This window comes from Eretmochelys imbricata, chromosome 2 (assembly GCF_965152235.1).
Source record: "Eretmochelys imbricata isolate rEreImb1 chromosome 2, rEreImb1.hap1, whole genome shotgun sequence".
NCBI lineage: Eukaryota > Metazoa > Chordata > Testudines > Cheloniidae > Eretmochelys > Eretmochelys imbricata.
The window spans coordinates 25,260,347-25,332,435 of NC_135573.1; the positions used below are offsets into that span (position 1 = coordinate 25,260,347).

At 43.5% G+C, this 72,089-nt stretch overlaps 1 protein-coding gene across 1 annotated transcript; it reads right to left on the reverse strand.

The window, feature by feature from the left end:
* Positions 1-38,752: 38,752 nt before the first annotated feature.
* MAL2 (mal, T cell differentiation protein 2) lies at positions 38,753-58,025 on the reverse strand. The gene is made up of 4 exons (XM_077808843.1): positions 57,894-58,025; positions 54,116-54,286; positions 41,075-41,224; positions 38,753-38,824 (listed from the first exon to the last, which is right to left on the reverse strand). The coding sequence occupies exons 1-4, from the start codon at positions 58,023-58,025 to the stop codon at positions 38,753-38,755; spliced, it is 525 nt and encodes a 174-aa protein (XP_077664969.1).
* Between the last annotated feature and the right edge of the window lie 14,064 nt (positions 58,026-72,089).

Genomic DNA, 72,089 nt, shown 5'->3' on the forward strand with positions numbered 1-72,089 from the left:
ACCTGAAAGGGAGTTCCAAAGAGGATGGATCTAGACTGTTCTCAGTGGTAGCAGATGACAGAACGAGGCGTAATGGTCTCAAGTTGCAGTGGGGGAGGTTTAGGTTGGATATTAGGAAAAACCTTTTCACTAGGAGGGTGGTGAAACACTGGAATGCGTTACTTAGGGAGGTGGTGGAATCTCCTTCCTTTGAGGTTTTTAAGGTCAGGCTTGACAAAGCCCCAGCTGGGATGATTTAGTTGGGGTCGGTCCTGCTTTGAGCAGGGGGTTGGACTAGATGACCTCCTGAGGTCCCTTCCAACCCTGATAGTCTATGATTCTGCTTTCTCTTCTACTCCCAGTAGGCTCCATCAATGACCACTCTTCCCCCTGATTGTCACCTTCCAGACATGCCTATTCCTCCTCCTCAAACAAAGGGCCTCTCTGTTTTCCACCTGTCTGGCTATAAGGAATGTAGCACTGCTAGGTCATGCTTTTGAAACCTACTGTTCTTTTCTAGTTTCAGCCAATCGTGTTTTAGGCCAGATTAAATAGAAAAAGGTTGTTCTTCCAGCCCTGAGCAGCCCACAATGGTCTGTAAGGCTCACCGTTTTGCATAGTTACTGGAGCAGATGAATGAATGTGGCTAATACTGGGTTAATGAATGTGGGTTAATGAATGTGGCTAATACTGTCTGACAGTAAGTCTCATTTAGGTTTACTACTTTTCCAATTATTATCTGGCAAGCTTGTTCAGTGGTGGATCCATTACATTATTGAATGGGAGTTTTATCATTTTGAGTTGGCTTTAGTTTAGTTTAGCATCAAGGTCGAGGTTTTCAAAAGTGTCAAGATTTGAATGACTTGGTCCTGGAAGCTACTAAGCATAGAGCTATTATACTGAAAGGTGCTAATGGCTGTCAGCTGGTGGGTCTTAGATCCAAAGACAATCACAGATCTTATTAAAGGCAGTGGGTCTGACACACTCTCTCTTTCAGGCTCAGCAGAAGGAGCAACCAATCCCCTCTATATAATAAAAACAGCTGCTGACGATGATGGAGATTTCCCAAGGCAATAAGCCACAGGACAGGGCTGAGCTAGCTTGGGTAGATTAATGGGGTCTCTTGCTGACATGATGCAGGAGTTAGGTGTGTGTATGTTGGTGGCAGAAAGCCAGGAGATGGAATTGTGAGTGAGACTATGAAAGGAAACAGAGGGACTAAAGTTCTGGGTATAGAGCTCACTGGAGGTGCCAACTTGGAAAACTGCCTGCTGTTTATTTCTATTGTGTTCAGTGAAACAGGCGTTTGTGTACATTTTCTGTAAATACACAAGATTACATCGAGAATATACCTGATTCGGATTTCTCATCCAAATAGAAACAATCCTGTAAGGCCTCAAATATTAGCTAACTAGACAGGGCAAAGAGGCAACAGAGGGACAATAAGCAGGACTGAGGGAGAAACCATCCACCTTGGACCTACTTCCTCAAATTCTCTTCTTCCATCTAAAATACAACAAGGGCATTCTCTAAGGGCTTGTCTATATGAACTTTTAGTTCATGGCAAGAGGGGTGTAAAACTGTCCACGTGGACCCTGCTGCTGAGCACTAGAAGTGTCATAGTGCACTTTGATCTGGTCCCATTTCAAAGCAGGGTAGACACTCAGTGTGATGCAGGTAAGTGAAGGGGAGATTTACACCCCAGCTTGTTGCAAACAAAGTGTAGACAAGTCCTTAGTGGAATAACAAACTCCAGAGATATCAGCTGCAATATAATTGCAGTATTGGCTATAGTGTGAAGACACTTGGCTTTCAAGCCTTGTACCCCATTTTATATCAGAGGCAAGAAGTTATTTCATAACTGCTCTCTCTGTCATATGTTGTTCTTTACATAGGGCCCATCCTGACCCTCGTTTAGGCAGGAAGCAGGAGTGTGTTAGCCCTTTACATTAATGAATACCATCTCCACACTGGCCCAACCTATCTCAAGGACATTGAGGCTGGTGCAGAGGGAATGTAGAGGGACTCCATATCTGCTTCACTTACATGACTGATAAAGTCACCAGAGGGAGTGAGCTAATGCAGATGAGACTTTCTACCCTCAAGCATCCCTCTTCAGCTCCCAGTCATTTCCTTCCCGTCCCTTTCCCCATGCAGAGGCCATAGAGGCAAATAACTATGCAAGACACCCTAGTGGGTGGGAGCTTATATGGCTTATGTCGCCACATGGAGAGGAACTTCACCCTAATGGATATGGTCTATCTTCTCAGCTGGCAGCACCATTAGGGTTTCATAAGGATTACAATGTCTCTTTAGGGTCCCCACTCCCTATCACACAGAGACCTGCCCCGTCCCCTTCCTACATTCAGGTTCAGAGCCTGAGCATCATCTTCATGGACCTGCGGGACGGAGCCCCAGATTTTGTCAGCCTTGGGCAGAGGAAAGAATTTGGTAATTGCACAGCTGCTATACAGCTGATTCTGAGGGGGCTGTGGAACTAGGCTTGGTTGGGGAGTTCTGTCCAGCTCAGTACTGGAGGACATCACTGGGCCAGGATTTGGCCAGAAAATGGTGTTGCTATTTCAGATGACAAAGTATGTAAATGAAATTCTGCGTGCACCACTTTGAGATAAGAGCACCATGGTCATTCCGAGCTTTGTGCCTACACTGCATGGTTTCTCTGTATACAGAAGACAGTAAAGACCTTGGGGGCAAAGACAGTGTCTTCCTCTTTGTTCTGTGCCCTCTGACAATTCAACATAAGTCATAACAGAGAAATAGACTAAAAGCAACAGCTGGGTGTCAGAGGTGTCTGGCAAATTTTTTGAAACATTGAGGTTTGGGTTAATATTCTCTACAGAACTGATTCAGTTCTAGTAACCCTATTTTGATGTGCTAGTTTAGGGCCAATACAAATCTCAGGGCTTGTCAGATGTAACGCCTATGCCTAATAGTAAGGTACTGACACATTCAAGGTGTTTTCATCACAATCCTTGTAGGAACAGGATAACACTGGAATCAGCACTCTGTTTTGTTTTGACTTGGATGCAGACCTGTTAGTTCAAACCCCAACATCTGTGCTCAGCATGGAGCTTGTAGAAAAATTATTTGACAGTGATGTACAATTTATGTCTGTACACACTTTGGTGGTTGAAATTTCACACCCTGATAGCAGAGCCGGGGTACTGGGCACCAGGATTCCCCCGCTCCTAGTAGATTCTATTGTTTGTATTGGGACACAATGTACTTGAGCATCAAGGATTCAAACATCCTCTGGTCATTCCAGATGCACAGGATATTAAATGTAATTTAAATAGAGCTCAAATCAATGCATTTCATGCCAGACAAACGAAATTTTGTAATGAAGGAAGTGTTGTCTCATAGTTAGTGCAGGTAATGGGGAAACTGGATGCCTGGGTTCTTTTATTCCTGCCACTGACTCCATAAGCCATTTAAACTCTGTGTTTCAATTTACCCATCCATAAATGGGGATGATGAGGCCATTTGAAAGCTGGAATACCAAGCTTTTAGCTAGTATACAGCACAGATGCTACCTCTTGAAACAAAAGCCACTACAAGCAGAAAGAACAGGAGTACTTGTTGCACCTTAGAGACTAACAAATTGACAAAACATGTTTAAGCATAAGCTTTACAACATGTTGTGAGGAAGTAACACAGTAATGGGAATATGTGCTTTTTAAGGTCTGATCTCATTTAAGTTCACTGAATACAAATAAATTGCTCTGCACCACTGGAAAGCTGGGGCTCTGTTCTAGCTTTAATCTTTATCCCTAGCGGCTTACAAAGTTTACTGGTCACACTGACCAGGCAATAACTAAAGGCCTTTTACCAGACAGATGACACTAGGTTTCTGGCATTCTGGTTCATTAGTGCTGCCAGGGAATGGTGGCTCAAAGCCATCACAAAGTGTGTGGGCTCTCTGTGGGTGCCTGGCCTCCCTCTGATCTGTACTGATCCCCAGGGAACCGGATAGATATGTTGGCTGGCCCAATGACATACTCCACAGGGAAGCCTGCCCATTCACCCACCCAACCCCTCTCCAGCAGAGAAAAAAAAAGAAAAATCAGGGGCAAACTCTGAATGGATATCCTCACATAATCCCCCCTCCTCTGTCACACTGGGGGGGGGGGGGTAAACAGGGCTTTAACTGGCCTTATAACAGCTTTGCACTACCGGAGTGGTGAAAAGCAGCCAGCATGTACTGATAATCTGGTTCCGCAGCTCTGATTTCTCCCTATTAAAATATTGGAAAAACATGAAGAAAACCTCCCTTAATGTTTAAAGTCTCATCCTACAGTGCAAGTTTTTCCTTGAATAAGGACCAGTGTTAGGGTCAATACTGAATTATCCATAAAAGGACCAGACCTGTGAGGGGATGGGGAGGGAAATGAAGCTGCAGAGAACCTATACCCCCAGCTCTGCTCCTGCCCACCAACATGGCTTGAACCCCATGGATGAGCTTATAAGGCAATAAGAGGAAACACTCCCCTTGCTATTGCTACGTGACTTTGTAACCTACTGATTGGTGGGTTAGCACACGTAGGCAGAGCCCCTGGCATGAGCACAGTAATTTATTACTGGAAGAGAGGATAGAAGCAGCTCCCCTCCTGCTGCTGGTACAAAAAAAAAAATTTTTTTTCCGTTGCCCAGGTAAGAAACACATTCTTTTCAACTTCCTCGCACAGTTCCTGCCAAGCCAGGGCTCTTTCCTGTCCCACATGTGTCCCACAGTAGCCACACCCTCCAGGGGCTCTCTGCGGATGTGCCACAAGCACAGACCCATCCAGTGCTGTAATTCTGTTACAATAGATTATGGATCCAGGGAGGAGGAAATTAGGCCCTTATCACACAGTGCATGCAGGCAAAACAGATGTACAATGGGGGTAGCTAAGGCAGCCACGTGCCCGTATGTGGCATTGCAGGGGACTTCATTTCTCTTACCCCCAGCTGGCCACTTCCTTAGCTACAATGGCCAGTCCCAGCCTGTGTCTTCTCCCAACTCCCTCTCAGAGTTTTTCTGTGACTCTGTCCTCCAGGCAAGTCACATGAGTTTGCTCCCCCTCGAGGGGGCTCAAAGTCCCAGATGATCCTCATCTTTCCTGGGCTTCTTGGCTTTGCTCACTCTTGTCAAAGCGCTAACTCCCCAGGCTTTTCCCCACTAGGAGTACAAATACCACATAAACTGGCCCACCACCCCTCTGGGGCTTCTCTTTTATTCCCTTATCCTTTTAGGCCTTAGCTCATAGCTTCCCCTCTACAGGAAGCTACCCTGCAAATGACTCAGCCTGACTACCTCAAGCTCATACCCTGGAGGGGTTCCCAGCTCTATTTATATCGTGATCCCCCTGTTTCACCACCACGCCTTGGGTTAGTTTCTCATTAAGCCCCATTACACACAGATGGGATCACTAATTAGCCCTTAAGTTGCTAGCTCATCAGCGAGGCTAAGGAACAGCTGCTAAGTCAGGGGCAAGGCTGAGCCCAGCTTGCTTCAAAGGGGCAGCCCATCCATGACAGGGTGAAATTCAACCCAGAAGAGGGAGCAAGTACAGGGCCCTGTACCCCTATGAAGTTATTAATGGCTTAAATAGTGCCTAGGGCCCTGTTAAAGAGTGAATTCCACCCTGAATTAGGGGCAACATCTTGAGAGAGAAAAGCACAGAGGGTTTTTTTTCATAAAATGTTCATAGAATCATAGAATATCAGGGTTGAAAGGGACCTCAGGAGGTCATCTAGCCCAACCCCCTGCTCAAAGCAGGACCAATTCCCAACTAAATCATCCCGGCTGGGGTTTTGTCAAGCCTGACCTTAAAACCTCAAAGGAAGGAGATTCCACCACCTCCCCAGGTAACACATTCCAGTGCTTCACCACCCTCCTAGTGAAAAAGTTTTTCCTAATATCCAATCTAAGCCTCCCCCACTGCAACTTGAGACCATTACTCCTTGTTCTGTCATCTGCTACCACTGAGAACAGTCTAGATCCATCCTCTTTGGAACTCCCTTTCAGGTAGTTGAAAGCAGCTATCAAATCCCCCCTCATTCTTCTCTTCCGCAGACTAAACATCCCCAGTTCCCTCAGCCTCTCCTCATAAGGCATGTGTTCCAGTCCCCTAGTAATTTTTTTTGCCCTCCGCTGGACACTTTCCAATTTTTCCACATCCTTTTTGTAGTGTGGGGCCCAAAACTGGACACAGTACTCACCAATGTCGAATAGAGGGGAACGATCACGTCCCTCAATCTGCTGGCAATGCCCCTACTTATACATCTAGAAATGCCTTTAGCCCTTTTGGCAACAAGGGCACACTGTTGACTCATATCCAGCTCCTCGTCCACTGTAACCCCTATGTCCTTTTTTGCAGAACTGCCGCCTAGCCATTCTGTCCCTAGTATGTAGCTCCACATGGGATTCTTCTATCCTCAGTGCAGGACTCTGCACTTGTCCTTGTTGAACCTCATCAGATTTCTTTTGGCCCAATCCTCTAATTTGTCTAGGTCCTTCTGGGTCCTATCCCTACCCTCCAGCGTATCTATCACTCCTCCCAGTTTAGTGTCATCTGCAAACTTGCTGAGGGTGCAGTCCATGCCATCCTCCAGATCATTAATGAAGATATTGAACAAAACCAGCCCCAGGACCGACCCTTGGGGCACTCCACTTGATACTGGCTGCCAACTAGACATGGAGCCATTGATCACTACCCGTTGAGCCCAATGATTTAGTCAGCTTTCTATCCATCTTATAGTCCATTCATCCAGCCCATACTTCTTTAACTTGCTGGCTTGAGGTTGTGGAATCTCAATCGCTGGAGATTTTTAAGAGCAGGTTAGACAAACACCTGTCAGGGATGGTCTAGCTAATACTTAGTCCTGCCATGAGTGCAGGGGATTGGACTAGATAACCTCTTGAGGTTGGTTCCAATTCTATGTAAAGTTTCTGCTGAAATCCTGAGTAATACTGATGACCATAATTTTTTCAAAATATAGTGCAGTCCTTTGGGTAATATATATGGAGATATGTATATGTGTATATACATATATTGGAAATTATGTTCCTTGTAGTTAAACGCAGAGTTAACATACCTTAAGTCAGGTTCCAGCAGATAAATGATGGGAGACACTTATCTTACTGTCTGACCACTGTGTATTGTGTGTCTTACAATGGGTGGCTATTAGCATACTGAGTCAAATATTATTGAAGATCTTGCGGGGACTTCAGAAGGAAAATTAACAGGAAGAGGTAAACAGCAGCAAGTGGGGGGGACCCCCTTTTCAGGTAAAGATCAAAGATCTGAGCTGATATATCTAACACCCAGACGTCCTTCACTGTGGGGAGTCAAGGTGCCAGTGGGCTTGACCTCATGAAAGAGGCGTCTCAGCCAGCCTGGCTGACAAATGCTAAAAGGTCCTTAGGGTAAGCAGTACCTTATTAAACAAGAGAGCATCTTGTGAGTTGAGTTTAGGCTCTAGAATGTGTGTTATGATTTTATTTGATACGTAACCCTTTGTTTCCAATGGTCCTGTTTGCTATCATATAAATCTGTGCATTAAGTGGAGCTGTGTTCTAAGGTGTAACAGGTAAGCTGCGGTGCACTGTTCCTTTGGGAAGAGTGGGTCTGGTATTCAGTGAGTGTCCAGTGGATAAGGGGTGGACCCCGCAAGGGATGCTCAGAGGACTTGGGGGTTGTAGTGCACCTAAAGCTAACTTGCATGAGGGACAGCACAGCCCACATGGGCTGGGAGGGGAGCACTTGTACTGCCTGTGGCTGGGAGCATCAGGGAGCTGACCCCCGGCCGGTACAGACGAGGCTTCCTCATGCTAAGGGCAAGTGGTAGTCAGGTGCCTCACAAGCGTCACGAGACAGTAGAAGATTGAATCATTTATCCACCATGCCGGGTGGTACAACTGTCACTGCAGCTGTGTGGTGGACAAGTGCCTGATCCCTGGCAGAAATGTGACTTTGGTCTCTACCCTAACCTCTTGATATTAATGGACCAAATCTATTATGTCAAAAATGACAGGCCAAATGGTCAAAAGTGCCTAAGTGACTTAGGATCCTACATCCCTTGATAAGTCAATGGGACTTAGGTGCTTTTGAAAATTATGCCCAAAATGTAACACTGCCCAGTGGTAGTGTATAATACTGCTGAAGCAGTACAGCTTGTCTTATATGTTTAATGCTTCCTGTTCAACAGTAGAAAGGATTTGCACAAGTGCAACATTGAGAGGATCGACTGCAGCCTGTTTTATTATTACAATTCTCACAGACTCCCACAAGCACAGGGCAATAACGGTCAGGCAGAGTGATGTAAGAGGTGAGTGTGCCCATCCAACTCCTTTTCTTTTCCTCTTGGAAATTATCAGTGTTGAACTTCTTTCAGCAATTGGCACTTAGCTTAAATCCACGATCCCACAACAATATTAGAAGACATATCACAAAGAAGCCCCTTTATGAAATAACTCAGACAGAAATTACCACAGAGAGGAAAAAATCCACAAACAGAAATGGATGTAGCGAATGACCAGGATGGCTAGACAGAAGGCTGCTGCTCTCTTCTTTAAGAGCCATTGGGAATTTTGCCATTCATGTCAATGGGCTCTAAAGCGGTCATTTTTTGTAAGAAGAGTCCTCTGACCAGAACTTTTAAGCCTATACTTCTGGGAGCTGAAGCCGGAACAGAAAAACACCTAAGATACATAACAATGAAGAAACAGTCTTCTATCCAATTCTGGGGCTACTAGTAAATCAGAAGAGCAGGTCACATATGTCATTTCCCACCAGGTCTGAAGAATCCAAGTACCAAACCGAGTAGGCCATCAGTCTGATGCAACTTTCTCTTGTTTTGTTTTTGTTTGTGGTATCCGTTTATGACATTTGATGTGAGAAACTCTGCTGCTGCAGAAACCAGGCTACAGTTTCAATTCATGTTTCCACTCACTTTGTTCTTTGCTCTCAAGGAGACGAGCTGTTTTTCTTTTCTTTGGTGAAGTTTATTATACTGTGGGCAAAACATCAAAGGGAAAACTTGGACAGAGCTGTGGAGCAAGTCACAGAGAGCACACTATAATGTTCTAACCTTTGGAACAGTCAATATTTTTCAAATTCTAAAGATAGGAAATATTTTAATTCCATTTTTTTTTTTTACTTCACTGGATGTGTTGCTTCAGAACACTCTGCCCTTCTGACAATTGCCAGCTCACTCCAGCAACTGAATGTAGTGCAGGTCCAGCAGTCCAGAGCAGGATGTGCATCAGCACTTTGGCCCTGGGAGGAGTAGTCAGAGCGAGAACCTCTTAAATAGCCAACCGAACTGGACCCACCTGAGACCACATCATCAGGACAGATCTTGGTTCACCCTGCACAATAGAAACAGTGGGAATGTAATCTGTCTTTATTTTGCATAAAAAGCATGTGTGCTTTTCATTCGTAATAATACTGCTTTGTATTTCTATAGCAATCCAAGAAGCTGACAGCATTTTACATCTATTAAAATATTTAGTCTGAAAATCCACAGTGAGATAGGTAAGTATTGTTTCAATTCGAAGAAACGGAGACACAGAGAGGTAAAAGTAGAAAGAAAAGGAGGACTTGTGGCGCCTTAGAGACTAACAAATTTATTGGAGCATAAGCTTTCGTGAGCTACAGCTCACTTCATGAATGCATCCGATGAAGTGAGCTGTAGCTCACGAAAGCTTATGCTCAAATAAATTGGTTAGTCTCTAAGGTGCCACAAGTCCTCCTTTTCTTTTTGCAAATACAGACTAACACGGCTGCTACTCTGAAACCAGAGGTAAAAGTGTAGCTCTACTCTGAAAGTGACTGTGTAACGGTGGTGCTTTCTTACCCATGAGATCTCTTCTCTGTGTACATTCAGAATTGTATGTGCTGTGCTGACAAAATAAGCTTTTCCTGCTTTTTGCTCCTGTTAGCCCTGTACAGACTACATAGTTAAAGAGAGAATGAACCAGAATCTATTTTTCTTGTGCCATAGGTGCTGGAACTAGGGGTGCTGCTGCACTCCCCGGCTTGAAGTGGTTTCCATTGTGTACAGGATTTACAGTTTGGTTCAATGGCTCTCAGCACCCCTGCTGTATAAATTGTTTCAGCACCCCTGTCCTGTGCATAATCAGTGCCCAACTTGAGATACTGTAAAGAACCCTAGCTTCCTTGGTGGGAGTAGGGAAGAGGATGCTCAGCACTTATTGAAATTGAGAACCCTTTAAGATGTTTCCATTTGGATGCTTAAAGTGATGCACCCAAAATCACTAGTTAATACTGAAAATCATAACCTAGGTTCCTACGATAAGCCAATCAGTTAATCCTGTGCACCCTATTGAAATCAGTGAGGTGCCTAGGCATATCTGAGGATAGAATTTGGCCAACAGAACATATCAGTGGTAGTCTTGATGTGGAAAAAGGAAAAAATCCAAACAAACCTAGCTTGACTTTCAGATGCTAGACTGTGTTTTCTGAACTTGCAGACAAACAGAAGAACCATGGGCATGATCCTTCATGGCCTTACACTTTATGTACCCATTTACACCTGTACAAAGGGGATGTAAAATGGTACCATTGTAATGTGGTAACTTTACAGAGGTGCAAACAAGTACACAAAGAGCAATGCCATGGAGAGCCAGGCCCCATCTTTTACTTTTAAATTGAGCACACTTGAGTGGGAAATCATTGAGAGACAATAAATTTGGTAGTAAGGATGCCATTTTCAGTCACTTGTCTGAATCTGACCATACTTTGAGGGCCTGATCCTACAAGTTTGTTATGCACTGAACTCCCGCTGAAATCAATTGAACAGAGCATCAGAACCTTAGGGTAAATCTACACTGTGATAAAAGACCCATGGCATGGCAATGACTGGCCCAGGTCAGCTGACTCAGGCTCATGGGGTTGGAGGGCTACAAAATTGTGGTGCAGACATTTGGGCTTGGGCCGGAGTGCAGGCTCTGAGACTCTTTGAGGACTCTTGTGTTCTTTGCTTCCCTTATCAATTTTCTACAGTCCCTAACTTCTGACTAATATTAATTTCTTCCATTTTCTTTTAAATTATACCTGCTCCTTTACTTTCCCTCTAAGCCAAGTTGTTTTTTTTTTTTTTTTTTAGCCAGAACAGCCTTCTTTCTCAACAGTGGGTTTGTGGAATCCAGTAAAACATTATTTAACAATTCCCAGTTATCATTCACATTTTTCTTTTTAAATTCTTCCTCCCAGGTGATTTGACTCATAATTGTTTTCAGCTTTGTGAAACTGGCCCTTTAAAGCACCAAGTATATATATAATTGTCATCTATCATATTCAGAAATTCCAAGGATATTTTAATACTGGCAGCAAGAGACATCAAATTGAAGAAAGTCCTCCATGATCACACAGCTGTTTTTCCTATATTATAGTTAGATAGATACTTAAGGAGCCAGTCATCCTGCTCCCTAGTGTGATCTGGTAGTCTGTAGCAGACACCAACTAATGCCCCTTCTTGTGCGTCATCTGTTAGGACATTGATCCATAAGCATTCACAATCATTTTCTTCTGAGTTATCAGTGACTGGGAAACAAGTAATGCCATTTTTTACATAAAGTCTCCCTCCTGCTTTTCTTTTGCCAACTTGATCCTTCCTAAATAGGTTATAACCATTGATTTTAACACTCTAGTCATGCAAACAATCCCGTCCCAAAGCTGTCCTTGGCAGAGGGTCCCTTTTAGGAGCTACACGTCAAGTGCAAGCATGGCCGAAACCTTCTGACCATTTCTTTCCCTCTCAGGGTCCCTGGAGAAACAAACAAAACAGTCCACATCAACAAATGAGGTTAAATAAAAGTGTAAAGGGAAAGAATGAAAGAAAACCGGTAGGTCGCTTCAGTGAGGATATTACCCTCTCTTACTGCAGAGGGCCTTTGCAGTATCACAGTCCACCCCAGAGTCCACTGAGCCTTTAGTATAAGTCTCAGTCTCTTTCTTCTTAGTTCAGCGGATCTGCACTGTCCTTTCTGCCAGGGCAAAGGCTCTGCTGGCTGTCAGACACCTCTCTGGGAGCTGGAGAGCTCAACTACCTGCTTCCTTCCCATCCGAGTGGCATTCCCTCCATTTAACTCCTCCTGCAGTCCTGGCATGATTTGCAGGTATGGAGGGGTGAGGCCACTCTAGCCCAAAGCAGATCCTTAACCCCTTCCATGCTGGTGCAGGGTTTGTATCCCCATCACACACCCCATCAGGTTATGTAATACCCACTAGATCTAATTTATGCTCATAAACGAGCAATTCCAGTTCCTCTTATTTGTTACTCAGGCTCCTAGCAATTGTGTACAAGCAATTAAATAATTTCTTCTCTTCATGTCCTTTGGTTCCTTGATTAATTTGTTCTCAACAACTCGTTTTGGACTGAGTGCTCATTTCATCCCTCTTTTGAGCCTCCCTTTACAGTGGATAGTGGGAATTCTAAAGCAATAGCTGACACTTCTACCAGTCATACAGTCTCAGAATCAAATCCATCCCCCACATCAGTGGAACACCATTAAGACATTAACTGAGAACAGCATTTGTCCTTACTGGTATGTATACATTACTGTAAAAAGCATGATTTTCAGTGGTGTTTCTACAGCTTAGAATCTGGGGCCCACCTAGATTTTGCCCATTCAAGCAATTATTGCTTTGGTGTCTGAAAAGCCATTCAAAAATTTAAAGATTTAAAGATGTTGTTATAGGTGGGGTGCTGGTAGCCCTTCCTGTTGTTAGGGTTGCCCAACACTTTCCAGGATAAGAGCCTTTCAGTTGTTTGTGAAACGTTGCCAACTTTAACCATTCAGACTGGAATTTCCCATGTCGGTTGTCTGCCTTAGGCAGAATAATTTTGGAACATTTCAGAAAAAATGATTAAGTCATTTCTGAGGAGGAGATAAGGGAAAAATTAATTGTTTTGCCCATGTTAAAAAAAACCCCTTACGGCCATTTTATTGAGAAGTTCTAATGTCTTCATGCTTTAGAGGAAGGGCTTGAAATTTGAACAGGGCTGGCCTTTGTGTCAGGCATGTAGATTTTGCCTTTTCTGAGAAAAGCTGTCCAAATTTGGCCAATTTATAACCCTTTGAAAAATCTGAGTTTGCACATGCTCAGTAGAGACTTGTTAGAGTTTGGCAGCTGAATTCTCGGAGGATTCCATCTGTACTGACAGCTCAAGCCTGGGGATTCAGAGGCTGAGTATGACTTTCCCTGCATTTGCTCCACCCATCTGCTTGCAGGTGGTTGTGGCATCAGACACTGGACCTGCGAGCTAGAAGAGTGACTGTCCTGTGATCTCAGTGTTTCTGGCACACCATCAGCTTGGAGGGGGAAGCTGCCTGACTCAAATGCGGAGGACAAAGGTTGGAAGAGGCGGCAGATGAGGGAAGGAGCCAGACTGGAAGCTGGGAAGACTGGGCATGGCTGGGCAAGAAGATTTGAACTGGGATGAGGGGTCCTATAGGTGTAGACTGGGACTGACTCAGTTAAGAGTTCCACACACTGAAGTCCTTGGCCCCAGCCTGGAGCCCTTTCCTGCACCCCAAACACCTCATCCCCGGCTCCACCCTGGAGCCCACACCTTCAGCCGGAACCCCCACCCCCTCCTGCACCCCAACCCCCTGCCCCCGCCCGGTGAAAATGAGCGAGTGAGCAAGGGTGGGGGAGAGCGAGCAACGAAGGAAAGGGGGGGGTGAATTGAGCTGGGGCTAGGGCCTCAGAGAAGGGGCAGGGCATGAGGGAATGGGCAGGGTAGGGGGCAGGGCAAGGGTGCTCGATTTTCTGCAATCAGACATTGGTGAACCTAATGGCAATAATAAGCACAGTACCTTTACTAAGGACATCTTAATTCCCTCTAATTCTCTTCATTGCAGGTTTTCCCTGTTATAAGAACTTTTTTCCCAGGATGCTAGTCTGCAGCTGGTCCTTTCAATTTGGCAGAGCCAACTGAGCAGAGCCCTAAAGTGGCCATTTTGGAACTAGCAGTTGCTTCATTCTTTTCCTTGCTGGTTAGTACTTGTTATGTCTTTTCTTAGCTTTTTCACTTTTTATTGCCTAGGGGATGGCATGTTCTCACTTCTTGCACATGCTTGTTTTGTTTTATCCTTTGTTTTATCCTTTGTGTTTTGAACATGTTTTCTTTTTGTGGATCTGCCAAAGTTAAGGCATGCCTCCTTGAGAGTGGCGGAGGGTGAGGAGAGGGCAATTCAATAAATCATCTTGATTTCATTTTCCAGAAAACACAGCCTCTTTGTTGTGCCACTGATACCTCAGGCTTATGAAACTCTCAGTCAAACTGGGGCCAAGCAAGTAGAACTAACCTAAATGGGATAGGTTGCTGGACTAGGTTTATGTTAATTGAACATCCTGGCCAGGATATGTTATTAACTGCCACCTTCTTTTCCCTGGAGTCTTTCAAGGTTATAGAATCACAGAACTGGAAGGGACCTTGAGTGGTCATCTAGTCCAGTCCCCTGCACTCATGGTAGGACTATATTATCTAGACCAGTGGTTCCCAAATTTGTTCTGCTGCTTGTGCAGGGAAAGCCCCTGGTGGGCCGGGCCAGTTTGTTTACCTGCCGCGTCCACAGGTTTGGCCGATCGCGGCTCCCAGTGGCCGCGGTTCGCTGCTCCAGGCCAATGGGGGCTGCTGGAAGTGGCGGCCAGTACGTCCCTCAGCCTGTGCTGCTTCCAGCAGCTCCCATTGGCCTGGAGCAGCGAACCACAGCCACTGGGAGCCGCGATTGGCTGAACCTGCGGATGCGGCAGGTAAACAAACCGGCCTGGCCTGCCAAGGGGCTTTCCCTGCACAAGCGGCAGAACAAGTTTGGGAACCATTGGTGTAGACCATTCCTGACAGGTGTTTGTCTAACCTGCTCTTAAAAATCTGCAATGATGGAGATTCTACAACCTCCCTAGGCAATTTATTCCAGTCCTTAACTACCCTGACAGGAAGTTTTCCTAATGTCCAACCTAAATCTCCCTTGCAGCAATTTAAGCCCATTGCTTCTTGTCCTATCCTCAGAGGTTAAGAAAAAAAATTTTTCTTCCTCCTCCTTGTAACAAACTTTTACATATTTGAAAACTGTCATCATGTCCCCTCTCAGTCTTCTCTTTTCCAGATTAAACACAAACCCAATTTTTTCAATCTTCCCTCATAGGTCATGTTTTCTAGAGCTTTAATAATTTTTGTCGCTCTTCTCTGGATTCTCTCCAATTTGAAGATTGGAAGAAATCTTCCAATCATAGAAGATTAGGGTTGTAAGAGACCTCAGGAGTTCATAAGTCCAACCCCCTGCTCAAAGCAGGACCAACATCAACTAAATCATCCCAGCCAGGGCTTTGTCAAGCTGGACCTTAGAAACCTCCAAGGATGGAGATTCCACCACCTCCCTAGGTAACCCATTCCAGTGCTTCACCACCCTCCTAGTGAAATAGTGTTTCCTAATATCCAACCTAGACCTCTCCGCTGCAACTTGAGACCATTGTTTCTTGTTCTGTCATCTGCCACTACTGAGAACAGCCGAGCTCAATCCTCTTTGGAACTTCCCTTCAGGTAGTTGAAGGCTGCTATCAAATCCCCCTTCACTCTTCTCTTCTGCAGACTAAATAAGCTCAGTTCCTTCAGCCTCTCCTCATAAGTCGTGCCCCAACCCCCTAATCATTTTTGTTGCCCTCCGCTGGACTCTCTCCAATTTGTCCACATCCTTTCTGTAGTGGGGGGACCAAAACTGGATGCAATACTCCCAGTGTGGCCTCACCAGTGCCAAATGGAGGGGAATAATCACTTCCCTCGATCTACTGTCAATGCTCCTACTAATACAGCCCAATATGCCATTGGCCATCTTGGCAACAAGGGTACACTGCTGACTCATATCCAGCTTCTCATCCATTGTAATCCCAGGTCCTTCTCTGCAGAACTGCTGCTTAGCCAGTCAGCCCCCAGCCTGTAGCAGTGCATGGGATTCTTCCTTCCTAAGTGCAGGACTCTGCACTTGTCCTTGTTGAACCTCATCAGATTTCTTTTGGTCCAACCCTCCAATTTGTCTAGGTCACTCTGGACGCTATCCCTAACCTCCAGCATATCTACCTCTCCCCCCAGCTTAGTGTCATCCGTGAACTTGCTGAGGGTGCAATTCATCCCATCATCCAGATCATTAATAAAGATGTTGAACAAAACTGGCCCCAGGACAGACCCCTGGGGCACTCCGCTTGATACCGGCTGCCAACTAGATATTGAGCTGTTGATCACTACCTGTTGAGTCCGACAATCTATCCGGCTTTCTATTCGCCTTATCCACATCCACATTCTTCCTGAAATGTGGCACCCAGAACTGGACACAATACTCCAGTTAGGGCCTAATCAGCACGGAGTAGAGCAGAATTACTTCTTGTGTCTTGCTTACAACACTCCTGCTAATACATCCCAGAAATATGTTTGCTTTTTTTGCAACAGTGTTACCCTGTTGACTCACATTTAGCTTGTGGGCCACTATGACCCCCAGATCTCTTTCCGCAGTACTCCTTCCTACACAGTCATTTCCCATTTTGTATGTGTGCAACTGATTGTTCCTTCCTTAATGGAGTACTTTGTATTTGTCCTTATTGAATTTCATCTCATTTACTTCAGACCATTTCTCCAGTTTGTCCAGATCATTTTGAATTTTAATCCTATTCTCCAAAGCACTTGCCACCCCCTCCCAGCTTGGTACCATCCGCATACTTTATAAATGTACTCTGTATGCCATTGTCTAAATCATTGATGAAGATATTGAACAGAACTGGACCCAGAACTGATCCCTGTGGGATCCCACTCATTATGCCCTTCCAGCATGACTGTGAACCTGATAACTACTCTCTGGGAATGGTTTTCCAACCAGTTTTTCACCCATCTTATAGTAGCTCCATCTAGGTTGCATTTCCCAAGTTTGATTATGAGAAGGTCATGTGAGACAGTATCGAAAGGTTTACTAAAATCAAGATATACCATGTCTACCCCTTCCCCCCCATCCACAAGGCTTGTTACCTTGTCAAAGAAAGCTATCAGGTTGCTTTAACACAATTTGCTTTTGACAAATCCATGCTGACTGTTACTTATCACCTTATTATCTTCTACATGTTTGCAAATTGATTGCTTAATTATTTGCTCCATTATCTTTCCAGGTACACAAGTTAAGCTGACTCGTCTGTAATTCCCTGGGTTGTCCTTATTTCCCCTTTTTATAGATTGGCACTAAATTTTCCCTTTTCCAGTGTTCTGGAATCTCTCCCTTCTTCCATGACTTTTCAAAGATAATCACTAATGGCTCAGATATATTCTCAGTCAGCTCCGTGAGTATTCTAGGATGCATTTAATCAGGCCCTGGTGACTTGAAGACATCTAATTTGTCCAAGTAATTTTTAACTTGTTCTTTCCCTATTTTAGCCTGTTATGACACAGAAGCTTTTAAAATGTATACAACTGGAAATCAACAGGTAGCATTTGGCTTGTAGTTGCTTTTCAGTGTCTGAGTATATATCACTTGTCTAATAAACCAGCTTTTGGACAATGTCAATTCTTAAAATGACCTGCCTAAAGGCTTTTTTATAGTGAATTAAATATCTGAATGATGGTGAATTGGTTGCATCTCTGACGTGATGGAAGTGATATTTGTTATTGGTAGCAGCATCAAAAGGAGTGGGCTGAGGCAAGGTTTGCAACAATTATTGGGGATGTATACCTGACTTTTATCTAAATAGCGTACAAATTCCTAAAAAAACAGCCTTACGTGTCTCAAGTGGAGCACACAGAAAGTGAAGAAGATGCAGTTAATTAACCATCTGTGAAAAATTTGGTTTAAGTGACTTACCTGGCAAAACCTAGAACAGGGATGGCCAACTTGTAGCTCCGGAGCCACATGCGGCTCTTCAGAAGTTAATATGCTGCTCCTTGTATAGGCACCGACTCCAGGGCTGGAGCTACAGGCATCAACTTTCCAGTGTGCCGGGGGGTGCTCATTGCTCAACCCCTGGCTCTGCCACAGGCCCTGCCCCCACTCCACTCCTTCCCGCCCCCTCCCCTGAGCCTGCCATGCCCTCGCTCCTCCTCGCTTCCCCCCAGACCCTCCTGCAGGCCACGAAACAGCTGATGGGGAGGCTCTGATTGGCAGGGCTGCTGGTAGGTGGGAGCAGGGCGGGAGAGCTGATGTGGAGGCTGCTGACATATTACTGTGGCTCTTTGGCAATGTATATTGGTAAATTCTGGCTTTTTCTCAGGCTCAGGTTGGCCACCCCTGACCTAGAAACTCTGGCCAAGACTATAACATGGTTCAAAAAGAACTAGATACGTTCATGGAGGATAGGTCCATCAATGGCTATTAGCTAGGATGGACAGGGATGATGTCCCTAGCCTCTGTTTGCCAGAAGCTGTGAATGGGTGACAGGGGATGGATCATTTGATGGTTACCTGTTCTGTTAATTTCCCCTGGGGTACCTGGCATTGGCCACTGTCGGAAGATAGAATACTGGGCTATCTGGACCTTTGGTCTGACCGTTCTTATGTTCTTAACTCTGTATCAAAGTCAAGGATAGAAACCAGTTCCGTTGGGTAGTATTGAGCTACATTAACCACAAGACCATACTCTTGCTTCCTACTGTCCAGTGTGTGTCATTCTCTGAACATCTTGAAATTTCTGTACCAGTGAGTGTAGTCCTACAGACAACAGCCTGCTTCACTACACAGCCCTAATTCACTCCCAGAACACCATCCATGCAGGGAGGTGAATGAGGAAGGGTGACTGTTGAAAAAATAGCCTATGATTATGTAATTAAGACTGTGTCATAAGATTGTACAAGCAACCTTAAATCAAGCATTTCCTAACTTTTGAGTGCTTGACTTTGCAACCTTAATTAGGTCCTATTAACATAGCTTTTTCAAATGAAATCAAATATATAGCTTTTTCCACAGTTATTTTTTCACACATTGCTCTCTGGTACAAGTGACTGTATATTATGATGTGCATTCTGGATCATTTTGATTGCAGTTTGAGATCATTTTGATTGCAGAGCAGTTCAGTATGGTGCAATATCTTGTCTGAAAATAAACAGAGATAGTGCCAGAAGATAAATGTGTAGATTACACATTTCCTTTTTTCACAGTTAGTTGACAACTAAGGTAAATTCACGCAAAGCTCAAATCTCCATCTGGGAACTTCACAGCTCGTACTTGTATTCAGTAGCCTTATATTTAATTAATTTCAGGCTTTGTTACTGCAGATAAATTTGTTTGGGGAAAGTCAGAAGTGAAGGCAAAGAAAATCACTGAAGGAGCTAATGGATAAGACTGAACTTTATTGACTGACCAGGACAACTTGTAGTGTAGCCATTTAATGTCCCCAAAATTGTGTACAGAAATATGATCTGATTTTACCTGTTTTTTCACTGCTGTTTGCAGAACCAACAGCCAGAGCTGTTATTCAGACTTATCAACTCAAGAAGGTGTATGCTTTGTTTAGGCTGGGAAATACAGTTTCTGCACAACCTGAAAATAATGAATTTGGCTAAATTTGTTTTAAAAAATTCTGCAGGGGAGGAAAAATTTGAGGAATGTACTCATCATCTTGGTGATATAACAACAAAGTGTGTAGGTCAGTCTATAGCAAACAACGACCAACTTTAGGACCTTCATTGTTTGGAAAAAGCCACAAGTTTGCTGAACATAGTGTGACTGAACTCATTTAGCTGAAATCTTCACGCCACTTTCAAGATCCTAATTTATAACCGTAGGATAGAACGAAAAAATCGCAAACAAATAAGGCCTGATTTTCTACTCACTCACTCTGGATTTAAATTGGTGCAACCCCACTGACTTCAAGGGATTACACATGACTTGGGCAGGTGTAAGTGAGAGGAGAATCAAGTCCATTGAGTCTATTCGTACATGAGTGAAGGATATCCACCTTCAATAGGTTGTAAGTTCTTATCCCAAAGACCTGTATCTTCCTATATATTTGTACAGGGGGGTCCTGATAATACTGCAATGCAAATTGGAAATAATATCATGTATTACACTGATGTTATGCTGTATCTCGGACAAAAGTCTGAAATGAGAACCCTGTAACTTACTAAAAAAATCTGTAATAGATTAGTTGTTGTTAAAATGAGTACTGTGATTGACTGGAAGCTCTGGTTAGTTAGAAATAACAGCAAGTAAATCAAGAAGTATGACATAAAAAAAATTCCATACATCTACATAATTGCAGGCAGTGAAATGTTATGTATGGTTAGATCGCCACCTACTGATCTTAATTGATCTGCTCTGCACTTTTTCAATTATATACTTTGCTGTGTTGTAGCCATGTTGGTCCCAGGATATTAGAGCGACAACGTGGGTGAGGTAATATCTTTTATTGGATCAACTTCTAAAAGATATTACCTCACCTACCTTGTCTCAATTGTACAAACTGTCACACTACTTTTTTCCAATTTTTTGGAATTAAAAAAAAATTAGGAAGGTGGAGGGGAAGTTGGTAAATTCACTCTTTTTACTGATGCCGTTACAGTGTGAATCAAAACACACTTTTTTCCCTAGTGAAAAGTACTAGTCTATTAATGAGAAATCCATTTATGCCCGTCACAGTCCAGAATGTGGTATTCTAAACCCATACAATTATATAGCAACATAAATCACTGCTAGCTTTCACTGTATATGTGTAGTGGGGCAGTCACCCCACTCCTGGAAGAAAGGGTAGGCTAATTGGGGAAGCAGCCACAGCTGCCCTGATAAAAGGGCTAAGGGAGGAGCTGGGTCAGTCTCTCTCCAGCCTTGGAGGGAGAAGGGCCTAGCTGCCTGGGACCACAGGGTACCTGAGGTAGAGCAGGGCTGGGGAAGGGCAAGAGGAGCTAGGGAGCTCTAGCCTGGCAACTCCCCAGGCTGAGGCCTTGGTAAAAGCCTAGGGAGGTACTGGAGCTGCAGGGAAAGGCAGCTGGTCCAAACCCTTTGCGAGTGATGAGTGGCCATTACAGACTGCAGTTTGCCCCAGTGAGAGGGGGCTAGATGATGACTGGCCACTGAGGCAAGATGGATATATAGGTTTGGGGATTCCACTGGGAGGGGAGACACATAGTGAGGGGGTACTGCTGGGGAAGAACCCTGAGGTAAAGGGCACCGGGGTCTGGGAGGGACACCGGGGCCTGAGGCAGGTGAGACACTGGCCAGCAGGGGGTGCTCTGGGTCTGAAAGAGCTATTTCCCAAGGCAACCAGCAGGAAGTGCTGCACCAGTGAGTGCTTGATCTGCTACAATGATACTTACACCCCTATGTATTGCAGCAGTATACAAAGAAGGTATTCTTAGGCAGTCAAAAAAGAACCAAACCAAATAATGTAGCAACAGCTGATCAACTAGGGCACTTCTGGTGACAGCCCCTAGATTTGAATGGAGGATATTTGGCTTTTCCAGATCTAACAAAGACTGAATCCATTGACATTAGAAGCAAGGTGTAATTGTGAAATATTTTCTCAGGCTTTTGCCAGAGGAGGTGGTGGTGTGTGGCTAAATTTAACCAGAGGGAGAATATGTGGGATTTACACTGGTCAATACTGTATCTTGTCTATTTTTAAAAATAATGTCATATATGGAAGACTTCTATAAATCTAAAAGTATGGTAGATTTCACAATATTCGTGTATACATTTTATACCAACATGCATTACAGTTAGATTTCTGGGACCTATGCAGATAGCTGTTTCTGGAGAAAATATCTGGGTTGGTCCAGTTCCTATACCTACTAGGGCTGTCGATTAATTGCAGTTAACTCATGTGATTAACTCAAAAAATTAATTGTGATTAATCGCACTATTAAACAATAGAATAACAATTGAAATTTATTAAATATTTTGGATGTTTTTCTACATTATCAAATATATTGATTTCTATTACAACACAGAATAGAAAGTGTACAGTGCTCAAATATATTTTTTATTTAAATATTTGCAGTGTAAAAATGATAAACAAAAGAAATAGTATTTTTCAATTCACCTCACAAGTACTGTAGTGCAATCTCTTTATCGTGAAAGTGTAACTTACAAATATAGATTTTTTTTTACATAACTACACTCAAAAACAAAACAATGTAAAACTTTAGAGCCTACAAGTCCACTCAGTCCTACAGTCTTGTTCAGCCAAGTTTGTTTACGTTTATGGGAGATACTACTGCCCGCTTATTATGTACAATGTCACCTGAAAGTGAGAACTGGCATTCGCATGGCACTTTTGTAGCCAGTGTTGCAAGGCATTTACATGTCCGATATGCTAAACATTTGTATGCCCCTTCATGCTTCGGCCACCATTCCAGAGGACATGCTTCCATCCTGATGATGCTCGTTTAAAAAAAATGCATTAATTAAATTTGTGACTGAATTCCGTGGGAGAGAATTGTATATCTCCTGTTCTGCTTTACCTGCATTCTGCCATATATTTCATGTTATAACAGTCTCAGCTGATGACCCAGCAAATCTTTGTTTTAAGAACACTTTCACAACAGATTTGACAAAACACAAAGAAGGTACCAATGTGAGATTTCTAAACATAGCTACAACACTCGACTCAAGGTTAAGAATCTGAAGTGCCATCCAAAATCTGAGAGGAACGAGGTGTGGAGCATGCTTTTAGGATTCTTAAAAGAGCAACACTCTTATGTGGAAACTACAGAACCTGAACCACCAAAAAATAAAAATGCTGGTGGCATCTGACTCAGATGATGAAAATGAACATGCGTGGGTCTGCTCTGCTTTGGAGCATTATTGAGCAGAACCCATCATCAGCATGGACTCATGTCCCCTGGAATGGTGGTTGAAGCATGAAGGGACATATGAATCTTTAGTGCATCTGGCACGTAACTATCTTGCGATGCTGGCTACAACAATGCTGTGTGAGCGCCTGTTCTCTCTTTCAGGTGATGTTGTAAACAAGAAGTGGGCAGCATTATCTCCAGCAAATTGTAACAAACTTGTTTGTCTGAGTGATTGGCTGAAGTAGGACTGAGTAGACGTGTAGGCTCTAAAGTTTTACATTGTTTGTTTATTTTTTGAGTGATCTGGAGAAAGGGGTAAACAGTAAGGTGGCAAAGTTTGCAGACAATACTAAACTGCTCAAGATAGTTAAGACCAAAGCAGACTGTGAAGAACTTCAAAAAGATATCACAAAACTAAGTGATTGGGCAACAAAATGGCAAATGAAATTTAATGTGGATAAATGTAAAGTAATGCACATTGGAAAAAATAACCCCAATTTTACATACAATATGATGGGGGCTAATTTAGCTACAACTAATCAGGAAAGAGATCTTGGAGTCATCATGGATAGTTCTCTGAAGACGACCATACAGTGTGCAGCGGCAGTCAAAAAAAGCAACCAGGATGTTAGGAATAATTTAAAAAGGGATAGAGAATAGGACGGAGAATATCTTATTGCCCTTATAAAAATCCATGGTACGCCCACATCTTGAATACTGCATACAGATGTGGTCTCCTAATCTCAGAAAAGATATACTGACATTAGAAAAGGTTCAGAGAAGGGCAACTAAAATGATTAGGGGTTTGGAATGGGTCCCATATGAGGAGAGATTAAAAAGGCTAGGACTTTTCAGCTTGGAAAAGAGGAGACTAAGGGGGGATATGATAGAGGTCTATAAAATCATGAGTGGGGTGGAGAAAGTGAATAAGGAAAAGTTATTTACCTGTTCCCATAATATAAGAACTAGGGGCCACCAAATGAAATTAATGGGCAGCAGGTTTAAAACAAATAAAAGGAAGTTCTTCTTCACACAGAACACAGTCAACCTGTGGAACTCCTTGCCTGAGGAGGTTGTGAAGGCTAGGACTATAACAGGGTTTAAAAGAGAACTAGATACATTCATGGAAGTTAAGTCTATTAATGGTTCTCAGCCACGATGGGTAAGGAATAGTGTCCCTAGTCTCTGTTTGTCAAAGGGTGGGGATGGATGGCAGGAGAGAGATCACTTGATCATTACCTGTTAGGTTCACACCCTCTGGGGCATCTGGCATTGGCCACTGTTGGCAGACAGGATACTGGGCTGGATGGGCCTTTGGTCTGACCCAGTATGGCCATTCTTATGTTCTTTATGAGTCCAGTTATGTAACAAAAAAAAATCTATATTTGTAAGTTACACTTTCATGATAAAGAGATTGCACTACAGTATTTGCAATGGGGAAATAGAAAAATACTATTTCTTTTGTTTTTTCCATTTCAAATATTTGTAATCAAAAATAAATATATATAGTGAGCACTATACACTTTGTATTCTGTGTTGTAATTGAAATCAATATATTTGAAAATATAGAAAACATCCCAAAACACTTTAAATAAATGGCATTCTATTATTGTTTAACATTGCAATTAATCACGTGATTAATTGCGATTATTTTTTTTAATCACTTGACAGACCTAATTCCTACTACGGCCCCAAAGTACCTTAATTTAGAATCATTTAGTTGATTGCTCTGGAGTCTGATGTGTGCCAGTCACCTTCAGAAGATCCAGTAGCATAACAAGGCCCCAGAGGGCCCTTGTGCAAGAAGATATTAGGGGCCCCTTCCTGATACCAAAATTGGCCCCCTCCAGCTTCTCTACAGCCCCCATGCAGATCCCCAGATCCTGCCTAGTTTCTCACCCAGGTCTGTCTAGTTTCTCGATATCCTCAGTCAAGTCTAGCTAATGCCTGCCTGGCTTCCCTCCAACTCTTTCACAGCCCCCCCCCCCCCCCCCCCGGATTCTTATCCCCCACTAACTCCCCTCCCGTTCTGATCCAGCCCAACCCTCACTCTCCCTCAACCCCCATCCAGCTTCTTTCAGTCAGTCCTCAGCTTCCTCATCCCCACTCAAATCACCCCTCTGAGACCCTTTTAGCTCCCCTCCTCACCATCACTTCCCTGATCCTTCGTTCCCTACAACTCCACTTCAAACTCTCCCATGCCCCTGAGCTCTGCTCCTGATGCTCCAAACTCTGTTCCAACCCCTTCCCCCACCCTCAACAGTTCTGATCCCGGTCGTCCAGCCCCCCAGTTCTGTTCCACCTCCCCTCCCCACAGCTCTCCCTTTCCTAACCCTCCCCAGTTCTCTCCACTCCATGCAAAGCCGCCTATTTTTTTGCCTTGCTCTCCATCTTTGAAGGGGAGGGTGCGTGTCTCCTGTCTCCACGCCCCTCCAGCCCTTCACAACCTCCGACAATGCAATCCCCCACACACATCCCTTCTCCTTGTGTCCTTTGCAGTTGCTCAAGTCCAGGGGCGCTCCACACAGAGGGACTCCCCCAGTTCCAGGGAGTTGGGCCCCTTTAATCTCATGGGCCCTGTTGCGACTACCACTTGCCTCATTGTCATTGCACCACTGAGAAGAAGAACCTAGTTCCATATCAGAGTCCTAGAAGGAGTCACTCTTTGTAGCTCAGTTAAGTTTAGGTTCAGCAGCTTGCAATGACTCTTCTTCTCATGGCACTTTTCAGTGTTGCCAACTCCAAGCATTCAGCGCTTATGAGCCAGGTCCCCCCCCCGAATCATGAGCTTTAAATCATGTGATTTAAAAAATAATCAAAGTTGGTTGTTTTTATTTGCCATCTGGTCTTTGAGCCTTCATATTTTCATACATTTGTCCACAGCCATGAGGGCTTGAAACTGTTTTTAAAGACTGCTGAGATTCTGATGTAATGACCTGACTTCAGAACCGGGGGATTTAAGAAAGATACCGGGATTAAATTATCACTGCTTGCTTCAAAAGGCTGCTTTATGTAGTGGAAATGTCGAGGGCAAATTCTGTCCTCACTATCATTAATGAAATTCCCACTGAAGTTAGTTGGAAGTCAATTGAAGCTGCATTTATGTAACTAAGAGCAAAATTTGGCCCCAAGTACATGAGTGAAATCTATCTGCAGCTAGCTCATACTTGGCCTTTAAAAAAAAAAGGAAAAAAAAGAAAAGAAACTAAGGGGCACATTTTCAGCTGCTGTAAATCAACTAACTTACTCCTCCTGAGAAATTGGCCCTTAGTCTAAGGCCTCTGTTTTCCTTTGGACCAAGTATGAAGGCCCTGATCCTGTTTTCCAAATCTGTAAAAGTCCCCCATTTAAACTGTTTCCCAGTGTATGTTACTTTGGTGGAACCAGCTTATGCACATCTGTGATTTCCATGAGGCGTGCCACTCCCATGATACCACATCCACACCATACAGTCTCATGGAAAATATTGGTTTCTACAAGAACCAAAATGCCATTAATGCTCAATTGCCTTTTCCACTTCAAAAAGTAATTCCAGTGAGAGAGCGCACCAGAGGTGTTACCTTCATACAGACAAAACCATTGCAAAGGATTTATAAAAGCATCTCACCTCATTAACTTTGCTCATAAAGCTTACTGAACCTAAAACAGTCATACTCAGACTGAGGCTTCCAAGTGGCCTTTTAATGTGTCTCCTGTGGCTCTTTGCATCACATGCTATTAAAACACTGTGTGATTTTAATTATTAATCAATCAGGATGCTTTTACTATGTTATTAACCAACTGTAGAATATTTGGTCAGTCATTTTGCTATGAGAATAATATATGTAAATAGTAAATGAAACAATGAATTCACACTACCGTGGCTCTTTTGGGTAATGTTGATCTCTAGTTTGGCTCCTGTACCACTGATGTCTGAGTATCACTGACCTAAAACAATATCCATAGCAAAGTAATGTACAGCCCAACCATTTGAGCGCAGGGCAGACAGAATTTTCTCCTCGTGTTATCAGCTATCTAAAAAAGTCAGCTCTGTTAAAAAAAACAAATGGGCAGCAGAAAAGGCACAACATGTAGGGCTTGATCCTGCAATAAGATGTGGGCAGAAGGACCCCGAGCCCCGAGGGAGACCCTTTGACATGGATTGGCCCACATGCATTTCACTGCAGGCCATAGTTTGCTGAGAACATTAATGAATTGTGACCGGATCAGACAAATACCCACACAGTTCCTTCAAGGTCAGCAGTTGCAATTACTGTGCAGCAAGGAAGGAATTAAAGTGTGCCTACTGCTAACCTGAGCCAACTGCTTTAGTTCCTTGAAAAGGGAGTTTGACAAGGTTCTTGTCTGAGACTGCATCAGGTTTCTGTTAAACTGAACTGAAAGAGGCTATGCCCTGAAAGGGTGCTCGCTGCACTGAGAATGAGTCACAAAGAACCAGTGCAGACAGTAAGATTCTTACAGAGGTTGCTTGCAGTTCATCAAACCTGTTTGATTCTGGTCCTCTCATCTACCTCCCCCTTTCAGTGACTCTTTTGAACTTTGGTAGAATCTTTGGATTTTGGACCCAAATCTGGATCTGGTCCCTATGTTTATAATGGACTGAGCCAACCCCTGGATCTGAACATCCTTAAACTGGATTGTTTGATGTGTGAATCTCAATTTTGCAACTTGAGTCTCCCTCTGATTCATAATCCTTTGTAAACTGGTGCTCCACCTCATAGCCTGGCTGGATTTACTGTCAGCAGCAATCTTGCTATGGCTAAGGAAAAGCAGCATTGCTAGAGATTGAGGAAAGCTGAGACATGCTAAGGGCTTGTCTACACTGGCAAGTTTTGTCGCCAAAAACTGGCTTTTGGAGACAAAACAGCAATAGCATACACACTCAATGTGACTTTTAAAAAAAACCTGCCGAGTTTTGGTGACAAAAATCTTCCACCCCCTCGAGAGACTTTTGTCTCTCCCCCCCCCATTGTTGACAAACATGCAGTGTAGACACCACAGTGCTTTTTAAAAAAATGTTATTGGCCTCCAGAATGTATCCCACAATTCCCATGCTGCTGCTCTGGTCAGCAGTTTGAACTCTGCAGCCAACCCGCCCCTCCACCTTGCAAGCCCCGGGAATTTTAAATCTCATTTCCTGCTTGCTGGCTTCCCAGAGGAGCTTCCCAGGTCAGCATGGCTGGCTATCACACCAAAGGCTCTCCCACTTGGACCATCGCTGAGTTATTGGATCTGATCTGTATATGGGGAGAGGGGTCTGTTCAGCCGCAGTTGTGAGTGACCTGTAGGAATCAGGACACATATGGGCACATTTCTCGAGGCTTGTGTGAACAGGGCTATGATCGGGACAGGCAGCAAAGCAGAGCGAAGATAAAGGAGCTGAGGCAGGCGTACCATAGGGTGCGAGAGGGGAACCATCAGGTGCACCTAAGACCTGCTGCTTCTAGAAGGAGCTGAATTCTATCCTCGGTGGTGACCCCACCTCCATCACCGATTGCCCCATGGATACGTCACAGGCACCAGAAAGAGAGGGTAACCCACAGGCTGAAATACTGGATGAAGAAGTCAAGCTAGAAGAGGATGTGGTGCTCCCAGTGGGGTCGCCAGGTGCATCAGGCAGCCAGGAACTTTTCTCCACTCCAGAAGTGCTCAACGGGGAGCAGGAACCAGATGAAATGCCAAGTAAGTTGCTGTGGCTTGTGTAGGGAATCAAAAAGTGGGAGGCAGGTAGTGTTTTCTGTCAGCTGGACATTGCCCTGTGTAGCTGATGCGCATGGCCAAGCAGGATGTCAATGGACATCGAGACCTGCAGGGAATCCTCCAGAGAGAGGCTCTGGAAAGTTTCCAAGAGGTACTTGTTAATCCTCCGCAGCAGATTCCAAGGGATTGCAGCCTTGTTAGTTCCCCCATTGTAGGAAATTGTACCATGCATTTAGCAATCACTGGAACTGGGACCAAAGCAGCACATAGATGAGCTGCATATAGACCGGGGTGAAAGCCGCAAGCATTCAGCAGCTGTGCCCTGGTTTCTCTGGTCACCCTCAGCAGCAAGATGTCAGCCAGCAGGTTGGCCACCTGTGAAAAAGTGTGGGATAATTTTAGAATGAGTTCCCTGCAAAGCTGTCCTGCAAGCCGTGACCTTTTTGTCTGTATGCACAACTGCCTTCCCCTGACTCCCGACACTCACCATGATTAGAGGGGGAGCGATAGCTCGGTGGTTTGAGCATTAGCCTGCTAAACCCAGGGTTGTGAGTTCAATCCTTGAGGGGGCCATTTAGGGATCTGGGGCAAAAATTGGGGATTGGCCCTGCTTTGAGCAGGGGGTTGGACTAGATGACCTCCTGAGGTCCCTTCCAACCCTGATATTCTATGATTGAGGTGCTCGCGGAGTGGTGTGCCTGCCTAGAGTCTCTCAGAGAGAAAGTGATTTCTACTAGCAAAGGCCTTTTTTACTAAAATGTTACATTCCAGCAAGTGATTGAAACAATCCCTCTTCTGTTCAGCACAGACCTGGAAGAACACACCACGCACCCCCGCAGACCAGCTTCAGCAGATAAGAAAAAGCCCTAGGCGCAGCAAAGAAGACATGTTCTGGGAGGTACTGCAGTGTGATGAGAGACAGACCAGGGAACAGAAAGAGTGCTGGGAAGTCGAAAGGCAGGGCAGAAAGGAGAGTGCTGCTTTTTGCTAGGCAAGTGACAGAGCTGATGATAAAAGTTATGGAAGATCAGCCCGAGATGCTCAAGTCTTTGATACAGCTGCAGACTGAGCGGATCCGTTATCGACTTCCACTGCAGCCCATGCAGATGCACAATTCTTTGCCAACCCCCCCACCCCCCACCCCCATGCCCAGACATTCCTTTTCACTTTGCAGCCCTCCTGAGCCTCCCCATCACTCCACCCCCTCTCACAGCTTGCACAATGATCGCTGGAGCTGCACACAATTGTGAGGTTTTACCCTTTTTAACAACAAATAAAGGCTAAGGTATTTAATGGTACAGTGTTTTTATTCTGTGTTCTACAAAAGCATATAGCAATCAATTCACGCTTGGGAACAGGCTTCTAAAGCATTGTGTTGCATGGATCTTGGGCCCCACAATTGTACATGGATGCACCAGGGAAGCAACTCCAAAGCAGACATGTGTTACTGCCCCTCATTGTCAAAGTGGTTCCTCAAAGCCCTTCTGATGTTAATAGCAGCCCCCTGGGCTCCTATGACAGCCCTAGCATCTGGCGGTTCAAACTGTGCAGCCAAGCGCTCTGCTGCAGTGCTCCACACCTGAGCGAACATTTCACCCTTAGATATCACACAGATTATGCGAAGTGCAGGACGCGGCTATGACCACGGGAATATTATCCTTAGTAAGGTCTAGCCTGCCATTGAGACACCTCCAGCGAGCTTTCAAACGGCCAAAGGCATATTCGACTACCATGCAGCACCTGCTCAGCCTGTTGTGAAAATGCTCCTTGCTGCTGTCCAGGTGCCCTGTGAAAGGTTTCATGAGCCAGGGCTGTAAGGGGTAAACTGGGTTTCCCAGGATTACTATGGGCATTTCCACATCCCCCACGGTGAACTTGTGGTCTGGAAAGAAAGTCCCCACCTGCAGCTTTCTGTACAGGCCACTGTTCCTGAAGATGTGTGTCATGCACCTTTCCGGACCAGCCTGCACTGATGTCCGTGAAATACCCCTGGTGATCCACAAGCACCTGCAACACCGTGGAGAAGTATCCCTTCCTACTGATGTATTCAGAGGCAAGGTGGTCTGGTGCTACAATTGGAATGTGTGTGCCATCAATCACCCCGCCACACTTAGGGAAACGCATCTCTGCAAAGCCATCCACTATGTCATGCACATTTCCCAGAGTCACGATCCTATGCAGTAGGATGTGATTTATTGCCCCGCACACTTAGAGTAATACAGCCCCAACAGTGGACTTTCCTACTCCAAACTGATTTGCAATTGACCGGTAGCAGTCTGGATTCACCAGCTTCCACACAGCGATTGCAACACACTTCTCTACCAAAAGGGCAGCTCTCCATCTGGGGTCCTTGCACCACAGGTCGGGGGGACAGCTCAGCACATAGCTCCATGAAGGTTGCTTTGCGCATTCTAAAGTTCTGTACCCACTGGTCATCATCCCACACCTGCATGACAATGCGATCCGACCAATCAGTGCTTGTTTCCCTAGCCCAAAAGCAATGGTCTACCGTATGCCAATGCTCTGTGACCGCACAAAGCGCTAAGCTGCTGCTGTCTATATCACACTTGGGTGCCTGCGATTCATCCTCTGTTAACTTGGCTAGTAACTCTGCGAGTAACTGTGCTGCCATGCGCGATGTGCTCACGACAGCTGACAGTGCATAGGAGAGAAGTGCGGGATCCATCCTCTCTGACTGCAGATGCTGGCACGCACTACCAAACACGGGTGGCGAGGTCTATGGGCCCGTGGTGCCTGGGCACGAGGAATATTCCTGTCCCAGGGGCCCGGCTCCAGCAAAGTTTCCCCCCTCCGGTGCTTCCACCGGCAGCCCCCAGGCAATTTAAAACAGCCCTTGGGCTTCCGCTGCCACCCAGCAGCAGAGCAGGGCTGAGCAGCTTCCTGCGCGCTCGTTCCACGTGGCTGCCGGCAGGTCCTTGGAGCCCCTGTTAGGGGGTTGTGCCGCTGCACGCTGCCCCCACCCCAAATGCCCCTGCGACCAATGGGAAGCTGCAGGGGCGGTGCCTGGAGACAGCAGCGTGAGGAGACCTGCCCCCCACCTGCCCTGCCTAGCAGCCGCTGTCAGAGGGGGTGCCCCAGGTAAGCATCAACCCCCCCCATCCACTTCCAGAGCCTGCACCCACACCCCCTCCAGAAACACACTCTTCGGCCCCCAAACTTCCTCCTGCACCCCCACCCCCTCTTGCCCCCAAACTCCCTCCCAGAGCCTGCACCCCTCACCCCCCCTGCACCCCCATCCTGCACCTCTCCCCAACTCCCTCTTGCACTCCCACCCCTCCCCTGCACCTACTTTTGTCCCCAAACTCCCTCCCAGAGCCTGCACACCCACCCCTCCTGCACCCCTGCCCCCTGTCCAGAGCCTGCACCCAGAACCCAAACTTGTTCCCAGAGCCTGAACTCCAGACCTCCTCTTCCACCCAAACTGCCTCCCAGAGCCTGACCTCTCACCCCTTCTGCACCCAAATTCCCTTCCAGAGCCTGCACCCTGCACCCCTTCTGCACCCCAATCCCCTGCCCCAGCCCAGAGCCTGCACCCAAACTCCATCCCAGAGCCTGCACGCCAGACCCCGTCCCGCACCAAACTCCCACCCAGAGCCCGACCCCTCACACCCCCTGCACCCAGACTCCCTCCCAGAGCCTGACCTCTCACCCCTTCTGCACCCAAACTCCCTCTCAGAGCCTCCATCCCCACCCCCTCGTGCACCTCAATCGCCTGAACTCTAAACTCCCTCCCAGAGCCTTAGGCAGGTGTGTGTGGGGAGTCTGCGGGAGGGGGGGGTGTTCTGGGCACCACCAAAATTTCTACAAACCTGCCGTCCCTGCTACCAAAGAATGACAGTTGGAAAAACAGCACGAAAGGAAGCCAGAAAGCATTGGAGGGGTGGGACACAAAGTGGTACATGACGGTACATTTTGCACATCCCAGGATGCACTGCGCTCCGTTTCCACAGTCACAAAACACCTAGCAATGGATGGTGTCACCAGGCACTGTGGGATACACACTCACAGTGCATTGCTCTTGCTGTCGACAAAGGTGCCCCAAATGTGGACACGATCTGTCGACAGAGGGAGCAAATGTAGACACACTTTGGCGACCTTGCTTTTGTCTATTTTTTCCTTGGCAACATTAGTTTCATCAACAAAACTTGCCAGTGTAGCCAAGCCCTAAGTGGAAGGATAATGCAGTAGTTAAGACACTAGCTAACTTGGGCCACAGGACACCTGAGTTCAATTCCTTGCTCCACCACCAGAGCAGTTCAATTCCTTGCTCCTGTGTGACTTTGTGTGAGTTGCTGTCTCTCTGGGCCTCAGTTAGTCTTCTGTAGAATGGCAATAATAATGCTGCCCTACTTCACAGCAGTGTTGTGAAGACTGAGGTGCTTGCTGTTATAGTAGTGGGAGGGTCAAAAGTACCCTAGATAAATAAATGAAGAGAGACTTAGCCCACTGGAGGAAAACAGTCATGTAGATTCTGCAACATTTTTGAAAAGTAAAATAGTTTCCATTGGTGTTTTTTGACCTAAATTCACCATTCTCCCCTCCCCCCCTTCCCTTTTCTGGCTTGCTTGGGTCAGAAAGCTGAGTGTTATAATTTGCAGATAATTTTTAGAGGAATGGTGTTAATCCCTTGTGTAGTAAAAGGATATAAAGGGACAGCAATGAGGTCTGTCATTATAGGATTATGATGCCATATTTAAATATACAGAAAGAGTAGCAGCAGGAGAGAACAATACTTCAAAGTGCAAGCCAGTTGGTAAAGTATCTGTTGACTTAGCTCTGTGGAAATTAGAGGTGCTCGAACAAGTTGTGGTGATAATGGCTGCCTGGACCACTGTTAACAGAAAAGTAAATAGTGTTCTGGAGTGTAGCAACCATGTTGCTGCATTTTTTTTTGTTTTGTTACCACTATCTTTATCCTCACTTTTACTAGGTAAGAGATGTGACACCATGACGAGTCACACAAAAGACACTGTAAAACATCTGAACTTTTTAAATCAACATTTATATGAAGTCACTTTGAAATTCTGTGTCTCTTTGTAAGATAAAAGAAAAACAGCCAACAGCACTTACTCTTCCCAGCTTGCCCCTCAAGCTGTTATATATAGGCACTGTAGTTGTAGTCATGTTGGTCCCAGGATATTAGAGAGAGAAGGTGGCTGAAGTAATATATTTTATGGATCAGCTTCTGTTGGTGAGAGACACAAGCTTTCAAACTTTCACAGAACTTGTCTCTCTCCCTAACAGAAGTTGGTGTAATAAAAGATATCTCACTCACCTTCTCTGCCAATCTATTAAGCATTCTTGGCTCATTGCTAACTAAACAAAATCCAGAGGGCTCACCACAATCAAGTTTTCAAATCATGCTAAAGGGGGCAAATGGGGATCTAACACATTTTGACCAGTCAGCATTAAAGGGAATGATTAGTATTAAGATGATATTCAAAACCCCAACACATGGTGTATAGATCAACCATGGAACCAAATGGGGTTAAAAGTGAGTTTGAAGCATATTTAAGCCTTTTTTTTTTTAGCCCAGCTGTAAAAGCCAGTAGAGATGAGATTAAGCTCAGGAACATGTTACTGTTATTTAGGCTCAGACTTAAACACTTGACAGGCATGGTAATGCAAATGTCATAATTTGAGGAAGTGGAATGTATGCATGAGTTTCCATGTGCTTTCTGAAGCAAAAGGGAGACGTTGGCAGTGAGATTCCCCAGCACTGACTTTTGTTTCGCTTTCCTTTAAATGTTGCAGTGCAGTCATTATGAAGAACATAGCTTTTCAGGAGTGGCTCTGATTCTCCTGCCAGTTACAGCAGTTTTACCATGACAGAACATCACTTTCTTCAGTGGAGTTATACCTGAGTTACACAAGCGGGAGAGAGGTCAGAAGGATTTGAATGGACCTTATTGGGGAACTGATCCTGTGGGGATTGGTGACGGTGCCAAAGAAGAGGAAAATCACCAGAGAAGTCACACCACCATGCCCTTTGACCATTTCTGAACATCAGGACTCAATAGAGTTGGAGTGGAGGAAACCAGCGTTTCAGTGCATCCACTACAGTTCATTGCTCATCTGCCCATCAAGCTTTGCAAGAGGGTCTATTCCAGTATATAATCAAATCTCTTCACTTTTATATAAGCTAATTAAGAACATGTAACCAGATCATGGCCCTGAGATCTCACCTCCCAAATGCAAGGAATTCATATTTCCCAAGTCTCCAGGAAAGTTCTGATGAGTCAGATGCTTTAAGCAATGTCTCAGGATTATTGGACATGTCATTTGAGGCATCTTCCAGGATAGCAAGTGCTTGTGTGTAAAACAGCATTGCACATGTATAGTTCTATATAAAATACTAATAGAGGAGACAACCTCCAAATGTTGAAGAACTTTCCTTAATGCTAGTGGAGGTTTGAGCATGATGTCAGATGCAAGAACAAGAAAATGGCCATATTCTGAGAGGTGTAATTTTCTTTCCTGTTGTAACAGACACACCTCATCTTTGGAGGCATAACTGATTTGTTAAAATATGTATTTGTAAGGATGAGAGCAAACACAGCCATATTTTTATTGATAAACTTTAAACAGCCTTGTACATTAATAAATTCATTTTCTTAGAAAATAACCAAGAGAAGAGATTTTTAGGTTCAAGGTTAAAAAAATACTTTTGCAGCATTACTTAGAAACGAACGTTTTTACAATAAATAAGTCCTACTGGAACCATCAAGACCAATATAGAAGTCTAAACTGAATAACTATTCAATTATATATTTGTGACTCATGTCCTTCCTCATAGGTTGAGCTGGAAGTGATTTTAGCTACTTCATCTGATGAACAGGCTTTAACAAAGTCTTAACTTTCTAGAATGTAGTCGCTTTTTCTTCATTGAACAATAATGTGTAAAAGATAATACAGAATTGTAACTTCACTTCTTAATAGCAAACACTGTTTCTGGGGTTGGGCATATCTTCCTGGATATCTCACTTCAGCTTAAACTCATGTATCCAAAACTTAACTCCTTATCTTTCCTCCCAGCTTTTCTCTACTGCTCCATTCCCTGGAGAGGCGTACTCAGAGGCATGAGCTTTAGGGGTTATGTGTGTGTGTGTGTGCAAACGCATGTATTTTTAAAATACAAAATGTCTTTTTGTCTTATTCATTATTTTATATTGACACTCACTTACAGTCTATAATCATCATGTGTAATGAACATCAGGACTGCATTTTACTTGCCCCCCCCCAATGTTTGGATACAGACTCCCACATCACGCTGAGCCCTGTTTCCAAACCACCTCTGCAATTCCAAGTTCAACTATGAGTAATAAACCGTTTACTGTTTCTTTATTGTGTTACTGCCTCCTTATATTCTATTTTATCGTTTGTTTACTTGTACCTGCATCAGAGTCTAACAGAACATCTTTCATTGCAAAAGAAAAGGTGATGGTTGCGGACAGGAAATATGCCTCTATTTTTGCCTAAGCAAACCACTCTTGTTTCAAGAGTATAGGAGGTTAACTTTCCTCTCCAACTGTGTCCTTTGCCTGTCTTTGACTCTTAGAGCAGGAGGGAAGAGTTTAGCCATTTCTCACTACGCTAAACAGGTTCTAATACCCCACACATTGCGGTGGTATGAGAACCTTCCACTGGTGCATTAAGGGACCTGACTAGCATCTGTCAAGTGTGATTCTTTCCCACCATCACCATGTATATCTTCACTGTCCTCTCCCCCTAGAGTCACTGTCATCTTTCATACAATCCAAGGCTTACTGTTTCACCATTTTATTCTCTGTTCCACATTATACGGTTACAAGTGTTGTGAATTTTGTGCAAGTACCCTCTCAAGAATTCTTATTCTTTTAATAAATCTAGCATCAATTTAATCAAATATCTGAGATTTCTATTCTTTGTACCAATATTCAACTGATGAAAATCTGTCAGTAACCACAGTATCAAATACACTGGAATAAAGTATTTAATGCAGCTGAGTGTAAGTCACTGTTATATCATGGGGAGAAATCCCTTACGTGTGTACACACCAGTGTAAAGATATTTTATACAATATGAAATCCAGTGTTTTGTTTTGTGCCATATTGCATGAGACAAAATTTAAAATCACAATACAGGTTAGATGAGAGTAAAGAGTTGAAGATTCAGCCAGTGCAAAGAGGGAGGAAGATAGACATTTTCAGAAAATGAAATGTACCAAATCAACTTATTACAATAGTTCTGGAGAGTTAAATGACTCAGGGCATTGAGAAGGTGCCATTCATTTCCAGTTAATTGATATGAAACTGGCCCAGGCCACTACTGACAGTGATTTAGTTGCACATGTGAAATGAATTAGGCTCCCAGCAGAGATCCTCATGTGTCTTCACTGCAACTGGCACCATTGTTGGCATGCTGAGACTGAGGCCATGTCTGTATTACAATGGCACAGCTACAGTGCTGAAGCTATAGTGTAGACCAGAGGAAGTCAATTTTTTTTATCAAGGTCCAAATTTCTTGGTCAAGGTATAGTCAAGGTCCAGATTCCAGAGAAAATAATAAAAAATAACAACAATAATGATAATAAGTAAATACAAATACTTTGCGATCTGTTCAAAAGCATCTGGTGATCTGGATTTGGCACACAGTCCGCCTATGACATAGATACTTCCTATATTGATGGAAGAGGGTTTTCCATTAATGTAGGTAATCCACCTCTTCAAGAGGTGGCAGCTAGCTTGACAGAAGAATTCTTCTTTTGACTTAGCTGAGTCTACAGTGGGGGTTAGGTCGACCTAACTATACTCCAGAGGGAGTGAATTTACAGCCCTGGGTGATGTAGCTAGACGAATCTAAGTTCTAGGTATAGACCAGGCCTGAGTAGACAAGAAAGTGTACTGCCCTGTCCACTTGCAAGTGATCTCTACAGAACAAATGCAAGGAGGGCATTGTAAGGAAGCTTACATTGTTGCTTTTCTATTGATGACAAGGGGTCTTCAGTCTCTGAGGTTAACAATTTGGCACTTTTGCAAGAACTAAAGATATTAATTTTTTTTAAAAATCTGCTAAATAGTGATAATGGGGGAGGGAAGTGATACGGTATAACTCATTTGTTAAGTTGAGTTTGGTGCATTTGTACCTCCTGTATTTCATTACATAACTGGGACATTCAAAGCAAACTTGATCAGACTTCAGCATTCGTGCAAAAGCATCTTCCTGGGTGGATCCTTATGCTCCAATGGTGTCCCACTGACTTCAGCAAGACTCTGCAGAGGCATAAGGATCTTCCCATGTAAAGATTCCTTTGCAAGATTGGGACTTTAGGATGCAACAAATAAACCACTGCAAAAATTTAGATCAGAGAGAATTCAACATTCTGTAATACTCCATTCAAACGACATTGACTCATACAGTAAACAACACAAATGCAGCACATGAAGTAAAAACTGTACCCACAGCAAGGTGAAACAGTGCAAATACTTTGTTTTAAACCAAAACATACCACAGATATACACAACACAAATGCACTGTTTACATTTTGCAATATAAATAGACTTGACAGAACTAAATCTGTGAATATAGGAAACTACAGAACAATAGTACTAAACAATTTGTATTTACTAGGGAATACAACACAATTATAGAAAAGATCAGACCATCACTGCCAGAAATGGCTGTAAAGTATTTCACAAGATTATACTGGAAGGAAACTAAAATAGTTTTTCTTTAAGTTTTGCTTTTAAAAATATTAAGGCAATCTCACAAAAGTCAAGCTAGGCCCTCACCCTGCAAGGAGCACTGTGTGGCAGATGCTTGAATCTGTGCAGAGACCCAGGATTCTGCCTACTTGAAGCTTATTGCAGGAGTGGGGCTTTTAATAATAATTAACCATAAGCATTGCAATTTGTAGCTTTTAGCTACCTTTGCATATAACATTTGTTTACCTTCCACTTCCTCCCTCCTAATTGTTTAGCACCAAAATTCAGTTTTCTGCTAATGATGCATCTATTTCTCACTAAACTGTATAATACAATATAGATAGTAGAATAATGCTTCTAATTAGCATATAATAAAAGTAAAAAACAATCACAGATTATTTCAGTTAAAGTAATTCTGATATGAGCTTATCTGCATTTTTAACATTTTTAAAATAGAGTTTATACATAAAAACCTTTTGGAATTCCGTTACAGTTTGAAAGACAAGTGGCATTTAATTTGATCTTATACACAATTACACAAACTAAACTAGAATGCTGAACCATTAACCTCTTCAGGTGCTATAGTTTCCATCTTCTTAAAGCAAGGGCTGTGCTACAACCATAACAAATGGTTGTTGCAAAGGCAAAAATCTGCAGAAGAAAGCAAGATGAATCACATATGAGATTTCTATTACTGCTCTTCAACTTTTCCCACAACCACATTTTACAAGGAAGCTTCAGAATCCCCCCCCCCCCCCAGTTAACCAGAAAGCCATGATGAAGATTGGTTGTGACCCCCTGAGACCCTATCATGATCCTCAGGTTGAGAACCTATGTGCTATTGCTTTGACAACATTTTGTCAAAAGCATCAAATCCTGACATCACTTTGCTACTTTGTAACTAAAGTAGGTCTTTTACCTAGGTCCTGGTGCAACCCTCTTAAATACTTATTTTTATACCTTGTAATCAAGTTTCTTCTTATTATCAAGGATGAACACAGTCATTTGGCTTTTGTTTCTATTAGTATTTAATTTCATTCATCTCCAAATTAATGCATCTGACTCCAGCAAACATAAACTGAGGAGAAAGCTACCACTAAAACAATATGGTATCAACATTTATTATTTACTTGTGGAAAGGGGCACTTTTTTCTTTTTTTTTTTTGATCATTGAAGATAATCAGCCACTGGAATAGGTTACCAAGGGATGTTGTAAAGTTTCTAGCACTTATGGTCTTAGACATCCGGATGGATGTCTTTCTGTAAGATGTGTGCTAGCTTAATCGCAAGTTGTTTTGCTGGAGGAATCGTAAGGTGAAATCTATGTTTGTGTTCATCCTAGAAATTATACTAGATGGCTCTATGAATGCATTTGTGAAGAACTAGGGAGGACGGAAACTAGGAGGGATTTATTTATTAAATTGAAACACTTTCTGATGTGTTCCAGGTCAGAATGATGGAGACCTGCCTCTCCCTCTCTCTCCTGGGTCACTTAGATTATTACATCCTACCCATACTAAACATGCTTTGAGTGACATAATGAATGTTTGGAAAACAGATGCTAATAATTGCTGGGACTATTACTTTTTTAAAAAGAACCTACACACATGCTTTCATCTATAATATAAACAGCTGGAAGGTCATTGTCTTGACAGCAGCTATTTAGCAAGACTTTAATTTTTCTGTTTTCTCTATGCAGTCTTTAACATTTTCTTGGTTAATGGCAGCAAAAATGAACATGTGACAAGATGATAATTATTTTCAGACATACTTGGGGAACAGCTGTGAAGGAGCTAGGGATCAGAGCTCTTCTGTTTGGCTCTTCTTCCCCACATCCCATCAGCACTGTGTGGGGCCTAGAGACTGGAGCTTCTTCCCCACGTACAGCCTGGGACAGCCCAATGGGGAGCTTCACAATACCCCCCAACCCACTACAGCTCAGCAGAACTATGAGAAAGGCAGGAATTCTGCATACTAGGTGGAACTTTGCATCACACAAGCATTACAGCAGTGCTCTAGGAGCTACACTGGCTCCTCATAAGTTTCTGGGTAGAATTCAGGAAGCTGACCTATTAAACAGACCTGACTGATTTGGGACATGGTTAATCTCTATTCCCAGGCCATACTGCCACAGCTAGGATCAGCTGGAGCTGCCTTGTTATAACTGGGAGGATGCTGCTTGTAGAGGAATCTCAATGAGCTTCCTAGACTTTGAAACTAATTCTTCACATCAAGACCCACTGCAGCCTGCATCTGTCAAGCTGCAAAGCTCCGTAATTTTTTTTGTCTTTCAGAGAGGATGGGCTGAGCACTGGAGCAATTTATTTGTTTTATCTTCATATCAGCTGGTAGATAGTTATGTCTAGATGGGTTGAGCGTCCTTTATCATTTTTGTCTTGTGTATTTTAATTTTTGTGATGGACACCTATAGAGGTTTTTAATAAGCTTAAATAAATGTATATGATCCTATGATCTAAACAAGACACTGTTAGAAGGCGTAAAAACTAAGAACAGTACTTCCAATCCCTTGTGCTAAACCCATTGGCACACATCTATGGAAAAGGCAGCATTGTTCAAATGCAAAGGAAAACACCTAATAATTGAGCCTTCACTTCCACCGACTAGTATGCCTCACTCTAAATGTTCCCTTATGATCATATATAAAGAACATTATTCTGTAGTGTAGCAAATACCTACCACACAGTAACAACTTATTGGGGCGGGAGAGAAATAAAAAAATTAAATTATCAATATGTGAATATTCGGTGCTGTGTAACACACAAAAACAGACAGTCCCTTCCCCGAAAAGTTTACATTCCAGTTAGCCATTAGATTGGTTGGGTAGCTAAAAAGGGTTAAAACAGAATTCCATCTCTTGATGTATATCTATGAAATACTTACTGAGGCTGCTATGCTTATGTTATAGTCTTGATCGCTTAGCAACACGGTGGCATTTGATGGACATCGATAATTATGCAGAGACGTTGTTGCTGCTTGCAATAAAAAGGCTCCAAAATAAAAGACAAAAGTAGCCGCATGGAAAAGAAAATCCTGAAAAGAAAGTGACAGAATTAGGCTATGTTCGCAAAAAGAAAAGGAGTCCTTGTGGCACCTTAGAGACTAACCAATTTATTTGAGCATGAGCTTTCGTGAGCTACAGCTCACTTCATCAGATGCATAAGGTGCCACAAGGACTCCTTTTCTTTTTGCGAATACAGACTAACACGGCTGTTACTCTGAAACCTGTCATTAGGCTATGTTGTAACTGATTGGATATGTGCATTCTTCCTAACCAATCTCTAAGTTTCAGTGCAAACAAAATGCAAACAAAAAGCAAGCTTAGAGGTGCCATACAGAAGACTTTCAGATCATTCACCTAAAATTAATGTCATCAGAGTGCAGCCATATTACAATGCAACACATCATAGTAAGAAACTTTTTAATCTTTATATCCTAAAAAAGTATACAAGGTGATACTACTCAGTTATGTTACTGTAGAATACTAAAAACAAAAACAACAAAACCCACACCTTTAAAATAAATACTGTATAGCTTGACCTCTTAAGTGATCTACGTCAGCAATTATGTTGCCATGTTTTAAGTCACATTTGCAATAACGGCTATAATAACCCAGCAACTTTGTTACTAAAAAAGCAACAAGAACCACTATTTAAAAGTAGTAGGTATGATGCATACCATATTTAGAGTAAAACACAAAGCACATCCTATTACTCTTCTCTCATGCACACTATATTGTGCACATTTGTGTATACAAACATTTGCTATTTACATTCATTTAAAGAGGTGTATTAAGTGTTAGTTTTAATTTCTCTCTCCTGAGTCCTGTACATTTCAGCTCCAGTCACTAAGAGTCTGACTTTCCAAGCTGAGGGAATACAATAAAGCTTTTAAAACCTCCCTAAAATATTTGTTTCTATTCTGTAAAACACAGTGTACAGAATCAGGGTGGATTTGATTTAAATCGCATTGATTTAAATCACTGGTCAGGAAGACTCAATTTAATCATGAATTTCTACATAAAAGTGCATTCTTTTTGCTTGTTATAACCTTAATACATATTCTTCACAATTCAGAGATCGATATAGGTTTCATTTTTAGAAGGTACACACTATACATTTTTAAGTGATTTATTTTGAAAACTTTTCAGACTAGTTTTACAGCTGTATCAGAAAATGAATGATTGTTTAGTTATTTCATTTACCAAAGGTAACTGAAGCAGGTATTTATGAAGTCAGTGGGAGGTGAACTATCTCCAGTTCAACAGGTTAATCATTAATATTTGGAGGATTTTCTTGCCATGCTGTATTAGGAGGAGAACATCACCAGACAGACATTTAAATTGTTTTATTTAACTAAAACAACAATGTTCTGTATTCTGGATTTTTTTCTTCAACATCAAACATATAATATTTTAACAAAACAAGCATATGACTTTTTGAAATTTAGTTAAACATTCAAGTTTTTTAAAATCAGGTTTGTTTTTGTTAAGATTTTTAACTAAAATAGTTAAATGAAATATTTAAAAAACCAACAACAAAAATTAAATTGACTGTGTCAGCAAGGTCAACATGAGAAACTTAAAATATTGGCTTCTGCAGCTAACTCAGTCACCTTCACCTTCATTTTCCTGTTTGTTCATAATCTGGAAAAGAAAAACAAGCTTTCCTGCTTTTTCAGGTCCCAAATGATTTCTCAGTTTGCAATGAATTAGTCCAAAGGAAGAAAATATTCTTTCTATACCGGCAGAAGAAGCTACTGCTGTTAAAAGTGAGATTATCGGTTCAACAGTCTCTGAATCCAAGTGTTTAAGTGACGTCCTCCAGTTCACTGCTGTGACTTTCTTTAAAACATCATCAGCAAACATATATTTCTCAAACGGTTCACCCTTAGCTCTGAAGTTTATTATAGTTGGCATTATGGAGGGATGATTGCTGGATGTCCATGTCATAGCCAGCTCTTCTTCAGCAGTTAAGGTTTGACCCTGGTACCAAGTATTGAGAATATTTGCAAGAAAATGAGCTGAACAGAGTGCTTGTCTCATTCATTTTTTTTAATGCTTGTAATTTAACTCTGTCATTGCATATTTTCTTTTTAAGATCTTACTCAGTTCCTTCCAAATTTCAACAGCGTCAGCAATCATAGAATCATAGAATATCAGGGTTGGAAGGGACCCCTGAAGGTCATCTAGTCCAACCCCCTGCTCGAAGCAGGACCAATTCCCAGTTAAATCATCCCAGCCAGGGCTTTGTCAAGCCTGACCTTAAAAACTTCTAAGGAAGGAGATTCTACCACCTCCCTAGGTAACGCATTCCAGTGTTTCACCACCCTCTTAGTGAAAAAGTTTTTCCTAATATCCAACCTAAACCTTCCCCACTGCAACTTGAGACCATTACTCCTCGTTCTGTCATCTGCTACCATTGAGAACAGTCTAGAGCCATCCTCTTTGGAACCCCCTTTCAGGTAGTTGAAAGCAGCTATCAAATCCCCCCTCATTCTTCTCTTCTGCAGACTAAACAATCCCAGCTCCCTCAGCCTCTCCTCATAAGTCATGTGTTCTAGACCTCTAATCATCTTTGTTGCCCTTCGCTGGACTCTTTCCAATTTATCCACATCCTTCTTGTAGTGTGGGGCCCAAAACTGGACACAGTACTCCAGATGAGGCCTCACCAATGTCGAATAGAGGGGAACGATCACGTCCCTCAATCTGCTCGCTATGCCCCTACTTATACATCCCAAAATGCCATTGGCCTTCTTGGCAACAAGGGCACACTGCTGACTCATATCCAGCTTCTTGTCCACTGTCACCCCTAGGTCCTTTTCCGCAGAACTGCTGCCTAGCCATTCGGTCCCTAGTCTGTAGCGGTGCATTGGATTCTTCCATCCTAAGTGCAGGACCCTGCACTTATCCTTATTGAACCTCATCAGATTTCTTTTGGCCCAATCCTCCAATTTGTCTAGGTCCTTCCGTATCCTATCCCTCCCCTCCAGCGTATCTACCACTCCTCCCAGTTTAGTATCATCCGCAAATTTGCTGAGAGTATAATCCACACCATCCTCCAGATCATTTATGAAGATATTGAACAAAACCGGCCCCAGGACCGACCCTTGGGGCACTCCACTTGATACCGGCTGCCAACTAGACATGGAGCCATTGATCACTACCCGTTGAGCCCGACAATCTAGCCAGCTTTCTACCCACCTTATAGTGCATTCATCCAGCCCATACTTCCTTAACTTGCTGACAAGAATACTGTGGGAGACCGTGTCAAAAGCTTTGCTAAAGTCAAGAAACAATACATCCACTGCTTTCCCTTCATCCACAGAACCAGTAATTTCATCATAAAAGGCGATTAGATTAGTCAGGCATGACCTTCCCTTGGTGAATCCATGCTGGCTGTTCCTGATCACTTTCCTCTCATGCAAGTACTTCAAGATTGATTCTTTGAGGACCTGCTCCATGATTTTTCCGGGGACTGAGGTGAGGCTGACTGGCCTGTAGTTCCCAGGATCCTCCTTCTTCCCTTTTTTAAAGATTGGCACTACATTAGCCTTTTTCCAGTCATCCAGGACTTCCCCGGTTCGCCACGAGTTTTCAAAGATAATGGCCAATGGCTCTGCAATCACAGCCGCCAATTCCTTCAGCACTCTCGGATGCAACTCATCCGGCCCCATGGACTTGTGCACGTCCAGCTTTTCTAAATAGTCCCTAACCACCTCTATCTCCACAGAGGGCTGGCCATCTCTTCCCCATTTTGTGATGCCCAGCGCAGCAGTCTGGGAGCTGACCTTGTTAGTGAAAACAGAGGCAAAAAAAGCATTGAGTACATTAGCTTTTTCCACATCCTCTGTCACTAGGTTGCCTCCCTCATTCAGTAAGGGGCCCACACTTTCCTTGGCTTTCTTCTTGTTGCCAACATACCTGAAAAAACCCTTCTTGTTACTCTTGACATCTCTCGCTAGCTGCAGCTCCAGGTGCGATTTGGCCCTCCTGATTTCATTCCTACATGTAGCCGAGCAATATTTTTATACTCTTCCCTGGTCATATGTCCAACCTTCCACTTCTTGTAAGCTTCTTTTTTATGTTTAAGATCCGCTAGGATTTCACCATTAAGCCAAGCTGGTCGCCTGCCATATTTACTATTCTTTCGACTCATTGGGATGGTTTGTCCCTGTAACCTCAACAGGGATTCCTTGAAATACAGCCAGCTCTCCTGGACTCCTTTCCCCTTCAAGTTAGTCCCCCAGGGGATCCTGGCCAACCGTTCCCTGAGGGAGTCGAAGTCTGCTTTCCTGAAGTCCAGGGTCCGTATCCTGCTGCTTACCTTTCTTCCCTGCGTCAGGATCCTGAACTCAACCAACTCATGATCACTGCCTCCCAGATTCCCATCCACTTTTGCTTCCCCCACTAATTCTACCCAGTTTGTGAGCAGCAGGTCAAGAAAAGCGCCCCCCCTAGTTGGCTCCTCTAGCACTTGCGCCAGGAAATTGTCCCCTACGCTTTCCAAAAACTTCCTGGATTGTCTATGCACCGCTGTATTGCTCTCCCAGCAGATATCAGGAAAATTAAAGTCACCCATGAGAATCAGGGCATGCGATCTAGTAGCTTCCGTGAGCTGCCGGAATAATAAACAGCTATTTCCCTGCATTTTGTTCAAGGCTACAGAAATAGGCTTCAGGGTACTCAGCATGTGTTCAGCATTTCTCTTAAGCCCAGTGTTGAGAACTTTGGCTGTGACAGTGCCATCTATTTTTTCACGATTTTGTTCATAAACTGTCATCAGATTACGCCAGTTCTTGATACAGTGCTCAAAACAGTCCACTACTGAGTTCCATCGCATGTCTTGTGGGAGAGTTAGCTTGGTTCCTCCCACTTTTTTCAGAGCAGCTGCTGCAAAGTGGTTGTTACAGAAGTATTTTGCAATTTCAACATCATTAGCTTTTATTTCTGGAACACTGAAGTCTTTGGCCAGGAGGTGCATCAAATGAGCACTGCAACCGTATGCTATTAGCTTGGGAACTCTCTTCACTTTCTTCTAAATAATTTCTTCTCATCTTGGATACATTTGCAGCATTATCTGTGGCCAAGCTGCGTACTAGACATTTGAATTTTTTTTCCCACAGTTTGTTATAGCTTTTTCCGCTACTTCTTGTAAGTATTCTGCTGTGTGAGCATTTCCTGATGTATCAATTGTTTCTGTAAGGAAGACATTCCCTTCTTCTGTTGTCACAAAAGCACATACAACAGAACCATTGTGCACATTGCTCCACCCATTAAGACTCAGGTTAACAATTTTACCCTCTAGACCATTCACACACTGTTCAATTTCTCTTTCATACACTTTATCCACAATTTGCCTATGACATCTGCTCTGTTGGGTGGACTGTATCCTGGTCTTAATGACTGAACCATGTTAATGAAGCGTGGGTTCTCAATTGTACGGAAAGGAGAGTCTGTTGCATAAACAAACAGAGCAATTTTTTCATCAATTACCTCTTTTTGTAATCTGCTGGTTCTTATCACAAACTTATATATGGTTGTTTCTGGATGATGGAGATTTTTATTTATTTATTGTTTTTGCTACCATGGCTATGTGACATACATGATGTGACTGAAACACGATCATTGGCAGATAACTCTGAAACTATAGAAAATGATGGTGATCTTGAAGGTGGATAGTCTTCAGAATCCTTTATGTTGAAGATGGATTCTCCTAAACAAAATAAGTCAATGCAGTTATTTAATTATTATTACCATACTGCTCATTTAGTATTACTCACTGCATTCACTGACACCTGGTACTACTTTAAAGGTGAAATTGTAAAGGGAAGATCTGCCTATTTCAGCTATTTATTTTTTATCAGAACTGCATCTAAAATGATAGTACCATAGAGTAACAACTATATTTTTTGCTCAAACATGAGAATTCAAGAACAGTCCAGAAGGAAGTACAGGCAGTCCTTAAGAAAGAAGTATGAAATAAAAATATTTACCAACCTGAAGATCCTGCATGTTCAGACATGTTCCTTTCGTCATCTTCAATGCAGCTTCCTCCTGAGAAGGAACACTTCTCATGATGTTGTTTCATTTGGGCAACCAGGCTTTGCATTTCTTTGTGGCACTGTTTGCATTTTGCACGCGTGCCTGTCTTACCCACGGAGAGAGGAACTTCATTAAAATATTCCCAAACTGGGTCTCTTTTACGGCCTGCTGCCATTATAAGTTTTCCCTTCTAGTGAGAGAATGGTATTGGTAGATCTCAAATCAATGAAGGCTACACTCAGAAAGACCTCAAGACTTCTGGAATATGCTGCTCAAACAGTCTCACTTTTGTTTCTACTGCCTATCCCTCCCTTCTCACATTTATCTCCAGACTCCTTCCTGTCCAAATCTATTCCGCGTCCAACAATCTTCTAGTCATTGAACTTTTTGAAACTTTCCACTTTTAGAGAGAGGTAAGGGATTGACTCTGTGTACACAAATTTGCAGAGGGACAATAAGGTTCAGGTCTGTTATTTCTCACCTCTATATATCATTTATTTATTTATTTATTTAAAACTGTTTTTGCTGTTAACAAGCATGTTATCTCTGGAGACACAGATCCACAGTTTGAGAACAGCAAAACTAAGCATCTCTCATGGTATCTCCTAGACTGAGCACTGAGTCTGATTCGGTAGATAGAAAGATTAACCTAAATAATCTATACAGAAGCCTCTGGAACCCCATAAGATTGGGTCCCTAATCCATGAACTATTGGAACTCATTTACAAAACTTTTCTTAAACATTACATGAATATATTGTCTCATACTATAGAATTAGAATGTATAATCCCTATTCCATGATGCCCAAATAAATCTGTTATCTTTAAGGTGCCACCGGACTCCTCATTGTTTTTGTGGATACAGACAAACATGACTACCCCTCTGTAGTAGTACACAGAAGAGATATTTTCAAAAGAGAACCTGTCATTTTCCTCCATCCAGATGCCAAACACTCTAACTTCCCTGGCAATAGTTACAGTGAAGATATGTATCAACAGTAAGGTTCTATCCGGGACATGACGTCTGTGATCCAAAACCTAACTGTTTACTGTTCGGGTTTTTAAATAAAAAAGCATGGTACCCAATACTCCACTGCTTTACACTCTGCATAATCACTTAAGTCTTGTGCAAAGTGTGTGTAAAATACCACCAGATCAGAAGGGAATGGTAGCTTACACCTAGTTTGTGCAGATGTAAATGGCTACACAATATGTAGGGCAGTAGAGAATAAAGTCTATGGTCTTTGCACTAACATCTGGTTCAGTATAGAGCAGGGAAGGGCCGGTGCAACCACTAGGCGAACTAGGCGGTCGCCTAGGGTGCCAAGCGGTTGGGGGCAGCCAAAAGCGCGCTGTCATAAATATAAAGGGAAGGGTAAACACCTTTAAAACCCCTCCTGGCCAGAGGAAAAACCCTTTCACCTGCAAAGGGTTAAGAAGCTAGGAGAACCTCGCTGGCATCTGACCAAAATGACCAATGAGGAGACAAGATACTTTCAAAAGCTGGGGGGAGGGAGAAAAAAAGCCTCTCTCGGTCTGTGTGATGCTTTTGCCAGGGACAGAACAGGAATGGAGTCTTAGAATTTAGTAAGTAATCTAGCTAGATATGCATTAGATTCTGATTTCTTTAAATGGCTGAGAAAATAAGCTGTGCTGAATGGAATGGATATTCCTGTTTTTGTGTCTTTTTGTAACTTAAGGTTTTGCCTAGAGGGATTCTCTATGTTTTCAATCTAATTACCCTCTAAGGTATTTACCATCCTGATTTTACAGAGGTGACTCTTTTTACTTTTTCTTCTATTAAAATTCTTCTTTTAAGAAACTGATTGCTTTTCCATTGTTCTTAAGATCCAAGCGGTTGGGTCTGTGGTCACCTATGCAAATTGATGAGGATTTTTATCAAACCTTCTCCAAGAAAGGGGGTCTAACGTTTGGGAGGATTTTGGGGGGAAAGACGTTTCCAAATAGACTCTTTCCTAGTAATATACCGGTTAGACGTTTGGTGTGGCAGCGAAAGTCCAAGGACAAAAGGTAAAATAGTTTGTACCTTGGGGAAGTTTTAACCTAAGCTGGTAACCTCCTAAACTTACTTTTTTCATGAAGGTCCCCACATCTGTACCCTACAGTTCAGAGTGGGGAAGGAACCTTGACACGCGTTCTGGGGAGGCGGTGGAGCGGAGGTGAGCTGTGGCAGGGGGGCATGGGGAGGGCCGCCTGCAGCAAGTAACAGGGGGTGGGGGGCGCACAGAAGAACCGCTCCCCGCCCCAGCTCACCTCTGCTCTGCCTCCTCCCCTGAGCACGCCGCCCCACTCTGCTTCTCTCCCTCCCAGGCTTGCACGCCAAACAGCTGATTGGCGCTGCAAGCCTGGGAGGCGGGAGAAGCGGCAGCGTGCTCGGGGAGGAGGCGAAGCAGAGGTGAGCTGGGGTGGGGAGTTGCTGCATGCGGCTCCCCGGGCCGAGGGGAGGGAGGGAGAGAGGGAGCAGGGGGGAGCTGCTGCGGGGGGGCGCCTCAGGGCGGAGGGGGGGGGCCGCAGAGCTGCTGCAGGGCCGGGGGTAGGCAAGCACAAGGTGGAAGTTTCGCCTAGGGTGCTAAACATCCTTGCACCGGCCCTGGAGCAAGGGATCTCAAACTGGGGGTCGGGACCCTTCAGGGGGTCACAGGGTTATTACATGGGGGGGGGGGGTCACGAGCTGTCAGACTCCACCCCAAACCCAGCTATGCCTCCAGCATTTATAATGGTGTTCAATATATAAAAAAGTGTTTTTAATTTATAAGGGGGAGTCGCACTCAAAGGCTTGCTATGTGAAAGGGGTCACCAGTACAAAAGTTTAAGAACCACTCAGAGCAACACAACTTCCTTACTCATGCTGAGTTAGTGTCTTACTCCCATGAGTAATCACACTAGATTGAATAGGGGCAATGTAGGAAGTAAGGACTGTTCAGTGTAAAGGTTGGCAGAACCTTACCCTAAAAGTGCTACTAATTTGCATCCAGGAGAGTTAAGTTTGGAGGGTTTAAAAATGGTTTTAAACTATTTTTATTTTAAAATAAAAGATACTAGACTCTTCTTATAATTTTCCATTACAAACAATAATAATTAAAATAATGTGCCAGGACTTTTCCCATTTTTGGCCTTATCAAACCACTAGCCTTAATTAGCCATTCTGAATTCCATGCCAAAGTTTAGTTTCTGCAGCATAAGAAATAATAAAAAAATTTTTTTCTTTAAACATTTTCCAATTTAAGTGTTACAACAAACAGCAACATGGTAGACTATCTTTTTATTTAAAAATAAAAAAATGAGTTTATGTAACCAGGTTGAAAAAACTAGGTTTTTTTTTTTAAGTCATCCACAGAATTTGCCATTTGCAGTAGATTTCAATGTAGACGTCATGGTATCTTGCTGAAAAAAATCTAGGTCCAGCATACTAAAGGACATATAAATTTAGCCAGCAGGTACTATGCTGAATTGTGGCCAAATGGTAATCATCTTTCGGTAATTAGTGATCTGGACTGGATTTTGAGCCAGTGAACTAGGTATAAAAGGTTCATATTCCATTTCTTTGACCTATTAGTCACGGGGAATTTTTAACAAAATCACAGGCAAACGTCATAGGCATGACTTTCACAGGTGTTGTGCACCCATTACCATTTTGCTCACATAAGGGGGGTTCCAGCAGCAGCACTCTCTTTATCACAGAGTGGTGTCAAAATTCCCTATCCTACCAGAAATAAAAATAGCCAACAACAAGCATTTGATAGGGCAAAATCAATACTGTATAATGCACACTCACAAGGAGAGTTATAGGATGAATGTTTGTGTAGTACTTTGAACATTCAAAAAAGCACTATGGCTCCAGTCCAGCAAAGCATTTAATTATGTGCAGAACTTTGTCTGTGATTAGTTTCACTGAAACCAATGACACTATTCACTTGCTTAAAAGTAATGCACATGCTTTATGTGCTTTCCTGCATACTAACTGATGTGACTGCCACTGAACAACACTAACAACCCTCTGTGAAATTCCCTCCGTTTCCCCAACATCCAGCTCACAATTCCTGGATCATGACTTTTATTTTGTGAATAAAGCATTAAAAAGTCATTAACTAGCTTAACCTGATTTGTGGTTTAATTCCATTTAAGAGTTGAAGTTGTACTTTGTTTGTATGTACAGTGAAACACTGGTGCTACAGTGCTAAAGTCTGTTTGGACAGAATCCAGAGTAGCACTGCTCATTACACAAGTTTAATCTTTCAAACACCAAATTTATGAAGTTCTATGACCTTTGATTCAAGATTTGCACAGATCTAGGGACTCTCACCACAGTTACTTGGATATCAAGGGATGCACAACCACGGATGTTTATACTGAAACATACAAATCTGGCTAAAAGCAGTATGATTGCCAGTAATAAAAATGAGCGACACAGAAGAAAGGTTATTTAACGAAGGTGGTGAACAATTAGGCATAACTGCATTTAATACCATAAAGATTGCTAGTGACAGAGGATGTGGAAAAAGCTAATGTATTCAATGCTTTTTTTGCCTCTGTCTTCACGAACAAGGTCAGCTCCCAGACTACTGCACTGGGCAGCACAGCGTGGGGAGGAAGTGACCAGCCCTCTCGGAGACAGAAGTGGTTCAGGACTATTTAGAAAAGCTGGACAAACACAAGTCCATGGGGCCAGATGCGCTGCATCCGAGGGTGCTAAAGGAGTTGGTGGATGTGATTGCAGAGCCATTAGCCATTATCTTTGGAAACTCATGGCGATCAGAGGAGGTCCCGGACGACTGGAAAAAGGCGAATGTAGTGCCCATCTTTAAAAAGGGGAAGAAGGAGAATCCAGGGAACTACAGGCCAGTCAGCCTCACCTCAGTCCCTGGAAAAATCATGAAGCAGGTCTTCAAGGAATCAATTCTGAAGCACTTAGAGGACAGGAAAGTGATCAGGAACAGTCAGCATGGATTCATGCCTGACTAATCTAATGACCTTCTATGACGAGATAACTGGCTCTGTGGATGAGGGGAAAGCAGTGGACGTTTTATTCCTTGACTTTAGCAAAGCTTTTGATACTGTCTCCCACAGTATTCTTGCCAGCAAGTTAAAGAAGTATCGACTGGATGAATGGACTATAAGATGGATAGAAAGCTGGCTAGATCGTCGGGCTCAACGGGTAGTGATCAATGGCTCCATGTCTAGTTGGCAGCCGGTATCAAGCAGAGTGCCCCAAGGGTGGGTCCTGGGGCCGGTTTTGTTCATTATCTTCATTAATGATCTGGACGATGGTGTGGAGTGCACCTTCAGCTAGTTTTCAGATGACACTAAACTGGGAGGACTGGTAGATATGCTGGAGGGTAGGGACAGGATACAGAGGGACCTAGACAAATTAGAGGATTGGGCCAAAAGAAATCTGATGAGGTTCAACAAGGACAAGTGCAGAGTCCTGCACTTAGGACGGAAGAATCCCATGCACTGCTACAGACTAGGGACCGAATGGCTCGGCAGCAGTTCTGCAGAAAAGGACCTAGGGGTTACAGGGGATGAGAAGCTGGATATGAGTCAACAGTGTGCCCTTGTTGCCAAGAAGGTTAATGGCATTTTGGGCTGTATAAGTGGGGGCACTGTCAGCAGATCGAGGGATGTGATCGTTCCCCTCTATTCGACATTGGTGAGGCCTCAACTGGAGTACTGTGTCCAGTTTTGGGCCCCACACTACAAGAAGGATGTGGAAAAACTGGAAAGTGTCCAGCGTACGGCAGCAAAAATGATTAGGGGACTGGAACACATGACTTATGAGGAGAGGCTGAGGGAACCGGGATTGTTTAGTCTCCAAGAGAGTGAGGGGGGATTTAATAGCTGCTTTCAGCTACCTGAAAGGGAGTTCCAAAGAGGATGGATCTAGACTGTTCTCAGTGGTAGCAAACAATAGAACAAGGAGTAATGGTCTCAAGTTGCAGTGGGGGAGGCTAAGGCTGGATATTAGGAAAAACCTTTTCACTAGGAGGGTGGTGAAGCACTGGAATGCGTTACCTGGGGAGGTGGTGGAATCTCCTTTCTTTGAGGTTTTTCAGGTTAGGCTTATCAAAGCCCTGGCTGGGATGATTTAGCTGGGAATTGGTCCTGCTTTGAGCAGAGGGTTGGACTAGATGACCTCCTGAGGTCCCTTCCAACCCTGATATTTTATGATTCTAAGGTCTGATTCTTTGTATATTTTCTCTGCTTGTTATTGCTCACTCAAAAAGCCTCACAATACGATAAAATAGAATGATACAGTATTGCATTTCACCACTTTTAGGCTGTTAGAAACTCCCCATTCTTAGCATACACCTCACAGGAACACATTTTTTAAGTAATAACACAGGAAAGCGCAAACTATAAGTCATTGAGGAATGCACTTGGTAACTTTCCAATAGTTTGAGATAGACACGTAACTTGCATAAAATGGATCGGATTACAGCTGTCTATTTTTTTTAAATATGGAGGTACAGCTTGTAAGGACTACTGGTTTCAGCATGTAAAGCTTCATCCTAACATGAGCAGAATCTTGCCATCTGATTGAATGAACACTGAGCACTGCATGCTGGGACCTGTAGTTCCACAGGCTGCACTATCAAATTAAAAGGAAAGAGCAGACAAGAGTCTCTGAAGAACTCTGAGCTATGTTTGTGCTGCAGGCCATGCTTTGGCCATTCATGATGTGAAGGCCAGGCACCTACCCTGGCATAATATTTAAGGACCTGATCCAAAGCTCATCAAAATGAATTAGAGTTTCTTCATTAACTTGAATGGGCTTTGGATCAGACCTCAAGAGTCTTACGAAGAGTAAGATCAATTTGTTTTTCTCATCCAATCATGACCTCCAAGGGAAAAAAAACTCACCATCTGGTTCCAGTCCACAGCCACTCTGTGTGTATAACTAAAAAGGAACACGCTCAGGAAGAGGATGGACAGAAAACAAGCCGTCACCGACACAAACATCACCCATCCCTGCAGTAGAGGCAGCGGAACTCGAGAGGCAGCTACCAAAATCCAGACAAGGGCTCCAAACAGCTGCAGGAAAAACCAAATCCATGATGAGAACAAAGGCTTAAAGCTGAATCTTGTCCAGCCCCTCTGGACTTGAACTAACCGTTAATTAATTTATTTTTTAAAGCTTTCAGGTGCAATTTTTTGGTACTGGGGTAAAATTTTCAAAAAATCCCCTTTTGAAAAGTGACTTAGCTACTCAGAAGGCTAAGTAATTGAGAATCAGTAAGACACAAGCTTGTAAAGCCTTTTTGAAAATGGGATTTAGGCTCTTATATCACGTAAGTGCTTCTGAAGTTTCACCTGAAATCTGATTTTGAAGGAAATACAGGACAAGTGAAAACATTATCAAAATGCATTTATCCTAAAATATAAATAAATAAATCTGTATCTGTTGCAACTGGCATACCAAGGATGTAAATGAGATTGAAATCTAAATCTTACAGCCATATATAGTTTTGTTAGCTCCCAGCGGATACAGATATGAGATAATTATAAATGTATAAACCAAATTTATGGTTTAGACCCAAAAGAGTAAAAAGCAACAAGCAAAAGTAAAATATAAAAGACAAGCATAACTATGGTGGGCTGCTGAGTCATGAAAATCGGATAAATGAAGTATATTAGCCAAGTTCTTTTCACATTAAGAGCTATATAATTAGGAGCAGAATTTATTCCTACAAATTTAAGTTGCAGCACACTGATCTTCTCAATGAATGACTTCAACCATAAACACAGATCTCTATAAGAGTGATACTTGCTTCCTGAAATGTGTTCCTTTAATACAGGAAGCCTTAACTTGATTGAAATAGAACTCATCTATTAACTGAGCACTGCTCATATTTATATTGAGTTACCATTTCCAGTTCAACCCTCCCAGAATTCAGAGTATAAATTTGGAGATAAAATTTTCACACTGCAAGAAGTACAACTTCAAAATAATGCCTACCAGTTTCTTTTGAACCTAGGACCCCAGACTCAATTTTCAGAAGAAATTGCCTGGAGTTGGAGTAAGTATAAAATGCAACCATATGCGGATAAAATGAGGCTGATGATGTAAAAATGCACTAGCAGCATGCATTCCGCATTCCCATGGATTAGTGTCATCAACCTTCAAGTTACTTTCAAGGGTTTCTCTTCAGGTTTTAGTTGTTGTGAGGAAGCAGGTTTTCTCCATCTTTATAGCACTGGAGACTCAGAACATTATTCAGAGAACAGACATGTAATGCATTGTAAGAGCACAAGCTTTTCTGTAACATCCCACGGCTGAGCCTGGCAGCAAGGTTACTCATTTAAACATCCACTGTGATCCTGAGCAGGCTCAGTATCAGAGAAACACCAAGACTAAACTGAGAACGTCAGCACCTGTTACATAAGCTAGCAAATCCATCAAGCAGTTCATTTTTGGTCACTGCCGATCTGGGCTCCAGTCCTGACACTGGAGCCACACCAGCAGATCCGTGGACCAGTGTGGAGGCCATTGTGGAAAAAGTCAGGGCTGCATGTGGAGGGGAAGGCAGGCCCTATAGGGATCCATTTGAAAGATTGGAGCCCAGGTCAGTATTCAAATCTGTGACTGTAAGAAGAAAGACATTCCGGGTGAAATCCTGGAGTGATTGTAATCAGTGGGAGTTTGCCATTAACTTCAACGAGGCCAGCATTTCACCTCTAATCTGTTAGTAAAAAGAAAAAGAGTACTTGTGGCACCTTAGAGACTAACCAATTTATTTGAGCATAAGCTTTCGTGAGCTACAGCTCACTTCATCGGATGCATACTGTGGAAACTGCAGAAGACATTATATACACAGAGACCATGAAACAATACCTCCTCCCACCCCACTCTCCTGCTGGTAATAGTTTATCTAAAGAGATCACTCTCCTTACAATGTGTATGATAATCAAGTTGGGCCATTTCCAGCACAAATCCAGGTTTTCTCACCCTCGGCCCTCCCGCCCCCCCCCCCCCAAACTCACTCTCCTGCTGTTAATAGCCCATCCAAAGTGACCACTCTCTTTACAATGTGTATGATGAAAATGGCCCACCTTGATTATCATACACATTGTAAAGAGAGTGGTCACTTTGGATGGGCTATTACCAGCAGGAGAGTGAGTTTGTGTGTTGGGCGGGGGTGGGTAGAGGGTGAGAAAACCTGGATTTGTGCTGGAAATGGCCCAACTTGATTATCATACACATTGTAAGGAGAGTGATCTCTTTAGATAAGCTAAAAGAAAAGGAGTACTTGTGGCACCTTAGAGACTAACCAATTTATTTGAGCATAAGCTTTCGTGAGCTACAGCTCACTTAAGCTATTACCAGCAGGAGAGTGGGGTGGGAGGAGGTATTGTTTCATGGTCTCTGTGTATATAATGTCTTCTGCAGTTTCCACAGTATGCATCCGATGAAGTGAGCTGTAGCTCACAAAAGCTTATGCTCAAATAAATTGGTTAGTCTCTAAGGTGCCACAAGTACTCCTTTTCTTTTTGCGAATACAGACTAACACGGCTGTTACTCTGAAACCTAATCTGTTAGTAATCATGATGCTGCTCCTGCAAACTCTTACCCTGGTCCTACATGAGTAGTCCCATTGAAGTCAAGGGGACTGGTCATGCCAGTAAGGTTAAGCATGCATGCTAGAGTTTGAGGGATCCTAAAAACAAGCACACTCTATAGGTTTACTTCCTTGGACTTCTGAATCTGATCTAAACGTGTGGAGGATCAAGATTGTCTTGATTAAAATAAAACAGTGTAAAATACATACACAATGTTCTGTGGCCTGCTGCCCCCTAAATCAAACGGAACAGGAGCCAAAAACACAGCTCTGAGTGGAAATCAGGAGAACAAACGCCTCCGGTGTTACTTCAGCACAGTGGTATGTTGCACAGGATCCCCCTTCTGGGGAAGCTCTGAGGTGGGAAAACGGGATTAAGCAAAATGGTGGTGCCCCCACCTCACACACATTCATTCCCCCCGCTGACTGTCCTTCCGCCCGCCCCTTGCATAAAGTCCAACGCTCCAGTTCTCCCGCAGCCTCCTTTGGGGGACAGCGCCTGGCAGGAGAATGCAGAGTCCGCTCTTGCTCTCCGGTTTCCTGCTCCTGGAGCAGAACCTCATGATGCTGCCACCACCCGCTCCAGCTGCTGCACCTTGACCACCTACAAAATGGCAGGTGAGCAGCGTGGGGGGGCCGGTGGCAGGGCGGCGGTGCCGCCTGTTCGCAGCAGCCTGGGCTCCGGCACAGGGGGGACGGGCAGGTGTGCACCGCCCGCCCCTGGTTCGGTATGCACGACACTGGCCCTGCTGCTCGGGGCACTTCACATCGCAGCCCAGCGGCGGCGAGGCGCTGGGGGCTCAGCGCAACAAGTGCTGGGCCGCGGAGGAGGAAAGATTTGTTAGGGGTTTTGCTGGCGGAGGAGGAGCGGGTACTCAAGGCAGGAGCGAGTGGGTGCCGCGGGGAGTGCAGCACTAAGGGGGGGGGGGGGGAGAAGAGGGGACCGGAGAGGAGACCGCGGCTGAAGAGTGCGGCGATGGGGGGAAGAGAAGAGGGGACCGGGGCTGAAGGAAGGGGGGAGAGGGGAGCCCGTGCCCAGCAGCACTGCCCTCCCCGAGCAGCGCTCGGCCCGGGTCACTCACAATCTCCAGGCAGATGAAGACTCCCGAGTAGGTGCGCAGGATGTCCAAGCCGACGGGCAGCGTGATCCTGGGCGCGGGGAAGTAGGCGGCGGGGTTGGGAGGCGGCGGCATGGAGCCCCCACTGGCAGACATGCTGCCGCCGAGAGAGCCGAGCTCTGCTGGCCCTGACGCGGTCGCAGGTTGCGGGGAGGCTACGCCCAGAGCAGGTGCAGGAAGCGTGTGTGCAACACTCAAGCACGGAGACGGCCCCTGCGCCGGGCGCCGCCCAGTCCCCAGCCCGGGGGCTGCTTCACGCGCCGCCCGCCCCGCCTGGGAGCGGCAGGCCCGGTTCGCAAGGACGCCGCCAGCGACGCTGCCTGGCCCGGGGGCTTCAGGCAGCAACGGCCCCCTTTCTTCTGGCGACGAGCCCAGACTCGGCCCCCGGGGTGTTCCCAGCTCAGGCCCACACACACCGTAGCCCTCCAACCCCTGGGGGTGATCCCAACTCAGGGCCAGACACCTTCCCCCTTCAATCCCCTGTCGCAGTTAGCTAGAGACAACCCCCCTCCCCGCCTGTAGCCCCCTGGCCCCTGGGGTGTTCCCAAACTGCACTCTTCCTGCAGGCCCCTACTCCTCCAGTTCCCCGGGGGGTTTTGCAATCTGAACCTAGGGCCAGACCCCTCCTGCAGTCAGATCACCAAAATCATGAGACTGGTTTAATCATGAGATTTTAAAAATAATTTGGAATTCTTTTTATTTGCCTTCTCATTATAGAAACTTTAGGGTTCACAGTTTCAAGCTTTATCTCTGCAACCACAAAGGCTTGGAAATCTACCTTTAAAAAATCAACCAGCCAAAACAGGTTATAATGCAGTCACTTGACTCCAGGAGTTGGCGTTTTAAGAAAAACATCAAGTAGCACAAGGTTTATGAAGAAATGATGAGACTTCAACATTAAAGGCAGATTTGTTTATAATATGCAGTTTTCCATTCAAAGTACAATAAGAAATTGCATATATACTTTAGTAACATCCAAGTTTAGAAAAGGGTAATAGGACAAAAGACTATCACGTTCCAGTAGGGGAAAATGTTGTTAATGAAAGACCAAACTTATAGCCAGAAATACATCTGGAAACGCATTCATCATGCCACTTATAATAAACTTTATTATCTCAGTTCATTTATCTTTTATTTAAAAGATATAAAATAATCCTAAAACATTTTTTCTTGTTTGCTGTTCTGGTTCAGGATTTTGAGATTAGGATGGATAGGTACTCTGTAGAGATAGCTGGGGGATTGCCCCACTCAGAATATAGATCGGAATAAAATGAAATAAACTTCATCCCAAATCTGTGCGCCATTCTCAGCTGCTTTTTTTTTTTTTTTTCTTTAACAGAATTACTTTTTCAGATTAAAGGATTCATGCCACGGTAGCTGCTCTGCTTCCTCAGGCTACATGATTCACTGATTATGCCTCAATTTTTGGGTGACTGTGGTGAGGTACCTTGTGTTTGATTTTCAGAAGTGCTAAGTATTACAACCTGCCCCATTACCCTTCTGTATGGACATAAGTCTGTTGTAAGAGGGCTCAGCCACTGGGTCCCACATGGTTTTAAACCAGTGGCTTTCAATCTTTCCACAATAATGCACCCCTTTCAGGAATCTGATTTGTCTTGTGTACCCTGAAGTTACATCTCACTTAAAAGCTACTTGCTTACAAAAGCAGACATAAAAATACAGAAGTGCCACAGTATGCTACTACTGAAAAATTGCGTACATTCTCATTTTTACATATAATTATAAAATAAATCAATTTGAAGAGAAATATTGTACTTTCATTTCTGTGTATCGTATATGGAGCAGTATAAACAAGTCATTGTATGAAATTTCAGTTTGTACTGACTTTGCTAGTGGTTTTTGGAGGCTGTTATAAAACTAGGCAAATATTTTGATGAGTAGATGTATCCTATGGAAGACCTCTGCATCCCTATTGGGTATGTGTGCCCCTGGTCAAGAACCATTGTTCTAAACCAGCTGGATCTCGCCTGAGGCTCGTCACTGTTTCTAATTCGGGGTCTACAGGGCACATTCCCAAGCTCAGATCGCTTGTCTGAGCCCTTCATTGAGACATGAGACTCCACAGTTTAGCAGCCCTAGAGCCCCAAACCAGTGCCTTAGACCTCTTGAGCCCTCTACTTACTTTCATACAGACCCTCAAGTGTCTCACATAGGCTGTGGGTCCTCTGCCCTTCTAGTTTAACCCCTTCAGGGACAGGTTAGCCACAGTCCCTTAATTCTTAAAAGCACTCAAGAGTTCTAGATCTTTGACAAATAAAAAAAAGTCCTGAAATGCCCCCTTTCTTAATTTTTTCACTAGGAGTTGGAGGGTTGTCAGCATTTCAGGCTGGACAGAGTCCCCCGGTCCTTTTCTCTCCTGGATGCCCTACTTCCAATGGTGATGATCAGCCCCTTGCAGAGTTGCACCTCCTTTTAAATAATCTCTCTCTCTCTCTTTGCCACGTTTTCCTCTGGGATGTTCCAGACCCTTCCCCAACCCGTGGGTTCCAGTACAGAAAGTCCATCGTTCCATGGGATAGGGAGTAGAAAGAGAATTGGAGCCAATGGCCATCAATTGCTCTATTGATGGTTTCTCAGGCCATGTCTACACTACAAAATTTTGTTGACCTACAGCCACTGCAGTTATGAAATCACTTGTGTGTGTGCACACCTGGTTCCTTGTGTCGGTGGTACACGTCCTCACCAGGAGCACTTGTATCAATTGTAGTGTCAGCATGTGGCATTGTGGGACAGCTCTGAAAGCCAGTAAAATTGACGTAGGCAGTGCAGTTTCTACAGTGATTCTGCATCGACCTAATTACATCGACCATGACTCTATGCCACTCAGGGAGGTGGTGTTACTAAACTGGCATAAAGAGTCACTTACATCAGCCAGAGCCAAATGTAAGCGAAGACGCTTCCACAACTAGGTTGATTCAAGGCAGCTTACATCAACCTAACTGTGTCATGTAGACCAGATCATCCTTCAGTGAGTAATTGAGCAGCTTTCCTGAGCAGGCACCGTCTGCAGTGTTATATGATAAGATGCCTTAGACAAGTTTAGATGGGGTCATTAAGCCACACAAAATTGAGTCCACAGCCTGGTACAGAATATCCCACCCTGTCACAGAGAGACCCAGAAGTCCCATTGAATTTAGGTACCTCAGAATTGGGGCATATACAGTTTGTGACACTTCTGAAACTGATTTTTAAATTACTATTTTGTGTCAGGTTTTATTTTCTCTCTGTTACTATCATAATGTTCATTCTTTGGCTATAATTTTTATTTGAAATTTAAATCCTGGTGAATCATTGGTTTACTAGAATGCCATAATCCAATGGATTATGTCACTTGAGCAATGCTATCCATGGGGAGAAGTATGCGTGGGTGGATTTCTTCCTGATCAGCGTATGCTGTGAACCATGTGATTTAATTATCGTTATCTTATCCTGCATAAGTAGAAATGTTAATGATTTGGTCATAAAATTATCCAGTTCTTTTATTACTGAGCCACAGAATTGGCCGTTGACCTTCAGCAGCAGCAAATTCTACAGGCTGATTATGTGTTATGTGATGTCATTTTTCCTTTCATTTGTTCTAAATAAATATACCATTCGTTTCAACCTGCACATTCCTTTAAGCCACGGTCATAATAAGCAAAGCTCTTCTGAAATCAGAGTTGCTTTCTATAGTAATGCCCAAATTTTGCCTTTGGATACACATGCAGAGGATGTGACTGAGCCCAAATCAGAGTTAGGGCAGGATTTAGCCTTAAATCCTACGTGTTTAAATGGAAATAGGGAATTTATCTTGAAACATCTCAGTTTGGCCATGTAGTATTACATTATTGCTTGTGATAATTTACATACACACAGAGTTTGATGCGTCTTGATTCCTGCTTAAAAGTCTGTTGAATTCTTTAGTAGGTTAGTGCCATACGATAATTGAAAATTGAAAATTTAGTTTCAGTGACTTAGGCAGATGTTTATGTTGGACATCTTGGTTGCTAGTGTCTTCATGTAAACAACCACCTCTTGGCATCTTATTGAGATGAACTGATGCTGCTATTTCATCTGGCTGGCTGCAGAGTCAACAAGATGACAGGAGTGTATCGATAACAGTACTTAGCAAGGTCTAGCTCTTCAACCATTATTTTAAAAAAATTATGCAAACAAGCTCTAAACTACTAGATAGCTATTGCCCTCGCTGTCCATATATCTTATATTTCAGCATGGTGTAAAGCCCCAGATTGTCATTGAAGTCAAAAATTAATTGCTGTAGTTTTTAAGATGACAAAATTATTCATAAGGAGTGTGAGCATGAAACACAAATTCATACCCATGATTTTCTCTACATCACAGTGGCAATGGTTAGTGTTGTGATGGCATTGATAGAATGAGACTTTGGTTTTTAAAAGTAGGTTAATTGCTTTAAAATTATCCCATATATTGCTGTCAACAAAGAGAGAATCCTTTGAATTTTCCATTTTTCTGCTTATTTAATTTAAGTTCTTTTGGAACATACGTTAGACGATGCTAAATATATTATGTAGAAGATGTAATAAGCATCAACGTTTGAATTAATTAATCATCAGTTATCTAGATTCCCAATATAACTATGTAGTATGTCCTTTTGTCTTTGACTAGTTATTTACTGATATGTGCACTGGATGTATGTAGAGTTGAAATATTTGAGCTTCTGTCTGCTGCATTTTTCCCAAAATGTGATAGAGCAACATGTGGTGCCTCATACCTTTGAAGAAGCATGTCACAATGAGAAAAGGAGTACTTGTGGCACCTTAGAGACTAACCAATTTATTTGAGCATAAGCTTTCGTGAGCTACAGCTCACTTCATCGGATGCATACTGTGGAAAGTGTAGAAGATCTTTTTATATACACACAAAGCATGAAAAAATACCTCCTCCCACCCCATTCTCCAGCTGGTAATAGCTTATCTAAAGTGACCACTCTCCTTACAATGTGTATGATAATCAAGTTGGGCCATTTCCATCATACACATTGTAAGGAGAGTGATCACTTTAGATAAGCTATTACCAGCAGGAGAGTGGGGTGGGAGGAGATATTTTTTCATGCTTTGTGTGTATATAAAAAGATCTTCTACACTTTCCACAGTATGCATCCGATGAAGTGAGCTGTAGCTCACGAAAGCTTCTGCTCAAATAAATTGGTTATTCTCTAAGGTGCCGTAAGTACTCCTTTTTCTTTTTGCGAATACAGACTAACACGGCTGTTACTCTGAAACATGTCACAATGATGTCTGGAAGCTGGCCACCCCAAACGCTACCGGTCAGCAGCAAACCAGTTTGGCATGGGGAGATCAACTGTTGGGGCCATTGTCTTGCAAGTGTGTGATGCCATGGAAAGCCTACCGTTGCACCAGTTTATAAGTTTGGAGGAGGAGGTTCAGGAGGTTATTGACGGCTTTGTAAGCATGGGATTTTCCAAACTGTACTGGGGAAATTGAAGCAACCTATATGCGTATTATTCACCCCATTCCTGCCATCAGGGCTCAGAATCCATAAACAGAAAAGGGTATGCCAATGGGATTTCAAGGGCTTGTCGACCACAATGGCAGGTTTATGGATATAAATGTTGGGTGGTCTGGAAGGGGTAGGATTCTAGAATATTTTTGAACTCCGCTCCATTTAAGTTAATGGACTGATTGCCCCTGGGAACACTATGGACATTAATAGTGTGGACATTGCTCTGGTGATCCTGGGAGATCCAGCTTATCCTCTGCTTCCCTGACTAATGAAGCCGTTCACAGGCTGCTTGGCCAAAGAGAAAGAACTGGTATCAACTCCTTATGAATTAAATTTTAAAGGTTTTTATTATTAAACAATTATATAACAAACAGAAATGAACCATCAACTGAAACAAAAATGAAAACAGCTTTTAAGTATGAAACAATATATTAAAAAGCAATTATCTCTAACTCTACAAAGAATGCTTTCGTTTAACCAGCTGTGAAACTGTAGCCCCTCCCCAGAGGCATGGCTCAAGCCTGCTCCCTGGTGCTTGCTAGTCGGAGTGGCTTCTGCCCTCTCCTCACATGGGTCAGTCCTAGGATCTTTATTTTGGCACCTGGTGCCTCCACCCCAGGTGACTTCTCTATGGTTAGAACACAAAGGGTGCTGTCTCTTGGAGAATGACCACTCTGTTCCCAAGAAATAAACCCAGTATGCTAAACAACAAAATACATTCCTACAAGCCCCAACAAATGAAATACCATACTCAAAAACTAAAATATAACACAGGGGACTTTACTGAGGTCAGGAAACCAAAGCTCTATGGAAGGGAAGGAGTAAGATGAACAAAAATACGAAAACATCAACAATATAACAAATTTCCCAACTCCCTGCATTAACCACTGTACAGGGACCCCCAGCTCCCTCCCTAGAACATCTCTAGGCAGGTGGGATGCCAGGGATAAGTCCTGTGATGAGTGCTCTAGGACTGTGAATGTTGGCAGGCTTAAACAAAATGAAAGAGGTTCCCTTATATTGTCTTTGCCTCTGGGTGGGGTAGGGTCCTCTTCAGACCAGTGAGCCAGGAGTCCAATGGATGTCTGAGTGGGCTGTAGCTGGCAGGCACTGGGCTGGTTCTGTGTCTCTCTGATTGCTGGTCTCCACAGGGCCGGCACGCTCAAATCACATACTAACTCCCCCAGTAGTTCAAAGTCCCCCTTTGTGTTAGGGGTGGGAATTGAGTAAAAGCTCCCCAGACTGTGCTGCTCCTCTCTCAGCTCCAAACTCAAACAGCCCCAAAATGAAATAAAAACTAGTCCCTTTGTCTTTTGAGGCAACTTGTCTCCTCGCACTGAAGGACTCAGCAGGTCGGGCACATCACTAGCCCAGCAAACTACATATATAAATCACTCCATCCCAAGCTCCCCATTGGCTTCTGCAGGAGTTTCCAGTCTATTCTGTCTCTGCCTCAGACCCTAAGCAGGCTGGGAAAGGGTGTTGGGAGGCTCTGGAGCCATTGTTGCTGTAGTCCGGAGGTTACGACCCCAGAGACTCAGTTCAGTGTTCCAGGAGCTGGCAGACTCCAAAGGGGGATACAAAACAAAACAGTAAAGTGTGACAGTGCAGGGAAGGGCACGATGCAAGGGGCACAAGGGCTTAACATCACAGGCAAGAATACATATTGGCTCTGCCTCTTCTGGTGGTTCAAAGGTACCAGGAGCAGTAGAGGGCTCAAAAGAGCTGGGGTCCCTCCCAGGCACCATAGTTCTCAGTGCCCTGAGCTGGGGTCTGGGAGGGGAATGGCCTCTGGGGAGCTGTGCTGTGGGAGTACAATGGGCAGGAGTTGTTCCTGCAGCCTGTATTGCAGCCTGTATTAAAGGGGCAGCATAACATGGCTGGGAGCTGGTTTGCAGTACTGTGCTTCATTGCCTGCTGCTGCCCTAAGAGTATCATGTGCTGCAACAGGGCATTCTGGCTTTGTAGTTCATTCAGGAGTTGTCTGCATCTCCCTGTCTTTTACCTTCCTGTATTTGGCCCTGGCAACGCTGGCCCTGGCAGACTGCTATGCTATCCATTGCCCCTGCAGTGATCTCCCTAGAAAGCTCCTTGTCAGGTTCCTTCTCAGTCCTCAGATACTGTCTCCACCTCTCCGCATTTTCCAGGTTTTTGGGGGGACTCTGTAATAATGTCCATCAACATGTCATCAGGAGTCTTCCATTTTCTCACCCTCAAGTTTGCCAGTTGCTCAGCCATTGGTAAAATCCCCATTTATAAAGGTCTACCGAGGGCAGGTGCCATAACTATGGGGAATATAAAACATAACTGTGGGGAATATAAGAAGTGTAACTGTTCATAGTCTAGGGAGGCTGCGATAGTATTTTTTTTTTTTTTTTACATTTACATTTACCTCTCTGAGATTATTCCCAGTCTTGGGGAACGTCAGAAATGGTAAGTGGTGTTGTGTGCACTGGGATTTTTGTCTGTGCAGTTTATGTTCTGTGGCTTTGCCATTGTGCCTTGGAGGCTGGGGGTAGGAATTATGTTTCCAGTCTGGCTTTGCAATTTTTCTATCCCTTGGAGGTGCTTACATGGTGTTGGAAGGGTTAGCAGGATGATTAATCTTGGGGTCAGGTGGCTAGTAATCCCCTCTCCAATCACTTTAGGCTGTCCTGGCTCTGGATGACATCACACTGAGCCTGGTGTCTAGGAGCAGATAATAGCCTACTCAAGAAAGGCAAGGGGCAGACCAGCGAGATACGCTGTGAAGTTATTCACCAAGATGGTCTTGCTAGAAGTTCTGCGGGAGGGGAAAGGAGTTATGAATTATCCCAGGGACGGGGATGACCATGCAGCTATTCCTCACAATCTCAGAACAAATATTGAACAATTTCTCAGCCTTAGATTTTACTTTATCTCCCCTACGGACATGCTGAAAATTCAGAGAAAAATAGAGAGGGTTCCGCAATGGTTGCCCGAAGCATTCACTATTACCAGTCTGTAAGGATGCATGTTACAGGGGAGCTGTACTCTTTGTAGCTTTGTAAGCTTTTACTTCCTATAGAGCAAGAGCACTAACCAAATTTCTTTCCCTGGAACCTCTGTCTCAGAAACCCTTTGTATGCCATGTTGTCGCTGTGTTGGTCCCAGGATCTTAGAGAGACAAGGAAGGTGAGATAATATCTTTTACTGGACCAACTTCTGCTGGTGAGAGAGAGGCAGGCTTTCAAGCTTAATCAGAGCTCTTCTTCATGTCAATAAACCTTTGCATTTCATGCAAAAGAATGTTTTCCTCATTTGAATCTGTCTTGGGAGGGGGTGGGGTAGAGGGCGCTGTTGCGCCATGCTGCCAGCCCGCTTTTCGGAGGTGACAAGAGTTGGGTTTTTTGCGAGTGATGGTCGCCTTCACCTGGCAGGTTAGCTGAGGGAAGGGGAAAGGGAAAGGAAAATGTGTATATGGGCGTGCGCCTTTCATGGCCTGGGCTTGAAAACAGTAAGTATTCATGGCTTTAGCGTGAAATGGAGGCTGATTCCAAAATGGCAACTACTGCAGCTGAGTAAAGGTATGGGAGCTGAATGGACAGTATGGGCTGTTGGGAGGAGGGGACCTCAGACTTGGAAAGGCTTCTAGCCCACATCTGGCCTACAACAGTTATGACCAGAGGCACCCAGAACAGAAGTTAGCATGGCAGTGTAGCATAGTATAATAATATTTAAAAAGGGCTCTAGAGGTGATTCTGGCAATTACAGACCGGTAAGTCTAATGTCAGTACTGGGCAAATTAATTGAAACAATAGTAAAGAATAAAATTGTCAGAACAACATAAATTGTTGGGCAAAAGTCAACATGGTTTCTGTAAAGGGAAATCGTGTCTTACTAATCTATTAGAGTTCTTTGAAGGGGTCAACAAACATGTGGACAAGGGGGATCCAGTAGACATAGTGTACTTAGATTTCCAGAAAGCCTTTGACTAGGTCCCTCACCAAAGGCTCTTATGTAAATTAAGTTGTCGTGGGATAAGAGGGAAGATCCTTTCATGGATTGAGAACTGGTTAAAAGACAGGGAACAAAGGGTAGGAATAAATGGTAAATTTTCAGAATGGAGAGGGGTAACTAGTGGTATTCCCCAAGGGTCAGTCCTAGGACCAGTCCTATTCAACTTATTCATAAATGATCTGGAGAAAGGAGTAAACAGTGAGGTGGCAAAGTTTGCAGATGATACTAAGCTGCTCAAGATAGTTAAGACCAAAGCAGACTATGAAGAACTTCAAAAAGATCTTACAAAATTAAGTGATTGGGCAACAAAATGGCAAATGAAATTTAATGTGAATAAATGTAATACACATTGGAAAAAATAACCCCAACTATACATACAATATGATGGGGGCTAATTTAGCTACAACTAATCAGGAAAGAGATCTTGGAGTCATTGTGGATAGTTCTCTGAAGACGACCACACAGTGTGCAGCGGCAGTCAAAAAAGCAAATAGGATGTTAGGAATAATTTAAAAAGGGATAGAGAATAAGACGGAGAATATCTTATTGCCCTTATATAAATCCATGGTATGCCCACATCTTGAATACTGCATACAGATATGGCTCCTCATCTCAAAAAAGATATACTGACGTTAGAAAAGGTTCAGAGAAGGGCAACTAAAATGATTAGGGGTTTGGAACAGGTCCCATATGAGGAGAGATTAAAGAGGCCAGGACTTTTCAGCTTGGAAAAGAGGAGACTAAGGGGGGATATGATAGAGGTCTATAAAATCATGAGTGGTGTGGAGAAAGTGAATAAGGAAAAGCTATTTACTTGTTCTCATAATATAAGAACTAGGGGCCACCAAATGAAATTAATGGGCAGCAGGTTTAAAACAAATAAAAGGAAGTTCTTCACACAGTGCACAGTCAACCAGTGGAACTCCTTGCCTGAGGAGGTTGTGAAGGCTAGGACTATAACAGAGTTTAAAAAAGAACTAGATAAATTCATAGAGGTTAAGCCCATTAATGGCTCTCAGCCAGGATGGGTAAGGAATGGTGTCCCTAGCATCTGTTTGTCAGAGGGTGGAGATGGATGGCAGGAGAGCGATCACTTGATCATTACCTGTTAGGTTCACTCCCTCTGGGGCACTTGGCATTGGCCGCTGTTGCCAGACAGGATACTGGGCTGGATGGACCTTTGGTGGGACCCAGTATGGCTATTCTTATGTTGTTATGTAATAATAAATTAAAATTTAAATAGTTATTTTTTTACTATTTTTGTAATAATTTACATCCTGAGGTTCTCTCCATAGGATCAGCCTTCTCAGTCCTGGTCTGGATAACTGCCTGGGAGTTGGGTTTGCTTGCTGCAGGGCAGGAATTGGGTTCATCTTCATCCTGGATGGAATCGGCGTCCTGAGTCCCGAATAAATCCTGGCTCTCTGGGGAGATCTCTTCACTAACCTCCTCATGCTCATCCCCCAGTGAGTCTTACTGGTAAATCTTGAGTTTGGTGGGGAGGCTGGGGAGGGAGAAGGTGATCAAAATGATCAATGAGCTGCCAGGGATGGGCAGTCATGTAGTTTATGTAAAATCCTGTCCAGCTCCCCCGAAAAAGCATGTGGTGTGTCTGCTGCTGGATTTTTTCCCATTGTCCGTCATTTTACCATCATAAGCTGTTTGCTCTTTATCTGGCACCGTTTGGCATCCTAGTCATGGGGCCCTCGCAGACAACTGCCTAGCAATTTCAGTGGCTGGCCAAAACACCTAAGATATGTCATGTCATAACCTAAAAGTCATAAAGCTCCCACTCCAGTGAGGTGCTTGCCACAAAATATCACAGCTCTAACTGCAAACCATAGCAGTACTTTTAATGATGGGGTCAAAAGTAGTGCCGTGTTATCTCATTGGTGAACGTGACAGTCGTGAGATAGGACAGCACATCTTATACGCTCAGTGAATCTGCACTGTATTTCCTGATAGTTGGATATACTGTGATGATGCTGGAATTGCAGCTTTGAAGATTTTTTAAAAAACACTTTTAACACTAATCACAGGCAGTAATAATAGCAACATTTATATATCCCACTTCATGTTCCAAACACTTTACACATGTTCTTTAAACCTCCCAGCACCTCCAAAATGTGCATACAGCTATTCTAATCTCTTGTGTATTACGTTGCAACATCTAGAAAGTAAGGCCATCATGGATTGGGCAAGTAAATAATTAAAAAACAAAACAGACACTAAAGCAAAAGTAGGCACCTGTGTGGCCATAGCTATGGGTCAGACACTGGCCATATTTACCCACAGTTAGACCTCTACGCACACAGCTTGATTAAAACAAACAGATCATAGTTCAGTGAGTCATTCTGCCACTCTTAGGATCCACTTCTCTTTCCTGGTTACTTTCATTTTCTGCAGAAAGATCACAAAAAAAAGCCTTTCACATTTTTAGCTTTCCAGAATTTTTCATTGTCTGTCTTAATCCAATTATTATTTTTGTCATCATAGAAATACAAGACCACAGCAAAAAAAAACCTGTTTTTTTAAACTTACATTTATTTAGCATGTGTCTAATAACTATGGGCATGATCCTGATGTCACACCAGTATAAAATCAGAGTAGCTCCACTGAAGTCAGGGAAGTTAAATCAGTGTAAACTGGTGTGAAATCAGAAGCAAGCTCTGTTTCTTTTGCATAGCCTTATCCTGAAGAAGGCTTTCTTATTGGCACTCATCTTTATTTGCTATTTCTATTAGATATTTGAGAGAACCCTTTACAGAGGTACACTATGGACCATATTTTCTTCTCAGAATAAAATGAGTCAGGAAGGTTTTCTAGCAGTCCCTTTAGCCTACTGTAAAATTGAATAGTTTCATAGTGGAAAACAGATATAGGTAGAAAGCCAATGTACCATGTAAACACAACAAATCCTGTTTCAGATTTTTAAGTTATTCTCTCAGTTACCATTGTTGTCACTGAACTGAACATGAAGATCTAGTTCCCCAGCTGGTATACGTTGGCACAGCTTCGTTGACTACAATGGAACTATGCCAGTTAACACAAAATGAAATCTGGTCGGAAACATGCATTCAAACTGTGAATGATCTAAAAGGCATAAATGATATTAAAGATCTGGAGTACTTGTGGCACCTTAGAGACTAATGAATTTATTTGAGCATAAGCTTTCGTGAGCTACAGCTCACTTCATCGGATGTATTCAGTGGAAAATACAGTGGGGAGATTTATATACATAGAGTACATGAAACAATGGGTGTTACCATACACACTGTAACCAGAGTGATCATTTAAGGTGAGCTATTACCAGCAGGAGAGTGGGGGGGGGGGGAGAACCTTTTGTAGTGATAATCAAGGTGGGCCATTGCCAGCAGTTGACAAGAACATCTGAGGAACAGTGGGGGGTTGGGGGGGGGGGATAAACATGGGGAAATAGTTTTACTTTGTGTAAAGACCCATCCACTCCCAGTCTCTATTCAAGCCTAAGTTAATTGTATCCAGTTTGCAAATTAATTCCAATTCAGCAGTCTCTCATTGGAGTCTGTTTACACATGAAACCTGTCATTAAAGATCTGGTTTCTTGACTATTGCATGGATTGTAAATTAAATGCCAACCCAATGGTGACAGTACACAAATATCATGTTTAGATTAGCAGACATCATGGATTACAGGGTACAAATACCAGGTTATTGAGATTTTTCTAAGGGGCAATGATGCTAGTTTTATTTTAATACACATCTGGCCGGGCACTTGGTTTCATTCTAACCTCCTTGCACTGTCTGAATAAAACAGAAACAACAAGGAGTCCTTGTGGCACCTTAGAGACTAACAAATTTATTTGGGCATAAGCTTTCGTGGGCTATAACCCACTTTATCAGATGCATGGAGTGAAAAATACAGTAGGCAGGTATAAATATACAGCCCATGAAAAGTTGGGAGTTGCCTTACCAAGTGGGGGGTCAGTGCTAACGAGGCCAATTCAATTAGGGTGGAAGTGGCCCATTCCCAACAGTTCTCAATCCACCCTGATTGAATTGGCCTCGTTAGCACTACAAAAGGTAATTTTTCCTCTGTTGATATTCACCCCTTCTTGTCAACTATTGGGAATGGGCCACATCGACTTTGATTGAATTGGCCTCGTTAGCACTGATCCCCCCCACTTGGTAAGGCAATTCCCATCTTTTCATGGGCTGTATATTTATACCTGCCTACTGTATTTTTCACTCCATGCATCTGAGGAAGTGGGTTATAGCCCACGAAAGCTTATGCCCAAATAAATGTGTTCGTCTCTAAGGTGCCACAAGGACGCCTCGTTTTTTTGCGGATACAGACTAACACGGCTACCCCTCTGAAACCTGAATAAAACAGAGTACTTCTGTTGAAGTTCATGGGCCTGATCCAGCTGAACTGTGCTTGGCACAGGACCTATAGAGAGGGGTGGAGTAAAAGCCATACACCACCTTTTGTGTTCCACTGGTTCTGGGGCTGGCCAGTTCAGTTCCCAGAACAACTGAAAGCAGCCACAGGGCTGCTATAAACCAGCCAGGGATCACTGGAGAGCAGTTACAATCTGGCCATGTCCCCTTCCCTCTGACAGGCTTCCTATGCCAGGAGCTATGGCTATGCTAGTGCTACATCATCCAGGGATTCCTCTTACATCAAGTTTCAGAGTA

What these genes read in the sequence shown, in the direction of transcription:
- MAL2 (XM_077808843.1), bottom strand. Translation starts at nt 58,025, where the DNA reads ATGTCTGCCAGTGGGGGCTCCATGCCGCCGCCTCCCAACCCCGCCGCC. An exon ending in TCTTCATCTGCCTGGAGATT is followed by an intron (nt 54,287 to 57,893) that starts GTGAGTGACCCG and finishes TTTTTCCTGCAG; the next exon opens with CTGTTTGGAGCCCTTGTCTG. An exon ending in CTGTGGACTGGAACCAGATG is followed by an intron (nt 41,225 to 54,115) that starts GTGAGTTTTTTT and finishes CTTTCTTTTCAG; the next exon opens with GATTTTCTTTTCCATGCGGC.